Genomic DNA, 72,089 nt, shown 5'->3' with positions numbered 1-72,089 from the left:
ACTTGCACATGCATATACTCACAGCTTCCACGTTTCTTTGAGGGATTCCCTCAGCTCGGCACCGTTGTTCCCCGGCTCGGCCCTTTACGAGGCTTCTGTTGGGATAGGCTGGCCCATTTGGATATTTTGTACATGGACTTGGCCCACTTTAGTTCTGATGATGGGTTCGACCCATCAGTTCGGCCCATAGAATTGGTCCTGCAGCTCGGCCCTAGCCCAGTATCGCAGCTAGACTGGCCTTTCCACTGCAAAGTGGGCCCAAGTGCTTGAGGACTTGGGTGGTCTGTTAGTAATTGAGTTAGGCTTAATTGGGTTGCCCGCATGCTCATCTGACCCACTTGGATTTGGGCTTAGGGGATTGGACCGGCCCAAGGCTTGAGTTCGACCCATTCCTTATTTAGCCCCTTCACATATACACACACACACACACACACAGAGAAAGAGCGCTCACCAAGAAAATAACATAAAGTGCTCTGGTGTTCTTGTCACAGGTCAAGTCTATTGCAGATGCATAATATTTCTTAGCTGTCTGAAGGTTTTCCAGTCCACGAAGCGTGTAAAGCACCTGTTCAAGCCGAAGAACGCAAAAGATTCAATTCAATTGATATACTCGTTAAGGGTTGGGCTTTTCTTAAGTTTAGAACTTGAGAGAACTTGATAACATACAATAAGCACGGTTAATAAAAAATTTGCAGGGCAAAAAAAAAATGGGGGGAGGGGGGGCACAGCTAAACCTAGGAAACGTGATTAAACTTTAATGTATTGTACCATGCAACAGAAGAGACCTAAGTAGATCAAAAAAAATAAATAATAATCATGTAGTCACATCTGACAGCACTTAGATAGTTCACCCAAGCAGCAACTTTAGGGTTGGTTTGGGATTATCTAAATAAGTGTATTTTTTTATTTTTTTATGAAATATGAGTTGGGTATGGGTTGGGTTTAAAGTGATATGGTAGAGAGGTGATGCGACTTAAATAAGATAATGACTTTTTGACTTTTTAACTTTTTTAAGTTATGACAAACAAAATAGCGTAGAACCAGAAGATGAAGATAAAAATAATCAAGAAGAAATTGGGGACCGCAATCCCAAAATATCACTCAATATCAATGTCAATAATCAATACTTCTTCGATCCCAAAATAATGACTTTTTTGGGGAATCTAATTTTTTTTGATAGTACGGTTATTGTATTTTAAAAAAATTGATTTTCTAAAATTACCCTTTGATCCTTTGATAGTACATTTTTTTAGAAATATCAATGTCATAATTGTACTTTTTATGTTATTAATGAATTTAAAAGAAGGGCAAAGTGAGAAATTTATATTATTTTTGTACTTGATTTTTGAAAAAGGACTAATATTTTGGGACATTAAAAAATAGAATAAAGGACTAATATTTTGGGACGGATGGGGTATTATTCATCAAAATCTTATTATTCATCAAAATCTAATTAATGTTACCAAAAATAGAATATACAACTAATTTAATAATAATAATAATAATAATAATAATAATAATAATAATAATAAAGACTAGAAATAAGCTTAAAAAGGAAACATAAATAAAATAGAATAAAATCCCTATTTTCTTTAATTGGTTGTCATCCAATGCCTTTCCGATCCCCATCACTAGGTACTTGCAATTGTAAATCTTTTCAGTTTTAATATTGTATCCCAATTTTGGCAATTTTTGACAGCCCTAACCAAGCCAACTAGAACCCAAAAACAACTTTTACCAAGTGAAAAATTCATTAGCGAAAAGAACCTTGAAAGGGTGAACCCTGTCCACTCAAAAAGCCAGGTTCAGAGACGCACATAATTTCAAATGGCCAGTTATGCTCCGTCTATTTTGGAAGTGTATGAGAGGGTCCAGGGATGTTGCCAGAATATTTGAATGTCACCGGAAAAGTCACGGGAATCTTTGAATGTGTCAAAAAATTCGAATGTCGCCGGAAATTTCGAGTCTTCTAGAAATGATCAGAGGCTTAGATTCTTCAATGGTCACAACTAGAAACACAATAGGAAGGAGATGATGCAGATAAGAGATTGGACGAAGAAGATGACAAAGTAGTTAGAGAAAGAATAATGACAAGACTCTCCCATGAATCTCTCACTTTCACTCTCAAGGTAAACATTGGAGAAGGGAAATTAGTTCTCTTCCAAAAATTCTCTCTCCAAAATCCAACCCTTGTGAAGTTACGGGTGGGTGCTATTTATAAGCACCTCATGATGTAGGATGGAGCCTATGTGCAAGGGACATGGGGAATATTCTCTCTAACCACTTTGTCCGAGGAGGTGACCTTTCTGAGGATGAGAAAAATCTCAAAGAAGAGATCAACCTCTCAGCGAACCCTTCTTCTTTGTCACGCCTAACTAATGATCTCCAATCAACCCCAAGGGTCAAGGGTAGTCCCAGAGGATGCCCTACCATAGAAGGGTCAGGGGTAGTTCAAGAGAATGCCCTACCACAAATATTGCCGAGTTTTAGGGACCCACTAGATCATGCCACATCAACCCAGGTATAGACTAGTTTAACCGAAGAGTGAATTTGTCTCGACCCACCATCCTCAAGATCGAGTCCTTTGTTCGGACTCCGTCACGCCTATGGTTCTGGTGCGTTAATCCAGAAAACTCCAAGCCCACAAGTGTTATGGGACTCATTAACGGAGCGACTTCTAGATTGTGTTCAAATCCATTCAAAACCAAGCACTTTGGATCTTTAGGTTCGTAGATCCGAACCTTTTCAAGTCTGAGCTCAAATAGGTCTCTAGGTTCGTGGTTCCGTGCCCTTTCGAGACTAAGCAAATACCTCGGAGAATAGATCTCCTCCGAGGGTTTCTTCTCTTCTAAAAGCAACGATTAACCTTTTCAGATGCTTGTATGCTTTAGGCCTCCTCAAATGGGCTTGTTGGACTTTCTACAGGGATATAATCCCGAAGGGTCCTCTTCAGCCCAATTTGTTGACTTTCTCGCGGGTCCATTAAATAAAATTCATTTGAGGCTACTCGGTGACAATTTCTCCGAACTCATTAATTTTTGGGCTTTCTGTTTGGGCTTTGATTGGACCCTATTAATTTAATGGGCTCAAGTTAACCCCTCTTACAGGTGGAAAACGTTTTCTAAAAAACTTTTTCCTATATTTGGTTTCATTCTTGAAACTAATGCACTAATAGTTGCATCAGTGGTGGTAATAATAGTAGCGACGGGGTAGAGATGGGGGTGGTGGTGATTGCGACGGCAGCAGCAATGATAGTGGTATGGTGGTAGTAGCGATTGGGTGTAGGTGGTGATGGTGTGGTGGCGGTGGAGATGGTGGCAACAACAGCTGTGATGGTGGTGGTGGCGGCAATGGTAAAACTTTAGTTTGACAAATATTTTCCGCCTTTGAAAAGTAAAAACATTTTCTGCCCAAATATGCTTGTTTTCAGTTGACCATGGAAAATGTTTTCAATTGACTTTTGTTTTCCGTTATACCAAATACCAGAAAATGCGAGAAACATTTTCTGAAAAACATTTTCCACCAAAACAAGAGGATCGTTAGTGGAAACATTGGACTCCAACCACTCAATCTACATCCAATTACTAATTAATTTTACAAGCCTGCCACTTGAAACTCTATTGAAAACCTTTCTAATGTCAAATTCCAAAACCAGTCAGTAAAAGGTTCCAAACTCTAAAAGAACTATTTATTTCTATTTTATCACCCTTGATTGAAAGTAGCAACAGCTATCTACAAAGCTAAATTGGAAAGCCCTTTAACCAGTCAAGGAAAATGAGCTGGTTATACGGCTAATGTATAGTGAGGTTTACAAAGAGGTTTCCAGTCAAAAACTTGATTAGTCTTAGAACTTTTTAATGTCTAATTCCAAAACCAGTCAGTAAAAGGTTCCAAACTCTAAAAGAACTTTTTATTTCTATTTTATCACCCTTGATTGAAAGTAGCAATATCTATCTACAAAGCTAAATTGGAAAGCCCTTCAACCAGTCAAGGAAGATGAGCTAGTTATACGGGTAATGTATAGTGAGGTTTACAGAGAGGTCTCCAATCAAAAACTTGATCAGTCTTAGAACCATCAAACAACAAAGTCCAGGGAGTGAAGAAACACAAGAGGCCAGGCCAAATGCATATTCATTGTCGATTTCTAGACAAGGATGATCGCCAAGAAAATCTGCAGGGCCTATCCTTTCACAACTCTTTGAGGAATGTATTGGAAGGAAAATTTGATTAATACCAAAGCCCCTCGTTATAGCTGAGAAAGAAAATACTTAACGAGACCAGTCTTGCAAACTAAGTAAACTAAAACAAGAAGCATATAATGCCTCAATTTTATTGTAGAAAAATACAAAGCAAGCCATAATTTCTCAATTGGATTGTATCTACATTCAACAGGAGTTAGAAGCCAACTGAGATAATAAACTGCCTACTCCTTTCCACTCTCATTATCCTAAGCTAATAGACTCCCAATAGAATTCTTATATGCAGAAATGTATAGCTTCAAAGTTTTATTCTTAATAGGAGGAGCTTCAAAGCTTTATTTCTAATAGAATTCTCCTTGACCCATCATAGTTTGGTCTTTTGAGCCCAAAGGATTTGTTCCTCAAAAAATATTTCTTCAAACTTAGCTTTTAATTCAATCCTTTCATTCCTCAAGTTTCCATCCAAACCATCCCTCGCCTCAATAATATCTAACTCTTCTGTTCTTTGGGTAAGCTCATTTTTCCTCTTGCTCAGGCCACCAAAAACCTCTCTATTCCACTCCTTCAATCTTTCCTTCATCACTTTCAACCTCTCCACCAATCCTCAAAATTTTCTTTAAAAGAATGATGCTCTAACCACATTTTATAAACCTGAAAGACGATGGTCCCCATTTAAACAAACAACTCTCAATCACAACAGGACAATGATTAGAAATGATTCATAGAAGTACACCCCCTGCCTTGTGTTTGGGAAAATCTCATCCCATCCTAGCGAAAACAAGAAACAATCCAGCCTACAACAGACCACTCTCCTAAAGATTGAACAAAGTGAATCCAACATTAAGAAAAGGAAGATCAATCAAACCACAATCTCTAATAAAGAAGTCAAAATTCCTCTCCTTTATTAACTGAGGTCCCATTGAGCTTTCATGATAGAAACATAACCACGCTAAAATCTCCCCCCACACATCAATTGGAATAACACAACTCATATAGACCGACAGGCTCCTCCGACCACTCCTGCCTTCTCCCAAAACTATTAGGACCGTATACCCCAAATAACCACCACTTCTTATTATCAATATTCCTACACCTAACTGACCATTGTTTGGTGGTGTCGATGGTTTTTCATTCATATTTTCCAATTCTTTATTGATCTTGTCATTTGGCTTGGGCCCTTTATTGTCAATTGGATCATAAAAATCCTTGTAGTAAAGAATGTCCTCCAGTTTAGGTTTCCAAACCAAATAATTCAAACACGTGAATTTAACCATGGTGTTGGGACTTCTATCCAATAATTATCAATCTACCTCCAATAATTAACTTTCTTACCTCTATGTAATCCTATCTCTATGTCATCCTTCACTTTAAAATTATCAATCTACCTCCAATAATTAACTTTCTTATAACTTGAAATCCCTTTATTTGAAATCCACTATAGTCTTGTTGGTTCTCATGGGAAGGAGAGACTTGTATTCATGTGACCAAGTGTATTAATCCAGCTCATATGTCTTCCCGTCCATGGCTTGAGCCACAATGCTACAACCAATGTTATCCCATACTCATAAGTTGCAGACTGATCCCATACTTGACATGGTGGTTGACTCTAATATCAAATGATACAAGCCATTGGGTAGAACTCGCCATTGAAAACCGACTTACGAGGGATGGTGCCCAAAAGGCTTATATTCACTTGGTCAACCCTAATGTATCGATGTGGAATCGTAATCAATTGCCTCTAAGATGCTTGAAGTCTAATGCTTAAATTGTGGTGGCTTGGCTTGTATATAGACATCCTTTCCCATGACTCAATCTTTGGAATTAGACCATATTTTACATCATCCATTGTAATGATATTAATACCGTGGTATAATATCAACTTAAAAGATATAGGTGTTCAAGTCCCTTGGCAAGCAAAATGATAAAAAGATTCTTGTACAAGAGATATTTTGTTGAAAATTGACAAAGACTTTCACATAAGTGTCTTGACGTCAAATAATACTTGTATGAGGGTATTTATAACTGAAATGAGAACAGGTGCTAGCAAGACTTCAATGCTATTTCTTTTGTATTTGACATAGTGATGGGTTTTGGGAGTTTTGTAACCTTGATGTCAGGGATCAGATAATACAGAAACAAAGTTTCACTTGTCAATCATATGTCAGAATGTGATCGACTCATTAAGATTTTATGAGCTGCAGGAAAATCTAGAACAATGAATCCATAGCTTGGAATTGTGGCATTTGATATTGTATATAGCACTTAATACATTACAGAGTGGAACCATGGAAACATGAGCGAGGTGATTCAACTATTTATGCCATCTGATCACCACTGATTATAAGGAAGAAGATGCGGTTTTATATGTTTCCCACAAAATTGTATCTTGAACTTTATATAGTAGTATTGCCTCCATTCATGAACAATAATATGAAGTCGTGTTTATTGATAAGGGTTATTGAGCTGGACTTGAATCAGTTGAGTCAAGTTGAAGGCCAGCCAATAGGCCCAATACCAACCCTAAACAAATAGCAGGCCCACCACTACCTCACGTTTCCAATTTAAGCTCAAACTAAGCCAGGTTATTGGGCTACTGAGGTTGAAATTTGAATGAAAAATTATAGTATTCCTGCATAAATCATATGAATAGCTTTTTCTTAATGCAGTTCCCCCATCACCCAGGAATAAAGCCACTTTTTATTTAGAGTATATCACCAAATGGAAGGTTGGAATTTTTTTGAAGAAACCAGAAACTAATCGCACTGTTGCACTATTTCGATTAGGAAGTTAAATGCAATTTTTGGGCCCTCAAAATGTAACCAAACATCACAAACACCTTTCCTTCAACTTGTCTCATAAAGTCATGTAATGGCCTAAATCATTGGGTTTTTATATAGTTATTATTTAGTTTTAATAATTTACTTTACATGATTAAAAATTTTATATGATTGGTTAATGATCATGGCATTCAGAAATTTGTAAAATGAAGTATTGGTTCATCAGGGCTCAAATACCCCCTAATGGTGCTAATTCATTGAGACCTGCTTTTTTATGAATAGCTAAAACAACTTAATTGTCAATATCACAAATTTTGAGAAAATGGATACTATTGTAATTGTAGCAAAGATAGTTGTTGTCGTTGTTGTTGTTGTTGTTGTTTATATATATAGTGTTAAAGACATTGGCCAAATTAATTCCCATGGGATACAAATCCCTTGTCTAGAATTCTTCTCTTGTGAGCACAAGTATTAGTGTGCTATTTACTTTTTTAATAATTTTGTTACCCCATTGTTTAAGCCTTTAACATAATCTAGTCATGTAAAAAGCATACGACTACGAGATGAGGGCAAGAGTTAAAAATCATCTCCGTTTCCCAACAATACACACTTTGTCCGATGTGCTAAGAATGTGAGAATTATAATATATATATATATATATATAGGAACAAAGAAGTAAGTAAACAAAGTTTATGAAATAAATAAAAAAATAAAAAAAAAAAAAGACAGTAGAGAAATCAAAGAGAAATGAAGATGAATAAACAAAAGAATATTGCCTTGTTTGGTTTGTCACTTGAGAGACAATTTTTGATAAAAAATTTTAAAAGTTTGTTTGGTTGAAAATTTTTGAAAAAAACAAAAAAATCCAAAATCACTTCTTTGTACTACGCATCAATCAATCACTTTTTTTCTCTCCTCTTTCCTTCTCTCACATCCTACACATCAATTAATCACTTTTTCTCTCTCACTATAAAAAAAAAAAATCATTTCAAACTCCAAAACTATTTTCAATGCATACAACCAAACAAAATTTCAAATTTTGTAAACTCTTTCCAAAAAATTATTTTCAAAATTATTTCACAAATACAAACCAAACATGTATTACTGTGGAAAATTGAGCTTCTTGATTCCAATTTTTGCAAAACCCTAGTTCATCTCTTTAATTGTTCACAATCTGCGTTTTGTGTTTTGTTTTAGGCAAATACAATCATAATTTGATATAAATTTTGAGACGAAAGTTGTATAGGCAGCGAATAGGAGTGATTTTTCTCCTTTGCGCCTTCATTTCGTAATCATATGTTTATCACATTACTGATTTTTGTTAAAGGCTTATGCAGTGAAGTAACAAAAAATAGGCATTGACACTTCACCAAAAGCGTAAAGGGTTGATCGTCACAATTTCATGTTTAGGGACCAAAGTGGGATTTGGTAAAAAGTGATAAGCACCATGATAAGCCACTGCTATCACAGCTCACACAGCAGCTACCAGACTCTTCAGCTCAAGCTCAACCTGCAACAGATACAGAGCAAGCTGCAACAACAGATACAGCTCAAGCTGCAGCAGTTTCATCTATAGCTTAAGTCATACATGTGTAATACCATCCAGCTGTATGGGTTGTTAGTTTGCTATAGGTGGTTAGTTTGTTAAAGATTAACTGTCCAGTGTTAACTATGGTTTAGTAGTTAGATTCAAGGTTAGGTAGTTATGGTTAGGATTCATTGAAGTGTATAAATATATCTTCACTTTGTCAAACCAGTCATGAAGTTTGGACTGTTCTTGCCAAACGATTTACTTCACTTTCCAGATCTCACATACATCAGTTGAAGATCAAGGTGAGTAAGCTTGTTAAGAAATGAACAATAATGAAAGAATACCTGAATCTATTCAAGGTATTATCTGATCAGCTTGCTCTGGCATCATCTCCTATTGATGATGAAGACTTAGTTCTGTTGATTTTAAATGGATTGCCTGAGGAATATAATGCTACAAAAACTGCTATACGCACAAGATCAGATCATATTTCTCTAGATCAACTGTGTTCTTTACTATGTTTAGAAGCTATTCATGTGGAGTCCTCTCTTAAACAAACACATGCCTCAGATCTTCCAAGCTCCATTGTTTATACTGCACACAGAGGCAATTACTCTAATCGAGGAAGTTCTAGAGGCTATTATAGAAGCAGAGGTTCTTACAGAGACAGAGATGGTGGTAGATCTAGAGGACAGATGAGTCACTATCAAAGAGGCTCACAGTCTCCAAGAGGCAGATTCAACTATACTTACAGTCCTCAAGCTGGCAGATCCAGCTATTCTTACACTCCTCAAGCTGCTGCCAATACTAATTCTTTAAATGTGATCTGTCAAATCTGTGGAAAGACTAATCACACTGCTCTAGACTGCTGGTATAGGTTAGACACAACCTTTCAGCAGTCTGCTTCTACACAGCCTCAGTCCAAAGCCTATGTTGCATCATCCTCAAATCAGTCACAGTCTGAAAACTGATTTCTTAACTCCGGAGCCACTAGTCACATGACACCTGATCTAAGTCAACTCTCTTTCCCTCAGCCATACTATGGTCAAGATCAAGTTGCAGTTGGTGATGGTTCTACACATACCGTTGCTCACACTGGAACAGGTCTTCTTCCAACTCCTTCTTTTCCTTTTCATCTTACAAAGCTACTTCATGTGGCTACACTTTCATCCAATTTGCTCTCTGTTCACCAGTTAGCCATGGATAATCACTGCACTATCACTTTTGATGAAAGCACTTTTGTTATTCAGGACAAGATTACTCAGAAAATCTTGTATAAAGGAAGCTACACAAATGGACTTTATCCATTCAGTGCCTCCCCTTCTGCTGCAGCTTCTCCTGCTGCATTTACATCTGCTACATCTGTCTCTTCTCAAGCTTGTTTTTCTTGCTCTTCATCACCTGCAATTACACCTAATTGGCATTTCAAACTTGGTCATCCTTCATCTAAGAAACTTCATCATGTTCTTTCTCATAATAATCTAGGTTTTAAGCTTTTGTCTAATAAAGGCTCTAGTTTGTGTGAACATTGTTGTGTTTCAAAGAGCCATAGGTTGCCTTTTCATTTGTCTAATTCTACTGTAAATAAGCCTTTAGCTCTCATCCATATGGATGTTTGGGGCCCTTTTGCTTCCTCTGTTTCAAGCTTTAAGTACTATGTGCTTTTCATTGATGATTTTAGCAAATTTACTTGGCTTTTTCCTCTGCATTATAAGAGTGAAGTTTTCACTAAATTTCTTGAATTTAAATCATTTGTTGAGACTCAATTTCACACTAAACTTCAGATTCTTCACAGTGATAATGAAGGGGAATATCTTAGTACACCATTTCAGAATTTTCTTAAAAGTAAAGGCATTAATCATCAATTAACTTGTCCACATACACCTTCACAAAATGGTGTAGCTGAAAGGAAACAAAGGCATCTCATTGAAACTACTATTACTTCCATGCATAATTCTTCTTTACCTTTGATTTACTGGTTTGATGCTCTTGCAACAGTTGTCTATTTGATCAATAGACATCCTACTCTCAAGCTTAAAAATCTTACTCCCTATGAGGTCTTATTCAAACATAAACCTGATTATATGTTCTTGAGATCCTTTGGGTGTAGATGCTATCCTTGGCTCAAACCATACACCACTAATAAACTTTAACCGAGATCTCTGCCATGTGTTTTTCTTGGTTATCAACCTTCCATCAAAGGTTATAGGTGTCTTGATCCCATCACAGGCGAAGTCTATATTTCCAGACATGTGGTGTTTGATGAGTCTTTCTTTCCTTTTCAGATTTCTTCCAAACTGTCTTCCTCTGCCACTGCTGCATCTCTCCAACAATTTTTCTGGTCTTCACCTTTCTCTTCATCTCATACTGCAACTAATCCAGCAGCTCACCCAATTTCCTCTTCTCCTATTGTCCCTCAGTCAGCAACTTAGCCACCAGCTTTGTCTCCTCTTGTTGACCTTCCCTCAGTCCAGCCAGCTTCTTCTTCTACTACTAAAACTCACTCAGTCCAACCAGCTTCTTCTTTTGCTACTGAAACTCACTCAGAAGCTCAACCAGTCATTCATGTTCCTCTTCTATCCACTGCCCCTTCTGATCAGATTGCTATTTCCAAAATTTCTATTGATCTTCTCTCTATTTCTTCCAATACTATCCCATGATTACCAGATCCAAATCAACCTTTTCTCCCTCTTCTCTCACTGCTTGTCTTTCCTTTTTCTCTCCTTAGTCTAAACCACAAACTTTTCAGCAAGTAGCTTCTTCTTCAGTTTGGCAAACTGCTATGCTTGAAGAATTTCAAGCATTACAAAAACAAGGTACTTGGTCTTTAGTTGATCTTCCACATAGAAAATAAGCAATAGGCTGCAAATGGGTTTATAGAATCAAGAAAAATTCAGATGGTTCTATAGCCAGATATAAGGCAAGGTTAGTTGCCAAGGGCTTTCTTCAAACTGAAAGGGTGGACTATCATGAGACTTTTAGTCCTGTGGCTAAGCAACCCACTATCAGAATTCTGTTATGCCTTGCTCTATATTTTGATTGGCCCATCAAGCAGCTTGACGTATCTAATGCATTTCTCTATGGTATTCTTGAAGAAGAAGTTTATATGGTCCAACCTCAAGGCTTTGTTAAACCAAATCAATCTCAACTTGTTTGCAAGTTACACAAGGCTCTCTATGGTTTAAAGCAAGCTCCTAGAGCTTGGTTCTCTACCTTCTCCAATTTTGTTCTCACTCATCAATTTGTTCAAAGCCATTGTGACTCTTCTCTTTTTATTAAGAAAACTTCTACTGCTATTACCATTTTTCTCATCTATGTCGATGACATTCTTCTCACATGAAGTGATCCACTCTATATTACCTCTCTCATTACTCATATGCATACAACCTTTTCCATGAAGGAGCTTGGCTTTGTCAATTATTTCTTGGGTATATCTGTCACCAAAACTGCTGCTGGTTATGTGCTTTCTCAGCAAAAATATGCCTCAGATTTATTGGCCAAGGCTAGTATGAGTGACTGCAAAACTTACTCTTCTCTCATGGCTACTAAGTCCTCTTCCAGTGCTCTTCCTGCAGCAGGTGATTCTCTCTTTTCTCAGCCAGCTTTGTACTGAAGTTTGGTTGGAGCCCTTCAATATCTTACCCTTACTAGACCAGATTTAGCCTTTGTGGTTAATCATCTTTGTCAATTCATGCATTCTCCTATGACTAGCCATTTTACCTCAGTCAAAAGATTACTAAGGTATCTTAAAAGCACCTTATCTTATGGTCTTCATTTCACTCCTGGACCTCTTCTTCTCAATGCCTATTCAGACTCAGATTGGGCAGGTAATGTCCTTGATCGCAGGTCTACCACTGGTTATTGTGTCTATCTTGGTCCTAATCTTATCTCTTGGTCTGCCAAGAAGCAACCAACTGTGTCTAGATCATCTTCTGAGGCTGAATATAGAGCTTTAGCCCAAACTTCCGCTGAACTTAGTTGGATTGGGATGTTGCTTGCCGACCTTCATATTTTTGTTCCTGTGCCTATCCTATAGTGTGACAACTTATCTGCCATAGCTATGAGTAACTGTAAAGACCCCAAAATGCATATAAGAAATCATTGGTATTTAACTATGAGATGAGGTGTTTTAATTTAATTATATCTTTTGGAATTGAAGCATTATCTATTGAGTTACGGATTTAAAATTGAAATTACCGACCTATATGGGTTCAGAAACCAGAACATGGGACATATTTATGATCCTCATAATTTTTAGAGTTATCTGGGAAGTTTAATTGAAATTTGATTTCGTACGAATCGTAAGGCCACGTTTGGCTCTCTCTATTGTGTTATGTTGGTGTGTATGTGTATACTTATATTATGGGTGCCTTATGAGTGGATGGACTCATCTCTTAGAATCAATAAATAAATATCTAGAGGAAAGGGGGAGCCACGGGAGAGAGGGAGAGATAGAGAACTCAAGGAGAAGAAAGAAGGAAGAGATGGGTTGGAATGGAAGAAAAAGAAACTCAACAAAGAAGAAATTTGGGGAAATTGGGAAGTCATCTAAAGATTAAGGCTTAAGGACACGCTTCAGGGGGAAGTAGCGCTCCGCCTCCACACTGTGAGTAGTAGTACTGTGGTCATACATTTAATCATCGTTACTGAACTTTATTGTTAACATTCCGTTTCTTGCAAGTGATTATACTAATGTTATGTTGGTTGGAAGATTTTGTGTATGTTAGTATGACTTGGAAACTACTCTACATTCCGGTTACGAGTAAGGACTATCAATAATGTGCTAGAATTTGTAAGTTATCTCATGGAACTATTAAAATTGAGTCCATTAGGATAAAAAGCAACCCATGTTATGGAAAAAAAGCTGTGTGTGTTAAGGGAATGATTTTACTGTACTTCCGTAATCGGGAGTTAATACTATGGAATTGGTTAACAGGAAGGAATGGTAAATGTGAACCTCCCTTTTTGGGAACATGACGGTTTGGACATTCCATAATGAACCATCAAAATTGGATGATCAAATAGGACTGTGGATAGTCCTAAACTGGTACGTTTTGTTTACCGTTAACAGGAGTTATTAACGTCCTGTTAGCTAGAAGTTCACTTTATTGATTCATGATGAACAAATGGAATAATGATGCATGTGTCTACTATCAATAAGTATTACTACGATTCCGATATACGTAAGACGATTATTTTAGCTTGGAATAACCTATGAAGAGATTTGTGTACACTATTGGGTGATAGTATTTTTATGAACCGGGGGTTATTCTGTCCTGGTTATTCGTTCTGTTTATGATATGATATATAATGATATAATTTCTGGTATGGAACAAAGTGCTGTACGGAACTAAGTGCTGCCATGCGAGTCACCTCTAGAATCCGTACGAGCCACCTCTTGAATCCATACATATGTGAACTGGGCTTAAAGCCGATGTGAAAATTATGAGGCCGAGGGCCAACTTGTGAATTATGAAATTATGAGGCCGAGGGCCAACTTGTGAATTATGAAATTATGAGGCCGAGGGCCATCTTGTGAATTATGAAATTATGAGGCCGAGGGCCAACTTGTGAATTATGAGATTATGAGGCCGAGGGCCAACTTGTGAATTATGAAATTATGAGGCCGAGGGCCAACTTGTGAATTATGAAATTATGAGGCCGAGGGCCAACTTGTGAATTATGAGATTATGAGGCCGAGGGCCAACTTGTGAATTATGAGATTATGAGGCCGAGGGCCAACTTGTGAATTATGAAATTAAGAGGCCGAGGGCCAACTTGTGAATTATGAAATTATGAGGCCGAGGGCCAACTTGTTAAGTATAAATCTGTAATTTGTGAATCTATGGATCTCAGAGGCCGAGGGCCAATTTGTGAAGTTGTGCATCTAAGTTAAGCCAAAGGCTAATTTGTGAATGTGTGAGCCCATCAGGCCAAGGGCCAATCTGTGAAGTTATGAACCGACCAGGCCGTTCTGAAATGTGTACAGAATCAGACTAACCACAGGATTTTTGCATATACTTATGTAATTAAATGAATATGTACATTGTTAGTAAGTTAAGTTAAGCTTTAAATTGTTTATGTACTACTATTCACTGAGCTTGACTCATTTTGTGTTATGTCTGTTCTGTAGGCATTCCATCTGGAGGTCAATTTTAACCCATGGCATCCGTGCCTCTTTTGTCAACCTCAGAGTGTCCAGGCACTTAAGCGAAGGCAACTCATTTAGCTAAGCTTTCGATTTTACACCCTGATTGTCTGCTTAAGGTTGATGCATATATAATTCCTTTGCCTGTCCATGCTGTTTTGCGCCCAATTCTAAGGGCTGGGTCTGTATATATATATATATATATGTGCATAGCTAATTCTTTGATGCACGTCACTGTATGTTTATTTGCCTTACGTTCTGTCTATGATCCTGGCATGACAGTGGTCGCTCAATGGATGCAGTCCTTTTATTTATGTTAATTTATATTGGTAATGCTTCCGTTCAGGCCCCATATGATATGTATACCAGATTATGTGTCCGTTTCTGTGTAGGTCATGCCCAAACTTTTAGGGGCAAGTTTGGGGCGTGACAGTAACAACCCTGTGTTTCATGCCCGTACTAAACACATTAAGGTTGATTATCACTTTGTTCGCAAACGAGTTGCATCCAAGAAGCTTCATATCTGTCATATCCCCACTTCAGATCAAGTTGCTGATGTCTTTACTAAACCACTATCTGTTGCTCGGTTTCAATATCTTCAGCTCAAGCTCAATGTCCTTCCCAGTCCCTTGAGCTTGCAGGGGTATGATAAGCACCATGATAAGCCACTGCTATCACAGCTCACACAGCAGCTACCAAACTCTTCAGCTCAAGCTCAACCTGCAACAGATACAGAGCAAGTTGCAACAACAGATACAGCTTAAGCTACAGCAGTTTCATCTATAGCTTAAGTCACACATGTGTAATACCATCCAGCTGTATAGGTTGTTAGTTTGTTATAGGTGGTTAGTTTGTTAGAGATTAACTATCCAGTGTTAACTATGGTTTAGTAGTTAGATTCAAGGTTAGGTAGTTATGGTTAGGATTCATTGAAGTGTATAAATATATCTTCACTCTGTAACAATTGTAATTCATTCAATACAAAGAATATTCATTCTCATTAAAAAGTGTAGGAGTACAAAGTATAATTTACTCAGGGAGTTTTTACATTCAAAATGTTATGTATATCATGAGCATGTCTTAATGCAAATTCTTATCCATGAGAAACCAAAAGAAGGGAGGGGGGAAGAAAGAAGGAAAAAAATAATAGCTTGGAAAGTTCCAATGTTAATTACATTAACCACACGAATTGAACTTGGTAACCATTGATGATAAGATATATCCAGTTTTCGTGTTCCTAGAGTTTAGGGAACTCTAAAGAAATCTAAAATGAGGGTTGGCATGGTTAACTACACTTATTCTCATTAATTAAGCATACCTAATAATTTACTCACTAAGTAGGAAGAGATATTGGCTACCGTTCCGAATAGTTGATCTATGATCCATAATACATATACCAATTCCACCCTATGAATGACAACTAAAATTAGCGCCTGAAGAAAGTAGGAATATGATAGTACATCGTTTTTGTGCAGTCTATGCATTTACTTGAATTTAGTTACAATTTGCCAAAGCCAACCACACCCCCCCTACCACGGGATATCACCTTACCCCCTCAACTTTAAATTCTTATATTAGACCACTTGACTTTCAAAATTGTTTCATTGTCACCCCCTCTTTAGAAGGGGGTCTTTGTATGGTCTTTGATTGTTGACAGATTTAAATATATGGTTTTAAAGTTGAGAGGGGGTTAAGATAATATTTAGTTATAGTTGAGGGGACTAAAGTATAATTAACCCCTAATTTTTTAATGAGATTCTTTGCATTTTATCATGACAAATTTACAAAAACACATTGAAAGGGAAATAGATGCAAATGGTTTCAGCAGAAGCCCAAAGATTTTTGAGGCCTTGGGCCGAACATCAAAACAATGCCCTAGGCCTTTGGATGATTGGGGCCTTTGGCAAAAAGGAATTTTTTGATGGGCTATAGGCAAGGTGCTAACTTGCCTATAGGTTGAGCCACTTATGAATGGCTTGCATCAATGATGTGTGCATCAATGATGTGTCCAAATGACAGATTAAGAAACTCAAGCCTCGTTTGGGAACATGTTTTTTTAGTAACTTTTTTGCTAAAATGTGATGTAAAAAAAATTAGTATTTTTTGGATGACTTTTTAACTTTTTACGAAAAGATGTGCAAAAAATAGAGAGAAAATAGAATCTTTAACTTTTTGGTATGAGTTGTTGGCTTTTTGATTTTTTTAGTAACTTTTTGACTTTTTAACTAAAATAACCACTTGCCAAACGAGGCCTCAATCTTTAAATTTATTTTCACCTTTATTTTGTGGTGAGTTATACTTTCCTATCATGTAAGTGCTTAGTTTTGTCTTCATTTTTAATCTATGACTTTTCTCATTCAGACTGAAAGAGGTGTTCTGCTTGGGTGTTACTGCTGGTGCTTATATTCTTACACTCTTTGCTGTGAGTTTGCAAAAGTCAGCTGCTCTTTTCCTTATTATTATATTTTGTGTTTTTATTCATCATTACATTTATTTGTCTTCTGGCCTATATTTGCAGATGAAATATAGAGAACGTGTACGTGGGTTGATCCTTGTTTCCCCTGTATGCAAAGCACCTTCATGGACTGAATGGCTTTATAACAAGGTTAAAATTCCTATCATCAATGAACACTAGTAAAATGTTCAATTTTCCATTATACATAACATTAACTAGGCTATTTTGTGCATCTCTCAATGCAAGCATTAATTACAAACAAATGCTACAAATGTCACAATCCAAGTGCATGGTGAATGGATTTCCACTCCCAGGCATTTTGGATTTGGAGAATCCTTACATTTCCATGGCCATCCGAGAAGTTGGCATAAGATATCTTTGTTTTTGCAGGTATTATTGAACTTGTTATATTTCTATGGAATGTGTGGTTTATTAAAGGAATGCCTTCTCCATCGCTACTTCAGTAAGGTAATTCATGTCGCCTTAATTTGTGGCTTACTTTCTGATTTGGTGAACTTAATAATAATCCTAGAATTCCTACCAGGAGCTTAGGTCTAGCATGAATGGTGCAGAATCAGATGTAATACAAGCTTGTAGAAGGGTAAGCTAAAATCAGCTATCACATAATATGATTTCTTATTGTTTTCTGTCTGAAAGAGTATCTAATGGCTTTAGTTTCTAGGTCGTAAAAATGACTAAGTGAAATCATATTTTCAGCAGTTGCACAGAAGGGGTATTTTCTTCTTACCATTTTCCTTCTTCCATTTGTTTGAGGGAGGGAGGGATGAGAGTCCATTTGATTGATGTGACCATTCAATTTGTAATATTTTGCCACTCTAAAGGTGGGTTTTTTAGTTACCTTGATCTATATTTGGTGCATGAACTAGTTGGATTTGCTTGGCGCAGCGATAAGGTTGCTCCACATGTGACTTGGGTGTCATGGGTTTCAAACATGGAAACAACCTCCCTATGCGCAAGGCTGCGTACATCAGACCATTCCCCAAACCCTGTCGACTCTTCCCCAAACCTTGTAATGACAGGAGCCTTGTGCACTGGGCTTTCCCCCCTTGTGTATTTATTTATTTTAACCCAGTTGAATTTGTTGAAGGATGATACCTGCTTGGTTTGGTATTCATAACACATTCAAATGTTATATATATTTGCATGATCCATTTTTTATTTTACATCTAAAAAAAGGCAACCTTTTAATTCTTCTCTGTTGCATCTTAGTCAATTTTGAGGTGCTTACAAACCGAAACAGACCTTCATCATTTTTTCTTGTGTTCAGTTACTAGACGAAAGGCAAAGTTTGAATGTCATGCGCTTTCTTCAAGCAATGAATGAGTAACTTCTTGCACCTATACTATATTTGCATTTGTTCAGTTTATCGTATTGTTCTTTGCAATGTTTGTGCATAAAAGAATTCTGCCTTAGATTTTTCCTTTCTTTTGGAACACATTTTGTTCTCCTACTTGGAAAGAATTGACTGTCTCGTAGGACTACTCATTTTTCTTATATATTATTTAGTACCATGCTTGTTTGACATAATATGCTTATAGTCTGATCAATTTGTTGAGGAACCCATCCATGGTGAGTGATTGATCAAGTCTAAAAATTATACACAAATATTCTGATATAATCTTTTTCTTAGTGGTTTGATCAAGTCTAACAACTATACACCAATAATCAGGTACAATCTTTTGCCTATAATATTTATACTATATTATATGAATTTAGCAGAGAGAGCTGAAAGTGAAAGTTTTATGAGTTTGCTATTTGCTAGTAATTGCTATTTTCCTTTCTTTTGCACACACTATTTACCCTTTTTTTTTTGTTTTTGTTTTTTTTACTAATAAACCCCTATGAGTTGATTACAAAGTTTATATGCAGGAGGCATGACCTTACCGAGGGCTTAAAGAAGCAACCATGCAAAACACTCATTTTTGTGGGTGATTGCAGTCCATTCCATACTGAATCAGTGTATATGAATGCCAAGATGGAAAAAAAGATATGCGCTCTCGTTGAGGTTGGTCTTTCTCCTCACTTTTGATTTTCTCTCAATTAGTGTGATACATTTTTTTTGTGTGAATTTCACCTTGCTCATGCTCATCACAGTAGCAACTAAACTTACCTAACAAGCTCGTGTTTTTTTTTCCTCGTTGAGTACCCAAATACCACATAAAATATATATTGTCAACTATCTAAATGGTACAGGATTCTAAGACCACATGTTCAAATTCTTGGACAAGAAACATTCCCCATCAGATATGTTTGGACTAATGTCCAAAACCTACCTACAAAGTTGAAACTCCAAGTGAATGTAATTCAAGAAACGGTTAGCAACTTCAGTACAACATTACTAGTTACCTATTTTGCCTCGGATCATTAGGAATAAGTTTGTATCTTTCAACTGGTTAGTTTCTTATTATGAATAATGATAGCACATTGTGGGATGATTTTATTTATTTATATTTTATTTTTTGTCTATAACAGGTTCAGTCATGTGGCTCGCTAGTGACAGAAGAACACCCATACGCAATGTTGATTCCCATTGAATTCTTTTTAATGGGGTTTGGCTTATACAGGCAACAACAACCTTTATCTGCAGCGTCAAGTAATGGATCAAACCCTGCCAAACCTCCTAGCCTGGCGTATTCATGCATAGCACCAGAGCTGCTCTCCCCTGAAAGCTTAGGGATCAAGCTTAAACCTATTAAAACCCGCGCAACCATTGAAATTTGATAGAGTAGAAATGCCTCTCTCCCTGCTTCACCTCATTTAATCAGTGTTGCATATTTTGGCAAGCCACAGAAGCAGAACCACAGCTTTGCACGTAAATATACAAACATGTTAAGTATATAATGTCTCCATGGTAGCACATTCTTTGATTGGTTTTTGTGTTCATAGCGTAAAATAAATTGAGATGTATATTATTGATTGATATGTATTGTTATGTTTACAATGATCATATATATAGAAGAGAAGAAGGTAGTAGGTGAAGTAGGTGAAGGGGAGTAGGTGATATAAGAAATTGAGAGAGATTGAGAGAGCAAATATTAGCTCTGTGTTTTGTATATCTATTGCAACCAAATGGAACCTCCATTATATAGGAGATGTTTTACAAGACAAAATGATGAACAAAGGAAATATACAAATGAAAGCAAAAGGAAAAGAAGGTGTAAAGAAGGTGTCTAGCTGTGTAAAGAAGGTCTGCTAGGCTATCTACAGATCAATTACAGATCAATATAGTTATTAAATTATAGGTATAGTTATTAACATTATTAACATCCCCCCTCAAACTCAAGGAGGACAAACATCAACCAACTTGAGTTTGGAGACAAGGTCAACGAAGCGGCCAGGAGAATGAGCTTTGGTGAAGATATCAGCAGGCTGATCAACAGAAGAGATCGGATGGAGATGGACAGTACCATGAGTAACATGTTGCCGAATAAAATGGCAGTCAATCTCAATGTGCTTGGTGCGATCATGAAAAACATCATTGTGAGCAATTTGAAGCGCACTGTGATTGTCACAAAAGAGGGTAGTAGCGCCAGAGGGAGTAACACCCATGTCAGCAAGAAGCCAACGAAGCCAGAGAAGCTCCTGAGTAGTATCAGCAAGGGCACGGTATTCGGCTTCGGTACTAGAACGAGCAGTAAGAGATTGTTTCTTACTGCGCCAAGAAATAAGAGAATCACCCAGAAAAAAGTAAAACCCAGTAGTAGAGCGGCGGTCAGTAGGATCGCCAGCCCAATCAGCATCAGAGAAAGCACGAAGCTGAAGAGAGGAGCGGGCGGAATAATGAAGACCATGAAACATGGTGCCTTTGAGATAGCGAATGATACGAAGTAATGCAGCATAATGTGTGGTACGAGGAGCTGACATAAACTGGCTGACAATATGGACGGCATAGGCAATATCAGGACGAGTAACAGTGAGATAGACAAGACTGCCAACCAGCTGACGATATAGAGTAGCATCAGAGAGAAAAGTGCCATCAAGAGGTGTAAGACGACTCTGAGGCTCCAGGGGAGTTGAGGCAGTCTTGCAATCGGTAAGACCAGCACGGGTGAGAAGATCAGATGTGTACTTAGCCTGAGAGAGAAAAGAACCCGTGGAATCATGGAAGATTTCAAGACCCAAGAAATAGCTGAGAGGACCAAGGTCTTTCATCTCGAAATGATGGCTAAGAAATTTTTTAAGATGAAGAATACCATTGACATCATCACCGGTGATAATCATATCATCTACATAAAGAAGAAGCAAGGTGGTCCCTTGAGCAGTTTTGCGGATAAAAAGTGCAGTATCATAAGAGCTGGAGGTGAAACCACAGTCATGAATAGTAGAGCTGAACTTGGCAAACCAAGCGCGGGGAGCTTGTTTGAGACCATATAAAGCACGTTGAAGTTTGCAGACTTTATGAGGTGGATAAGTAGACCCAGGGGGAGGTTGCATGTAGACCTCCTCAAGAAGAACACCATTAAGAAAGGCATTTTTCACATCCATTTGATAAAGATCCCAGTGTCGGGTAGTAGCAACTGCAATGAGGCTACGAACAGAGGTGAGACGAGCAACAGGAGCAAAGGTCTCCTCATAGTCAATACCATATTCTTGATTGAAGCCTTTAGCAACAAGGCGAGCTTTATAGCGCTCAATAGAGCCATCAGAACAGGTTTTGATTTTGTATACCCATTTACAGCCAATGGCAGTCTTGCCAGGAGGAAGATCAACAATGTCCCAAGTGTGAGTTTTGTCTAAAGCCTGTAATTCATCAGTCATAGCTTGCTGCCAAAGAGGATTAGAGCGAGCCTCCCGATAGGAGGTGGGTTCATAAGTAGAAAAAGCAGTAGAGCCAACAATAAAGTCACGAAGACGAGTAGAGGGTTGAATTACCCGGTGTGGTCGAGCAGGAGGAGGAGGAGCCAAAGGAAGAGACTCAACAGGGGGTGAGGAGTCCGAGGGAGCAAGAGCAGGACCATCAGAGCTGGCAGGTGCTTGAGAAAGACCAGTAGGCAAGGCAGTCTCAAGAGAGTCAGGCATGGGCAGTGGAGGAAGCTCATCAGAAAACAGATCTGCAGAAGGGTTAGTAAAACACAGAGAGGGTGAGGGAACGGATAAACGGAATTGAGAGAGGGAGGAAAACATTGTGTGTTCCCAAAAGACCACATGACGAGAGATACGGAGACGCTGGGAGAGAGGATCCCAACAGCGATACCCTTTATGTTCAATACCATACCCCAAGAAGCAACAAAGACGAGAACGAGGTTCAAGTTTGGTACGTTCATGAGGTTGGAGAAGAACAAAACAGGCAGAGCCAAAAACCCGAAGGGTGTCGTAAGGGGAACAGGTGCCATGTAAACGCTCATATGGAGTGTGATTATGAATGACCGGTGTAGGGATACAATTGATAGTGTAAGCAGCAGTGAGAGCGGCTTCACCCCAAAAATTTTCTGGACAAGAGGAAGAGAGAAGGAGGGCTCGAGTAGTGTCAAGTAGATGCCGATGTTTTCGTTCAGCACGGCCATTTTGTTGGGACATACCTGGACAGGAACGATGAGGTTGAGTACCATGACTCCTAAGGAAGGAAAGAAAGTCAAAATCTTTATATTCCATGGCATTGTCGGAGCGAAAAATCTTGATAGTTTTAGAAAATTGGGTTTTAACCATTGCAACAAAATTGTAATAAATTTGTTTGAGTTCAGAGCGATTTTTCATAAGAAACAACCATGTAAAATGAGAAAAATCATCTATAAAAACAACAAAATAACGTGCGCCTCCCATAGTAGGAGTAGGAGAGGGTCCCCAAATATCAGAATGAATGAGATCAAAGGGCGCAAGAGAAACAGAATTACTTTTATTAAATGACAAAGCAGGTTGTTTTGCAAGTTGACAGGACACACAATTGAAAGCATCAGAACTTACAGTACCCAAATGACCACTAGAAATTAAAGACTTCAAACGACCAACAGAAAGATGGCCCAAACGATAGTGCCAAAGCTGAAAATGAGATAAAGGAGAAGCAGTGGTAGTAGTGGTAGTAGTGGTAGGAGCAGTGATTTGAGAGGAATCCGGAACATGAAGATGGATAAGTTCGTAGAGACGTCCTTGCTTACGGCCTATCCCAAGAGTTTGCCTGGTCCGAGGGTCCTGCACCAAACAACCAGTATGGGAAAAGGTAACAGTTAGACCATGCTCACATAATTGACTAATGGAGATAAGATTTAAAGTGAGAGCAGGCATAAGATATACATGGGATAAAGATAAGTGAGAGGTGGAAACAGACCCAACATGACTTACAGACAGAAGAGACCCATCAGCAGTATGGATAGAAGGAACATGAGGAGTCGAAGAGAGAGGAGTAAAAATAGTAGGATCAAAGGTCATGTGATTACAACAAGCGGAGTCAAAGTACCAGGAAGTGTTACCTGCGGTGGTAGACAAAGCAGTAGATGGAGGAGTACCGGAATGCTGCCAAAAATGTTGAAACATGGCTTCAACATCGGTATAAGAGAAGACCGGAGTGGAAGGATCTACAGGAACAGAAGAAGGTGAATCTTCGGAGGCGGCAGCAGCAGTGCGTGGAGCAGGCATGTTTTTAAATGGAGTCCCAGAACGGTGAGAGTTGCTGCGGGAAAAAATCCCGGTGGAAGGACCATGGCGAGAGGCACGGGTAGGATTGCGGAAGCAATCTTGTTGGAGATGACCGGGGCCAGTCTTGTTGCAAAATCGACAAAGACGAACGGGACAATGAACCAGAAGATGAGTCGATGGAAGATTGCGGTTGTGACAATAGTTGCAGGTAGTGGACCGCTGTGGTGAAGGAGAACTCCGAATCTGGGGAGTAGCAAGAACAGAGTCCACAGGGTGTGGATGGAGAGTACCAAACCTGGTTTCCTCGGACAGGAGTTCAGAAACGGCTTGCTCAAGAGTGGGTAAAGGAGTGCGATGTAGGAGAGATGCGCGGACGGGCTCAAAACGAGGAGTGAGAGCCATGAGAAACTGAACCAAGCGCTGTTGGTCACGGTAGGTAGTAAACAAGGCAGCATCCTCAGTATGAGGCCATGGAGGCTCAGAAAGAGCGAGTTGATCCCAAACATAATACATTTGGGAGAGGAAATCATTAATGGTCTGAGTGTTTTCTTGGCGCATACGGTGAAGATGACTCAGAAGTTGATATTGGTGAGCAAGACCGGTAGTCTGATAGCGTTCTTGCAAAAAATCCCAGATGGCCTTGGCTGGAGAGGAAGCAGACTCAAGTTGGAACCTACCAAACTGAAGGCTGATGGATGTAATAGAAGTATTGCGAAGCCAGGTGATGATCTGATAGTTTTTACTATCCCAATCTTCTAGTCGGTCGATATATTTGGCAGCGGAGTCCGTGGCAGCGGATTCCGTGGTTGCTGGGACTGGTTTGCATATATCCCCAGTAATGATACGCCAAAGTTTATTGCCTTTGAGGAAGCCAGACATGGCTTGTGCCCAAAGGACATAATTAGTCCCGTCAAGAATAACGGAAATAGGGTGATTAGAGGAATCCGGGCGATCCATGAGGGAAAAATAGCACAATAGAGGTAGAATCTGAAAAAACCGAGGTTACCAGTGACTTCAGAAGGCCAAAATTAGTGGGAAAAGGAGTAAAACGACCCAAAATATGACCACAGAGGCACAGAAATGAGAGGCAAAGGGCGCGGCGCACGTTAGCAAGAAAGGCGCGGCGCACGTTAGCAAAACAGGCCAGGCAGTGCACGATAGCAGAGAGGCTGACGTGTGCTGACGTCAGAAACACGCGGCGCACGTTAGCAAGGTAGTGCGCGGTGCACGTTAGCACGACAGGCCAGGCAGTGCACGGTAGCAGAGAGGCTGACGTGTGCTGACGTCAGAAACACGCGGCGCACGTTAGCAAGGTAGTGCGCGGTGCACGTTAGCACGGGACAGTGTGGAGGACGCGTGGAGCGCGTGTGAGGCGGAAGGCGGAGGCAGGCGACGCGCCGTTCACAGAAGTGGCGCGTGAGAGCGCGTGTGACGTCGGATTGGACTGAAATTGGTGGCGTTGGAATCGTCCGGAGGAGACGAAGGCTCTGATGTGGTGAAAACTGTATTTCAGAGATGGACGGAAAAAAAAAAAGGATACAGATGAAATGCAATCTGCAGAAAAATATGTTGGAAGAAGAGGCTAGGCAGAAAACCTGCGCTCTGATACCATATAAGAAATTGAGAGAGATTGAGAGAGCAAATATTAGCTCTGTGTTTTGTATATCTATTGCAACCAAATGGAACCTCCATTATATAGGAGATGTTTTACAAGACAAAATGATGAACAAAGGAAATATACAAATGAAAGCAAAAGGAAAAGAAGGTGTAAAGAAGGTGTCTAGCTGTATAAAGAAGGTCTGCTAGGCTATCTACAGATCAATTACAGATCAATATAGTTATTAAATTATAGGTATAGTTATTAACATTATTAACAGGTGAAATGGTAGGTGTAGTAGGTGGAGTAAGTGATGGTAGGTTTGGTGGTAGGTGATAGGTTTTAACAGTCCCCCGCAAACTCAAGGGGGATAGGAACTAACCAACTTGAGTTTAGAGAGAGTAACAAAACAAGAAAATACATAAAAATAAAAGAGGATAGGAGACACTGTATGGTCGTGTCAGACCGTTGGTGAAGACACCGGATGGGTGTGTCATAACGTGGTAGAGGACACTGGATGGTTGTGTCATAACGTGGTAGAGGACACTGGATGGGTGTGTCATAACGTTGTAGAGGACACTGGAAAAGCTAACCGGAATCAATGTCGGGACAGTTTATGGGGTCATGTCGGACCGTTGGAAAAGTCGCACCCTCAAAAGGTGTGCCCAATCTGTCAAAAGGCGTGCCATCAAAAGGCGTGCCAGATATGATGGCGAGGCACGTGAGTGCCTTGGCTGGCGCGCCCGTTTGTCGTCTGGCGTCAAGTGGTGCGCGATACGCGTGGCTGCCTTGGCTATTTAACCAAGACGAAGGCTGAGGCTGAGGCAGAAGCTGAGACAAAAAAACTGAGAGAAACCTCTGAAAAATTCTTCATTTTGCTGAGAAAGATACTCTGTAACACTCTGTTGCCCAGAAAAATGGCTTCGTCTTCCCGCGGGCTGGTCACCCTCTTTCCCGACCTCAACGAGTCAACAAGAGAGAGAACTGGTGCGGTGGCACTGGAACCTCAACCAAGCGCCCCGGAGTTTGCTCCGTTGAACTTTCCGATGCGGTCGGTGGAGCAAAGAATGGCAGTGCAGTCGGATGTGGAGGCCAATCAGTATACTTTGAAGTCATGTGTGGAGACCATGACTGCGGTTACAAACTTGTCGAACCGGCTGCAGAGTAAGACAAATGAGGTGCAGCAGTTAAACTCCCAGCTGGCTCTGCTCCAACGCATGTATAAGGATGCGCGAGCAGAGATAAGTGTGCTAAAGGCGGAAAACAAGGAGCTGAAGCGGAAGGCCACCGTGATGTTCCGATTTGGAGGGCCGCCATATGCTGCAGTGGAGGAGCAGGGGGGAGTGAACGTGCTTGGTGGAGTAGGAAGCACGGAGACAACACCGGCAAGGGCCGTCCAGGAAGGAGGCAAGAAGAAGAGACCGGCGGAATAGGCGAAGAAGTGAGGTCGGTGGTTGGCCGGCTGCAGAAAAGAAAACAAAGCTTTGGGTGTTGTGTTTTGGGTGGTTTTTTTTTTTTTTTTTTTTATGTGTGTGGAAAATTGTGATCGGGGTTGATCCCTGAGAGGAATAAAAGATGGTTTGGTGTGCAAAGCTATATGGTATGAATGGAATTTGAAAAAGATGAAAAATGATGTGAAAGAAAAATAAAGAAAGAAATAAGAAGAATAAATGTATTCGGTATATGTGGTTTTTATTTTTAGTTATTTGTTTTTTTTTTTTTATTTAAAAAATAAAATCAAAATTATCCATATATCATTTGTTTTTTTGTTGTTATATTCCAAGGTCCCGTCTACCATAAAAATAATAGATAGAACTGGAAAAAATATATGAACAATTATACAAAAAGGATTGAAAATAACTAAAAAGAAAACTCCAAACCCACGTGAAGCTTGACAAAAGGAAGCCCCCACTTGTATCATGTGAATGAAATTTCAGCCCACAATATCTGGCACGGTTACCGACTCAATGGACCACTACCAAATATATATATATAAATAATCACCTAAACTATTTATATATATATATATAAAGTGACAACCTGTAGCTCATCATCCCAAGCATGCTACCAAAAAACTAAGAATGGCAATAGGGTGGATATTAGTTCCCCATCCCCATTCCCCTATAATAAATTTTCTCCATTCCTCATTCCTCATTCCCCATGGGTACCACACTCCCCATTTTTTAATGGGTATGGATTTTCCCCAACCCACTTTAATCCCCATTTTTATTTTTTATATTTAATGTTAACAACCACTTTTTTTTTTTTTTTTTTTTTTTTTTTTTAAAGGTTCACAACTAAAGTTAAATATACCTTCAATCTTTTTTCTTTCTTTTTTAATATATTTAATGTTAACAACCTTCTTTTTTTTCTTTTTTTTTTATAAATGTTTTAGCTAAATATACCTTCAATCTTTTTTCTTTCTTTTTTAATATATTTAATTTTAACAACTTATTTTATTTATTTATTTTTTATTTTTTTAAGGTTCACAACAAAAGCTAAATATACATTCAATCTTGTTTTATTTTATTTGGTTCAACAACAAAATCAAATACACATTAATTAATTAATTAAAAAGTTTGTTTTATAATAATCAAATATATAATTTTGAGACAATCAAATAAGTTTTAGTAATTGAAAAAAAAAATGTGGAAGCATAACATTGAAAAAATTCTTTTTATTTATATATTTTTAATTTTTTTTTATAGAAAACATAAAAAATATTTTTCATTAAAAAATATTTTCTATCTAAATAAATGAAGCATAACATTGGGAAACAAGCTGATTTCAGTTAAATCTGTTCATAATTAAGAAAAATTCTTTTAATTTAAAAAAAAATTATTTAGTAAGACTTTGTATCCCCTTTTTATTTTTCTAACAAATAAATCTTTGTACCCATCATTTATAACCAATCACGACTCATGCTTGTTTTGATTCTCTACAATTTTCTTATTTTCAAATACATTCATATATATATATATATATATGTGTGTGTGTTGTATAAATTGTGTGATAACATAAAACACATAGATTCATACTCGTTAATTGAAATTTTAGAACAAGCAAACCATTCTGAAAATTACAATACACAACAAAATAAAATAACATAGAAAAGCAAACCGAAACCTACACTAGACAATGTCCTTAATTTTTTTAAATAAATTTAAAAAATTCTAGATATGCATAAAATTTGACAAGAATAATGTGAAAATGTTAATTAATGTGTATTTGATTTTATTGTTGAGTCAAATAAAATAAAATAAGATTGAATATATATTTAGCTTTAGTTGTGAATCTTAAAAAAAAAAAAAATGATTGTGAACCTTAAAAAAAAAAAAAAAAAAAAAAATTAAATGTATATTTAGCTTTGGTTGTGAATCTAAAAATTTTTTTTAAAAAAAAAAAGATTAAATGTATATTTAGCTTTGGTTGTGAATCTTAAAAATTAAAAAAAAATGGTTGTGAACCTTAAAAATAAAAAATAAAAAAAAAAAGATTGGAGGTATATTTAGCTTTGGTTGTGGATCTTTAAAAAAAAAAAAAAAAATGGTTGTGAACCTGAAAAAATAAATAAATAAAAAAAAGAAAAAAGATTGAATGTATATTTAGTTTTGGTTGTGAATCTTAAAAAAAAAAAAAAAAAAAAAAAAAAAAAAAAAAAAAAAAAAAAAAAACATATGGGGAAATTAGTAGGTACCCATTCCCAACCCATCCCCTGTGGATATTTAAAGAATATCACTTACCCTACCCAATGGATAAGAAAAATAGGGGAAAACCCATGTATTTGGGTTGGGTCTCTATGGATACCCACAGGGTAGGTTATCCATTGTCATCCCTACAAAAAACAGTGGGCTGATAAACCACCCACGTGTATTACCCTTCCCCAAGTACGAAGCCGTCAAACTAACAAGCCCATGTGATGCGAGTGATGGGTTTGAAGAAAGTGAGGGAGGGGGTTGAGTAAAAAAAAAAAAAAAGTAGTGGGTGTGAAAGTGAAAAGATGAGAGAGAGAGATGAGATGAATCTGTTTGGAACAGCCATGTACTTCCCATGGCGAGGATCGCATTTCACCATCATAGAAGACGGTTCGAAAGCACGGTTGGTGATCTCTGCAACCGAGAGTTGCTCGTGGTAGGCCTTTTCTGCAGATGATTCCAGGAGGAATATATTCAGAGCACATTGCAGATTCGAAGTGCTTATGAACTAGTGGAGCGCTCAAAAATCAGAGTCATCATTGAGAGAGGCTGAATTGTAGTCGAATTTGAAAAAGGGACATCGACGTGCAAGCGGTGGTGGTCTCCGGCGACTGAACAGTAGTGCACTTAGCAGGTTGAAGAAGGGAAATTTCAAGGTATGTGTAGAAAAGTCGAGCGGACTAGGTTGAGGTTCGGCGGACGGCTAAGGTGAGGTTGCCGCCCGCCGGGGAAGCAAAAATATTAGGTTCTAAACCTGCTCTGATACCATGTAAAATAAATTGAGATGTATATTATTGATTGATATGTATTGTTATGTTTACAATGATCATATATATAGAAGAGAAGAAGGTAGTAGGTGAAGTAGGTGAAGGGGAGTAGGTGAAATGGTAGGTATAGTAGGTGGAGTAGGTGATGGTAGGTTTGATGGTAGGTGATAGGTTTTAACACATAGGGAGAGGATTTGTGTTCAATTAGGTTTCAGTGAATGAATTCTTTCTAATCAAGTGTAGATAAACACTACAACATATAAGACTTTTGGCGACCAATTATTTTGGTCCCTAAAACCATTATTTTGGTCTCTAAATAGTTTTTGTGACAAAATTAAATTTGTCACTAAAAAAGTCACTAAAAGTGCGTCTAGAAAAGTCTTTAGCGACCAATTTTTGAAAATGTCGCTAAAAATAACAAATAGCGACTAATTTTATATTGTCACAAAATGTTTGATTTTACAAGACTAAACATTTAGTCGCTAATACTTCGTCACAAAATATCCCGATTTGGTTGCGAAAAACAAAATAATGACATTTTTAACGACAACTATATTTGGTCACCAAAAGACAAATAACTTTCTCTACCACACATTTTCGTCGCTAAAAGTCAATTTAGAAAATATTTTGTAACCATTTAATTTCATAGCTTATAATGCCCAAAAATTAAATTTGTCATCCAATCAAATAAAATAAAATAAAATAAAAATTTAAAATCCACACACCAAAGGCATTTTCCTCCCAAACCACAAAGAGTATATAGAAAATAAAATTTTACAAAAATTAAAACACAAAATATCCAAAGTCACTTCAACATGGTTTATTATATGAGTTAAAACTCAAAATAGGATCAAATTAGTTCAACATAGGTCATTATATGAATTAAAACTCTATGAAGATATCAACCACAGTTGACTTCAACACCACGTTATGGCTTTGCATTTGCCATGCCCAGTTTGAGAATGCTGGCAAAGGAAGGGCTTCAGTGGCCTTCCCTAATGGTCTTCCTGGCAAACCAAAGATGATGATCAAAACCATTTTCTTAGAAATCCAAATGAGAAGGTCTAAGAACAAAAGCATGAACTGAAGTTCTAATCAATCAGAAGGTTTCTTAGAAGGCTACTATATGATTTAAGTTGTTCATCTACTATTTATCATTTTGTTAAAACAAGGACTCTGACTTTTGCTGTGGAATGCTTGCTTACTGTCCTTTATCATATAGATTTTGTTGTTATATTAGAAAGATTGCATTTCTCTGTGGTTTTAGAAGGTAGAAATATTGGTCACTCAGTCATCTGTGAGATAGACAAAATGATAGACGATAGTTACCTCATAGTTTGGTGTGAAAATGGGATAGATGCCCGACCATATTGGAGGGTGCTTGGGCCATTGTTAGACCACGGGTGTTTTGTCCATCCGTAGGAGCAGAAACAGAGCTCTCAACCTGTAAAATACACAAAAGACATTGATCTATTAAGAGGTTATAGTAAACACAAAGATCACGATCTACGTGATTACAAAAATTCAAAGACAAGAGAGAATTCAAACCAGCCACAAGATGAAACAGGATAGTAGAATTACCAATAAAAGGATAATGGAATTACTTGGACATAGGCATACTTGTTGAAAAAACGAACCAGAGTCTCCACAAGATAAAACAGGAAAATCAACACAGCACAGCAAACACACATTGTTGCCAATCTTTGATCTGAATACCCTAATCTGAAAGAATTCAATCAAACTGCATAATCAGTCATACCCATGCACGCTTGATAATATCTATGAATGCTATCCACTTGTGCAAATAATATTTCTGTAAACTTAATTCAAAGCAGTATTTGACTACTTTCCACCGCAATGTCCAGATAGCAGCTGTAAAGAGTGATCCCTAGCAAATGCTACCAAAAGTAGTCATGGCATACCACAGAGACTTCATCAGTGGCTTGGAAGGCATTGATGCCGCTTCTTGACCACCATGGAGAAGAACAAGAAACACCATCCCAGACACAATAACATGAACAGTATTACAGAGAACTACACTCATCCAAAATAAACTTACAAAGAATACCTGCATATAAATAACAACACTTCTTGGTCTCAGTGGAAGAAACATACAATGATAATACCTTGTTCTAACTAAACCCTGACAATAACAAATAGCACGAATAGCTAAAAACTTGCCAGCTCACCACAAGAAGCCACCAACGTCCACCATCACCCATGCTTGAAGCCACAACACCAGCTGCACCGAAAGACCATAATGCTAGCCATAAAAGCATGACTAACATGAATGTGCATGCTACTCTCATAACCCCGAGAAGACTCCACACCATCTTAACAGCTCCTTGCAAAACCCACATGGTAAATGGAAGCCTACAGAAAAATATACAGTTAGGGAACAATGGAAACAGTTGATTAAAGGTTATTCCAGATCTTTATCATGAGAGAGAAGAGAGTTTTATTTAATGCAAACTAACATTTTTCTTACAAATTAAATCATAGCCCAATACATTTGCAAGATTTTCATAAGCAACTACTAACAATGACGCATTTAATTTGAAAGAGTCATCCCAAACTAATAAGAGAATGTTCTAAACATTAACTATTGTGCAATTATTTATCTTTGATGAGTATGAATCCTCATGCAGGAACTAGAACTAATTCAAGTGATTCAGAAGAAATACAAAAGACCAAGCTATTTAAACTAAGAATTTAAAGTACTAATCTATACTAACATAATATGTTTCCAACATGTTTAGAGCTGGACTCACTGCTGAAGTGTTATATTAGGAATTTTATTTGTACCAATCATATGGCAAAATGCTTCATCATTACTAAAGAGCAAGTGAATGAAAAAAAACCCAGGTCCAGTCAGTAGTCACACAAAATTAATGTCTTAATATTCAAAAGTCATTGTTCTAATAATGAACAGTATAACATCATGATTTGGTCCATATATACCAATTGAATTATGTCTTTCCTACTAATTTGCATACATCTAAAAACTATAAAGTTGTGATACTGGTGACATATCCCACATGAGGTAATCACTCTAACTAGAGCCAAAGCACCAAAAAACATAATCAGATAAAATGAAGCTGTACAAACTCAAACTTTTACCTGTCTATAAAGTATATGATATACAACAACTGCAATGCAGCTCCAACAGCAAAAGCAACACCCCAGAAGAATTGTTCGCCCCCAAAACAGAACACACTAATCACAGCGAGATAAGTAGTCAATATATGAACCGCAAATTTCATCATTTGATTTGCACGTGAACCAAGCAATAACAACCAGGCCCACCCAATAACCGTCCCAATTCCACCAGCAACGGCATATAACGACCAGTAATCCTCTGTTTAAAAAATGCCCCAAACAATCTAATTGATTTTTCATCCATAATACTAAACTAGTAATTCACTTGGCAGATCTAAACTCACACTGCAAGGTAAATCAAACAACGATATTACTAGTAGGCTAGTAGATACTCTCAACCACGCTTGAATTGTGTACACATTGAATAACAATCCCATAGCTTCTTCAGTGTTGAAAAGAAGAAACACAAATAAAATGACAGGAAAGTTCAGTGAGATAGCTAACATCGCTGAAATTTCTAGTTGTTTATCATTTATAGAATTCTAAGCAAGTACCAAAAGATATATTAGCAACAATTCCAACCATTAATATTGAGAGAGAGAGAGAGAGAGCTCTTTCAATGCTCATTGAAGTTACTGATGACCCTTCCATCTGGCAATTAATTAAATCAACTTTTCTTAATAAATTAACAAAAAATACGTACAAATTTTAATACGGAAAAGTATAACCTATGTCATACATATATATATATATATAAACTGTGCGTTAATGTCCTACAAAATGAAGAAACCAAAGAGAAATATGAGACAAAAATCCATGAGTTAAATAGTAAGTACACATAAGTACATATTTTCAACTACTTTTAAAATATTCCGCATGAAGGCACCATATATGAAACTACTATGAGATAATTTAAAAAAAAAAAAAAGCAACCATTGCTATTAATTGCTTTAAAGCTCCCAGCTTGGGATATTTTATATGTCACAATCACAGTCACACCATGCCCAAAAGGAAAGTAAGTTGAACAATTCCTAGAAGATTCTATATAATTACACAGATAGATAAGAGAATAAACTTATAGTATAATTCTTAACAAGGATGGTAGTCTCAAGTCCCAATTGATATTCCCTATTGTAATCATAACTGCAGGAAAACAAATCTAATGAATTGTAATGAAACAAATCCCAAAAAAGCATACCAAACTATAATGTTATTTCTTCACCTTAAGTAGCAAAGGTTCTCTTTGATATCCCTAACAGTCTCAAAGTCAGCGGTGCTATTCTTAAACTGCTTAAGTAGCAAAAGCTTTAAGGCAAAAGCCATTAACCCAATCTCCTTTGGGTAGTCACAGAGCTATTCTTAAAGCACTTCATACCAATTGAGGCCATGGTTAAAATAATTCCCAGGAAAACAAGAGGTTAATATCATCATGTCCATATTCAATACAACTTTACATGGAACAACATAAAAAATTTGAAAATATTCACCAAAAACTTGTTTCTCTTCTTACTCTGAAGCCACACTGTCAGAAAAAGTGAACTTCCCCAAATGTGAAGGGTAGAAAACATGTGAATGAAAACTAAAAATATCCTGAAAGGTAGGAGCAGAATAGAGAATGAATTGAGAATTACCCACCATCTAGTAACTTACCTTGCAGAATATACATTAGTTCGAAATGGCTATAAGACACTCCACCACCAAAAACCTTCAAGGGCCGTTGAACACAAAAATGTCAACTTGGAGGGAACAGCCAGACCGGTGAATGAACCGGAAAAATGATCGGGTGGACGGGTCACCGGTTCAACCGTTGGGTTGAACCGGAATCGAACCGTGACGTCATAAATATATTAAAATTATATTTAAATAAAAATATAAGTAATAAAATTATAAATTAAAAATTTTAATAATCTTAAATATTTCTCTTAATACTTTTTTTATTAAAAAATATAAAAATATATTTAAAAATATTATTAATTTTCATTTTGGAAGAAGAATTTAAATATTTAATATTTCTTCCATATGATTTTAATTCAAACACTTTGATTGAAAGAAGAGCAAAATTTTTGGAGGGATATCAAATTTTAAGTTTCCCTCCAATGAATTTGATTGAATCCCACATAGATTTCTTGAGTTTTTTGGAAGAATTTTTATCTTATAAATAGATAGAAGCTTTCACAATAATTTCAAGCTCTCAATGGGATTCCTCACAAGAGGAGACCCTTAAAAGAGAGTTTCCAATTAAATTTTTATTATATATATAATATAATATATATATATATATATATATATAAAATAAGAAAGAAAGAAAAGAAAGAAAATAAAAACACAAGAAAAAAAAAAAAAAAAGAGGCCGGACCGGTTCAATCAACCCGTGGCCGGGTCGACCGGTTCACCGGTTTAACCGGTGGGTTCACCGGTTTTCAAAAAATAGGCTGGTTTTTTCAAATGGCCGGTTTAAGAGGGTCGACCGGACCGGAACCCCATCCGGTCACCGGTTCAACCGGTTGAACCGGCCGGTCCGGTTGGTTTTTAAAACCATGGGGTAGAGGTATTCTTTTTGAGCATGAAATGTTTGCACACATCGATGATGACTACTTTGTAAGTTTAACTGTTCGTTTATAATAAAGTCCTGTAAATCAAAACACAAAACATGCAGCGGAATAAAATCATCAGATCATACCTTTTGATGATAGAACCTCGTGGATAAATCACGTGCTTCCAGAATCAGATCAATCAATCCCAGCAGTGGGGTGATATTACAATGGTGAATATCACCCACACAAACCACAGTGCAACTGACTTGATCATTGTTTCTTGGGAGAGAGTCATAGAAAACAGACTCAACGTTGTTTTTTTTGGATTACCCATAACCATATAACAAATATTTAATATATTATAATATCTATCCATATCAGTTAAGATACAGATAATATCTAATATATATTATATCTATCTATATCAGTTCAAACTGATAACGTCTGTTTCAAGAGTGGTTATCCTAAATAGGTTTGATTTCAAAATCAAAACCTATTTGGATAAGGATTCAAAATCAAATTTAATGGTCATGCCACATGGGCGCCCATTACTAACATCTCCCACTCGCACATGAGTTGGCATGACACTGCCACATCTCTATCTCAATCTCCCCAAAAATGAACAATCTCATACTAGCCACTGCACCGTGCGACTGCTGAGAACACCTGCATGTGGGAGCTCTATACTAGAAACTCAAAATGAGCCAGCATAGAGACATCAACCCAAAAAGAAAAGAAATAGTGTCTCATATACCCCAGACCCATCTAATTACACCGGTCCAAAAAACATCTCTAATCCCTCAAAAAGAGCATGTTTGACCCCCTCAATTCTTGCAATATATTCACACTCAATTCGCCTCTCATACAGAGCGATGTGAGTTGCCGGCAGTGAATATACGACAGTGGTGTAATACTAGATGATCTTCCCTTTGCACTCATGTCATTTAGTTTAGGATTGACCGCTTTCCCAGTGATGTCCCTTAAGGCCGAATCATGCATGACCGCAGGCAACATACCAAAGTAGCAGAACATCAACCCCTTACCTTATGACATAGTCAAAAGTCACAAAAGGGTACATAAATGAAAGTCATATCAATAATGACACGTAAGACTCACACGGTGAGGAAGCAGGGATCCATTCTCTCACCTCATTACTCGGTCGCCAAGCACATATAGTATGAATACATGCTACGGTGGAGTAACTCTTCCATAAAGAGTGACGTCATACTCGATACACCGTACAGATATTAGTCTAGTCGCTTTCTAGCGCTTAACCCGAATTCTCTATTTGCTCGCCTTCTAGGCGCCAAATGAGATCTCGCATCTGGCTATTCATAACAGGCACAACATGGAAAGTGGGTACTAACATCCATGTTTGGTCCTTAACATGACCTCATCTTGGTTATAACCAAGGCGACATACATAGTGGATGATTTAAGCCTCTCTTGGCTCCGAATAAAAATAAACCACCAGTCTCATCCTTGCTCGCTCCCAAGCGTCAAGGGCGATTGCTCGTGTGAGTGAGCCAATCTTGCCTGCTGACATCATCATTTGCTAATCATTATGACACAAACCGTAATAGTGTCAACATCCCATCATCTCAAAATAAGTGATCGATTTTTAAAAAAAATTGACCACAGCTTGCGCAATTATAGATTCCAAACATAAGCCTTATCAGCACCTCTTGCGATAAGTATATACAACGGAATCCACCATGTGCGCCTCACATGAAATGATTTAAGATCACTACCTCTTGCGCAATAACCTCTCTAAAGATATTTTTGGTGACCAATTTGCGTTCATTCTTAATGCGCCCAACTAGCGCAGATGCGCCCAACTAGCGCATTGAATTTTTACAAGGAGCAAATTAATATGCTTCTAATAAAGCATTTTATCCACAGTCTAATGAGCAAGGTCAATGTCTGAACAACTCAGTTAACCATTTATCAAAGATAACACTTATCATGCCGAATACGCCCACATAGCGTACTTTAGGCTCCCACAACAAAGAAAAGATCAAGGAATATAGGTCATCTGTTTCTCCCAAAGACAATCTGAGGATTCACTCAATAGCTAAGGCTCTGGCTTTTACCGATAGGTAAGTCAATGGGTTTGCAATTTTGCATCTAGAATCGTTCTAGGATATTCCTTATGTAAGTCATCAAAGACAAAACATGAATTCTCCCAAAGCAATCCCTAAGGATCGTACATCCGAGCATATGAATTACATCACCCATGTCCATCATATCTAAAATGGAGGACTGCCCACCCTAGGTGGCGACAACCTTATAAATTCCTGGCTCATAATGACTAAGTAAGGAAAAAACTTCTTTTGGACCATTGATCATGCCTCAGTGGTCTTCATCGATCATCGTTGGCCTGTCATGGCTTGACGAAATCTAAGAACCACTATTTGGATAACTGTTTTAGGCTGTAAAAGATTTATTAGAGCTAGCAACCTTTTTTGCGCTCCTAACTTTTCACCATAAAAGCAGAAGGTAAATCCCTACGGATCTACTTATCCAATTCTCTAACGAGAATGTTGGGTCACAATGTCCACAAATCAATGTTCCGAACTTATGTCAATCATAGCCTAAGTCAAAATAACCTCACTCCCCAGGAGGAAGTCTTCTCATGGTCTACACTTTCCTCAATGGTGCGACCATTCGGTATCTAGCGAGCCTTATGTCTCAACAATGACTATCCAAATTACGCATAACTTTATAACAGTTTTGCGTCATAATGGAAAGTCAACCAATTATAAAAAATGGTTAATCCTCAAAGACTTTGTCTTAAACTGCGCAACATGGATCCACTTTCTAAAAATAGGGGACTAGAGCCTTAAGCATTATCCTAGGCTCTTTATCATCTTGCGGAGCAATCATGAATGTTTCCCTCTCAATCACCCAGTGATGACGTGGAAAATTTTCACATTTGCTACCACGCAACTAAGAATGTAGAGTATTCTATTCTAATGGAGTAATCCATTAGTAGGCACATCGCTCCCACTGTCCCTAGGATATTGAAAATTTCTTTCCATTCTCAACTAGGCTACATAGAGCGCTATGCTTGGAATTCTCCATCTTATAGAGTTCCGAAAACTCTATTCACGTCACCTTTACTAATAAAACTTTATGTGACTTAGTTACACTACCACAAAGCTGCTTACCTATATGCACATGACCCGGAGGGTTTGCATGACCGCATACAATAATGCGCCACACGACCCTTTGTGTTTACAAGACAGCATACAATAATGCGCTATAGAACCCTAGGTCTTAACTTCGCAATCTTATGAGAAGTAGAATAAAGATAAGCTGCTTAATGGTTACAGATCGCCCATAGATGGCTCTCTGCTAACCCATTACTCAAAATGGAGTGTAAAAACTGATATGGAGGGCACTTAGTTAGGGATATAGGCAACAAACTAGTGCAATTCCCAATTGGGAAACATTTTGCGCCATTATCTACCTAACATTAACAATATTTAATTCCTTATCTCTACTACACCAGTGTGTTGTTGAGTACTAGAAATAATCAATGTTCTAAGCATCCATCTCTCTTCACAAAGTTTTTCTGAAAAAATAACTCAAATAGATACTCGCCACCTTGGTCAAAACTAAAAGCACAAAAAACTCTTATCTAATTGATCTCGACCTCATATGTGCAATGTCAAAAATCATCTCAAAACTTTTGACTTATGGGAGATCAAATAGTCTTGACTCAGATGCGTATCGTAATCTATAAATGTGTCGAGATTGAGGCTTAGCTATTGTACCCTCACACATATCTAGTCACAAAATATCATAGTGGACTAAATGCGCCAAAACAAATGACCTTCTGCGGCTTTCCTACTTACTTGTGCGCACCCATTGCGAACAAAGTTACACATTCACATGAGAGCAGGATGTCATAAGCGAGTGGGCCCGAGAAGGCCTACTCAAACCATCGTGTCATCATCTCATTAATGTGATTAAGTATAATAAGCCACTGGTTCATGACCAATGTCATAAACTAATTCCAATCATCTTAATGTGTGAGTTCTCGAAGATAAGTTTAAAAGGTTTAGGCCCAACTAGGTAATGACTCACGACTAAGTCATATTCACTAGATCATAAAAAGGATGTCATGGAGATATCAACTGCGCCTAAGTCGCAAATTTAACTAGTAAGTGCTAATCCCCTGCACCTTCAAGTCAATTTTATTCTCCATACACTTTAATACATCTAGTTGAAAGATGACGATACTCCTGTTGCCATCTCTATTTCTCGCTTCATAGTTACTTGCAATTAATTCTACTATCCACAAGAAGGAGAGAATAAGCTATCAACTATGATAGCTCCTGAAGTAACTTAAGCGCGAATTAGGCTAAAGAGTCTAATTCAACACAATGCTCTTACAAGCGATGCGTTAAATTCTTAGAGTCATAACAACCTTGTCAGCCTTAACCTTTTCATTACTATGCTGCAACGTTTGCGCTTAGTGGTAAATGTTATTCAAAACGTTAGCCTAGTAAAGGAATCACACAAAGAAGCACCTCATCCATGTTTCACACTCAAGTGTGGAAACAGTAAGTGTCCAGACTTAGACAAGTTGGCAATGCTAATAGATTTTGCAGCCACTAAGCGCTAATCTTTTCACTCAGTGTTAATAGATTTTGCAGCTTCTAAGCGCTAATCTTTTAACTTCACGTGATATTTCAACGCACACTATTATAGTGCATGAAATTTCGCTCAATCCACTCCCAATAATTGGGTAGAGAGCAAAACACTGCTCGTACTGGCTACTCGTCTTACACTTAATGACTAATTTATTTAAGCTCGCATTTCTCGAATGACGTGACTCTTGAATGTTACTTCATCCAATGATGTAACATTATTTACAAGTCAAATTACAAAGTCAATCCCCGCAGCTCATTAGTCAAGATCATATACAGATCTATTGAGGGCTTACTAATTTCATAACTCCAAAATTCGCCAACCAAAACTATGTAGCGTGCCGCTAACTATAGCGCACACATTAGTTTTTATTGTGCCAAACAAGGCAACAAAACCACGACGACTTTGAGTCATGTTTCCTTACTTTGGCTCAATTAAGGTTTGACCTAAAGTCTCCAAGACTTTTGCTCATCTAAAGAATGGGATTAGTTTGTTCACATTTGAACATCTCTACTAAGTCTAGGTCAACCAAATTAACTTCCATAAGCTAAATCAATTTAGAGAGAGATTCGCATTGGGATTAATTTGATTAGCATAATATAATTTTGCCGCAAAAATCTAAATTAAATAGTGACAATATTACACAAGTCGCAAGATCGAAAATCCGCTATGCTCGTAATCATCTCTTGCGCCACAAGTGACAATTATCCAAAATTTAGTTTAATTTATGCGCAAAATATTGGTTTTCGGGAGTTAATCTACAAAGATTTCTCTCAACCGAATAACCTCCCACTGACTATGGCATATACAAAGCATGATAAATTCCATACAATAGCATTTTAATGTAAATCTACAAATAACTCATGCTATATTTATTTAATAATGGAATTCTAATAAATAAATAAATAATCATGCTCTTCTAATTTCAACATATTACAAATCCAAAAAAAAATATGCTGTATTCAATATTCAAATTATGCCATAATTAAAGTGTACATCATTTTGAAATTTTCTGGAATTTTTCTGAAATATTCTGGAATTTTAAATAACTAATAAACACACATAAAATTAGAAATAAAAAATCCAGAAACAGATAAAATGAGACAATATTACCAGTAGATATTAAAACATTTCAGAAGTCCACAATAAAAATTTCAACCCCAGAAAATTATTTATGCAATACCAGCATCATTTTAAAGCATAAAAAATGAATTATTAACACAGAAAAAATATTTTTTATTTTCGTAAAATTTTCAAAATTTTACAGAATGTAGAAAAATTAATTTTGAGTCTAACGGTACCAACCATGCTTAAAACAAAGCTATAACGAATAAATTATGGCCAATTAACGCAATTCAGAATTAAAAAACAAACAAACAGAGCCTTAGAGCCAAGCCAGCGCGGAAAAACGGCTCGGCTCGGCTCGGCGCCGTTCAGCGCAACTCGGCGCGAGTCAACGCGGCGCGGCGCATGGTGCGCGTGTGTCGCACACGTGGCGCGGCTGGAAGCGGCGCGGCTAACGCGCGCGTGTGGAAGGGAAGGGACAGATCGCGCGTGTGGCGCGTGGGGGCGCGTGCCTAACGCGCTCAGCGCGTGGTGACGCGTGGAAGCGCGTGGTGGCGCGTGGCGCTGCTGCTCGGCGTCATACAGCGCGTGAATCACACGCGCCGCCTTCCCGGGTGTTTTCCGGTCCGATTTTTGTACTGTCGGACTCCATTTTTCGCAATAAAAGTATTTATGGCATTAAAAATAACATTTAAGCAACATAAAATTGAGGTATATCAATCTCTCAATCTAAATGGAGTTAAAATGCAAAAAAGAAAACCGTGCACTTCATCTTCCTCCTCCATTAATATTCATGCATATACATGTATATATACACATGTAAAAATAGAAACACGAAAATATCCATCAATGGCTCTGATACCAATGTAAATCAAAACACAAAACATGCAGCGGAATAAAATCATCAGATCATACCTTTTGATGATAGAACCTCGTGGATAAATCACGTGCTTCCAGAATCAGATCAATCAATCCCAGCAGTGGGGTGATATTACAATGGTGAATATCACCCACACAAACCACAGTGCAACTGACTTGATCGTTGTTTCTTGGGAGAGAGTCATAGAAAACAGACTCAACGTTGTTTTTTTTGGATTACCCATAACCATATAACAAATATTTAATATATTATAATATCTATCCATATCAGTTAAGATACAGATAATATCTAATATATATTATATCTATCTATATCAGTTCAAACTGATAACGTCTGTTTCAAGAGTGGTTATCCTAAATAGGTTTGATTTCAAAATCAAAACCTATTTGGATAAGGATTCAAAATCAAATTTAATGGTCATGCCACATGGGCGCCCATTACTAACAAGTCCTTTTATAGAAATGAGGGGAATTCTTATATTTAGATGTGGTTTGGTAACACCCCCTCTTCACTCCACAGCTAAAAGCCGAAATAACAAATCAACGCAAATAATAATAATGATAATAATTAGGTGTGTGATATAAAGTAGCAGGAATGTTTATTTTTTTATTTTTTTACTACTAGAAAAAAAAATTGTCCAAAATGTCATGTCTCCAAATTTAAGTAAATAAATAAGAGAAAACTAATTAACCAAAGTTTAATTACATAATGAAAGTCCTCTTTTTATCCCTTATTCATTTCTAAAATTTCACCTTCAGCATTTACTTCATTTGATGTCATTTAATTTCCAAGACAAGTTCATTCAGTTACAATTGGAGTCCAAGACAAGTTCATTCAGTTACAATTGGAGTTCATTTGGAAAAGCTTGCTTGGTTGTGTTTTTTTAAAAATACTTTTCAGAAAATTCTACTTTCTTGTTTTCCGTGTTTTTTTGTTTTTACTGAATTTTTTTAATATTTTAAGCAATTTTTTTTACTTTTTAGACATACCTAACATAAATATACCTAAAAAGTATAAAATTTGTGAAAAAACCTTTTAAAAATTCACTAAATACCAAAAATATAAAAAAAAAAATACGAGAATTCAGTACATTTTTTGTATTTTTATGTATTTATTAAAATTTTAAAATATTTTTCACAAATTTTTTATTTTTTAGATACATCTAAGTAAGGTGCATCTAAAAAAGTAAAACAAAATGTTTAAAATTTTAAAAATATTCACTAAAAACAAAAAAATACAAAAATCAAAAAACTGGGTTTTCAAAAAACTCAATTCAAAATAAACCATACATGTACCTTAACCTATACATTCATGTACTTGCACATCACAAGTTCTTAACTCTTTACCTCTCTTTTCTCTCTCTAAAAACCTCTCTTTTCCTTCTCTAAAAACCTCCTTCTCCGGCCTCTTTTTTGGGCCGGTTGGCCGCCGCCTTTGGCTATGGCGGTCGGCTGGCCTAGCTCGTGTTTTCCTTTGTCTTGTTAGTTTTCTTTTCAATAAACTTGAGTCCCCCGTTTCTACCCACCTAGGAGTGTTTCGTTGTTGCGGGAGAGTGTTTGGTGTATCCAGGTTTTGTCATCAGTTTGTACTTATGTGTTTCCACCTTGCCGTAGTAGCTGGTTCAGTAGGGGCGTCCTGGTATTTCACTCGCGCGCTCTTTGGCGAGTAGGAGTTTGAGGGGTGCGCTTTTTGGGCGGTAACAAGGGGATCGTAGGCGGTCCAGTTCTGTCCGGTTGTCACTCGAGCGCTCCTCCTCGAGTGAGAGTTTGAGGGGTGAAGTTCTACCATTTGTATGGAAGTGTCCCAGTGGGTGGTCAGTGCTCGGTGGGTGTGCGGATCCGCGGCGTGAGTTGGAAGACCTGTTGGTTATGGAGTTTCGCAGAGGGTATTGGGTGAGCTAGAAGGAGACCTGATGTAGCAGAGGAGGTGTAGTCTTCCCGGTGGTGGCGTTGGTGTTTTATCGGCCGGAGTGGGCGTTGGGAGTGGGAGGCGTGGGGTATTTTTAGACCTCAGCCGCTAGGATTTGTTTTAGGGAGAGGAGTAGTAGCAGCATGGTGTGGGCTTTGGGAGTTTGGCAGAGGGTATTGGGTGTGAAGACCTGATGAAGCAGTGGAGTTGATGTAGCAGAGGCATGGGGAGGTGAGGTTTTCATGCGGCAGTAGAGTTGATGCAGCAGTGGAGCTGACGTTTTCTTCCCGGTGGTGGAACTGGTGTTTTCTCGGCCGGAGTGGGTATTGGGAGTTGGGAGGCGTGGGGTGGTGTAGTAGCTGTGACGTGGGGAGTTGTAGCAGTTGATGCAGCAGAGGCGTGAGGCATGGGGAGTTGTAGCTAAGCCGTGGGTCTTGGTAGATTAGACGTGGGTTGCTGATTGGACGTTGGTTGGAGGGCTTCGGGCTGCTTGGCTGTTTTAGTTTAGTTCTCGTTATTTAGTTTGTTTTAGCAGCTGTGTTGTGGGTCTTGTTTTGTTTCTTTAGTTTGTTTTGGGTGTTTTTGTGGGTTTTTTTGTGGGGATTCATGTATTTAAATTTCTTAGTTAAGTTCTTCTTAACTTTTAATTTAAAAAATCGAGAGGCTTAGGGGTTGGTTGTATGGATGCGAGTAGCAGTAGTAGGGGTATTTTTATACTTTCGAATCTCTCTCGATGCATCTCATCTTCCTGTACTTTTAATTTCATACTGTTTAATGAAATTTTTCTTTGCTGATCAAAAAAAAAAAAAAACTCAATTCAAAAAACTTAAACCAAACACACTGAATTTTTTTAATTGATTTTTTTAATTTTATAAAAAAAACGTGTAAAAAAAAATAGAGAAATATGATTAAGTGTTTTGACTTTTTGACTATTTTAATTAAAAAGTTAACATGGCTCTCGTATCCATTCTCACAAAGTTGAGCCAATTCCCTATCGAATAGATGAAGTGCAGGAGGTACTAACTAGAATGCTATACGGTCTTGCTATGGTTACATTAAATGCACCATACATCCAATTATGAGTCAGTGATTTTGGTTATGAAATGTGTAGTGTTATGGTTATGAGATGCGTGGTAGCGGTTATGAAATATGTAATATTAGTATTTTTTTTTTCTCAACATTTTATTATTGGCAAATTACGTTTTATCCCTTTCAACTATCATCATTTTTTATTGTACCCCTATCAAACTAAAAATCGAGACAATGTAATCCTTGTATTTCTATTTTGTTAACCAAACAGATTAAAAATATGCATATAAAGTGCACATGTCATATTTATGACGAAAAATACCTTTTAAAGATTGAATGTATATATGGAAAAAAGTAAAATATGAAGAAATTGTATAGTAGTTAATCAGTGACATATTACCCTACCAATAATACGGAAATAACATTCTTATTTAACGAACACCAACTAGTTTGATTTAATCTTAAATATGAACATTATAAATAATTTACAAACATCTTTCGAAAATTTGCATGATTGGCACACAACTGAGAAGGGGAAACCTTCTCTTCTTTATTGAATTCATATGATACAAACATTACATTTAGTTACCAGTCATTTCAGCACATGATGATAACATTATTTATAATTATAACATGCTTACTAATTTACAGGGGGAAGCTTCCCATAGGGAAAATTATTTATTACACACTGCCATATGAAAGACATTAATACTCCACACACTACAAAAGATATCATCATGTATGACTGGGTCGCAGATCGCAACTTCTTAGGCCTTGGCTGTGGCTAGTGTCACTGTTGCATCCACATCTACGCGGTTTTTCATATCATTACTAGGAATAGATGCCATAGATGACTCGCAACCATTCCATTCAGATACACTGGTGGTGCCAGACTTGCTCAAGTCTTCATGGACACGATCCCAAATAGGGTCGTTGGAGTTTGGCGTATAGTGACCCGGTCCAATAATCTCAGTAAAGACCTACAAGTATAATAAGATTTTTTTTTTATTTTTTCAAAAGTTATATTTAAACATATATAAAATGGTTATGTTCATACACTTTTTGAAATTTATAATGATCATATTTTTCTTACCATGTTTTGTTTACCATCTCATATGTCGCATTGATAACAAACATGAGTGATGAGACCCATGAAATCAATGCAATATTTGACACATAATATGATAAAACAAAGAAAATATTATTATCCTAATGTTATCACCTTGTTTGGTTTTAATTTTTGAACTCAATTTTTTTTTTAAATTGAGTTTTTTATTTTTTGTGTTTTTTTGAGTAAATTTTTTTAATATTTTAAGCAAATTTTTTACTTTTTAGATGCATCTAATTTAGATGTACCTAAAAAGTAAAATATTTGTAAAAAATCAATAAATACACAAGAATATGAATATGGACTGAATTTTTATATTTTTTATATTTGGTAAATTTTTTTAAAAAAAATTTTCACAAATATTATAGTTTTAAATGTCTTTATGTTAGGTATATCTAAAAATTAAAAAATTTACTTCACATATTAAAAAATATTAGTAAAAATAAAAAACCGTAAAAAAATAAAAAAAAACTTAACGTAGTGTTTGATTTTGTTTTCAAATCATGATTTGGATTAAAAAAAAAAAAAAAACATGTTTGGTTAACATGTTTTTAAAACACAACTTAAAATTATTTTTTCTTTCTTTTCTTTCCTTCTCTTTTTTTTATTATTATTAATAAATTATTTTTTCTCTTTGTTCTCTCATTTTCTCACATTCTGCACATCAATTAATTAAAAAAAAAAAACTACAAATCAACTCAAAATTATTTTCAAAATTCATAAGTAAGCACATTTTTAATTTTCAAAACTCATTTCAACAACTTATCTTTCAAAATATAATTCAAAACTCAAAAGTCATTTTAAAATAAAACGGATTGTTAATTTTTCAAAAATTCTGAAATCAAGCCAGGATAAGAGAGGTATGTACCTTATTGTCCTTATTGGTTGGGTTGGACCAAGACAGCATCCAATGACCGGCTTTCCCATCCTTGTTTTTGACCGAATACACAACAGCTCCACACGATCCAGTATTCTCTCCACTAGTTCCCTTATGCTCAAACACATAGGACTCGCCATTTTCTATTTTGGGTGGATATGTGCTCTGTTTATCTAATTTCCCAGAAAAATCATGTTTGGTAAAATATGTTATAGTGGCCCCAGTTTCATTGTGAATCGTTACAAGCGTGCTGACATCAGGGTCACACTCTTCCTTATTCTGAGCTTCGGGTACAGTATTCATACTGAGACCCACTTCTGCTTTATCCGTGCCTGTTATTATTGTATAAATTCGTACAAATACATGTGTTATTCATTCATTGGTTGTATAATATTAGTATTGCTATTAATTGATAAGTTCATGAACTCATATATACATATATATATATATATATATACATATCATATTATATCATATTTTATATGCACCCATTTGGTACTTACTAGGACTAATTTAATGCAACACTTCAAATGGAAAAAGAGATTGTTTCACAATGCCATGGACTTGAATCTACCAAATGATAAGAATGCCTCTGAGATTCAATCAAGGCGGAACAGTCCGATTGAATGCATACATAGAAGTAAAGAAATTTATTATTGGACAAAATTCATTTGATCTCTTTATAGTTTAAGATTGAAGCACCTTACCCTTAACTCTGTTAATAGAAAGATGTGAGATTAACTTAGTACCCCCTCATCTTTTATCTCTATTTTGCTTCACTTATTTTTATTTTTCTCCTCTCTTCTACATGTAATTTCTAATTTAAACAACATTAATTTGTCATAAAAAAAATATTAATTCAATTAAATTACATATTATCCAACAAAAAAATACTTTAAATTTCTAATTATGTATTTTTACTTCTAACTTTTTAAACCAAATTTCATTTAATTATGTTTTACACCCTCATCAAAGAACTCTTCAAATTGTATACATTTCTACGTAGCAAAAACATAAAATTACCGAAAAGGTTCATTAATTTAGGTGTTATCTTCATCTAAAAATATCAAAATATTTTTTTAAGGAGTTTTTTTATAATGTTACATTGCTACGTTTGACAAAAAATATATTAAGGAGTTTTTTAGTATGTTGCATTGGAATGTTACGTTTGGAAAAAGTATACTAAGAAATTTTTATGTATTACATTGATTGGAATGTTACATTTGAGAAAAATACACTAAGAAATTTTTTAGTATATTACATTGGAGTATTACGTTTGGAAAAAGTACATTAAGAAGCTTTTTAGTGTTACATTGATTAAAGTATTACGTTTAGAAAAAATACGCTATGAAATTTTTGTGGAATGTTACGTTATTACATTTGAGAAAAGTACACTAAGGAGTTTTTTAGTATGTTACATTGAAGTATTACGTTTTTGGAATGTTACATTAGAGTGTTACGAATAAGAAGTTTTTTCGAAGGGTTATGTTTAGTAATTTCCACATTATGGGAAAATTTACATTTTTCCCCTCAACAATAATACACGTGCGTTTATGGTTGACATTTTATGTAATTTACACTAGAATGAGATCTTTGGGTTTATAAGAAAAGTAACTTCCCAATTAAAACGGGGTGAGTGAAGTACTAATAAATCTCAAATAATGATCTTATGAATTATTTGGTTCTCCCTTTATTCTTATGGACCCAATGGTCTCATTCTAGTGTGAATTATATAAAAGGACTAATTGGTTAAAAATAATTAATTGGTTCATAAAAAAATTCTTAGAACTAAATTAATCAACATTTTCTCATATAAAATTTATAAATAAATTTTCCTAAATAATATTTGCACTATTAGAGAAACATTGCTAAAATATAATATTTTGATAATACTCATTGTTAAAGATAATAATAGTTAATCATTTAAGTGTTAAATCATTAAAGATACTCTGACACACATTAACTTTGAAAAAATTAATGGGGAATTTAAAATCTTACAATAAAATTTAATATAAATTTTATATTAATGATAAAGAAAAATAATTAATCTCATCATCATGTAATAATAATATTTTTAAATTCATAAACTATTTTACCGAATCGTTTGATTTAAAACGGATATATATAAATTTATCATGTTATTTTGTGTAAATTTTTTATATTTATATATTACTAAGGAACTTACAGTTGTTCGTTACGAAAGAAATGATATGTAAGCACTAAACAAACAAGTACATGGTAATGACACAAAATATGATAACAAAAATAAAGATCACACATAGAAATAAGGTAAAGTTTAATACATAATTTATGCACAAAAAATATTTTAGAGGAAAATACTTACAGAGTGTTTGAAAGAGACTACCCGCTTGTTAACACAAAACACACACTATGGACCTTACTACAAGGGCCTTTATATAGACTTGACTACACGGATTCGAAATGGTGTTAAGTCCGTGGATTTTATTTGAAATTTAATATAATAAGTTTTATTATAAATAAACTCCCAGAAAAATATCATAAATAAAAAAAAAGGAAGCTAAAAACTAATTTTTTTTTTTTTTTTCGAATTTCCTACAAGTGGAAAGAGAGACGGCGATGGTTTCCCACCTCTCTTATGTCCCTCCCCTGTCTCTTTCTCCAACCCTTCCCCAGATTAACTCAAGTTTGATATTTATCTCATTAGTTCGTGTTGGGTATACCTCCTTATTGGAGTGTGGGACCCAATTGGTTTGTTAAAGAGTTTCAATTTGACTTGATTTAGGTATAATATATTTTTATATATTATATTTGAGGAGACCCAATCCAATTTGATAACAATTAGGGCTTGTTTTTAAAACCCAAGATTCAATATATAGATATATATATATATATATATATATTGTTTGTTTTAAAAGGAGGTAGTACGGCTGCCATTCTTGATATTTTTGCCAAAAAGGTAGCATCCAGCAGCATCATGATCATGGTTCTAAGCATGGTTCTGTGGTTGTGATTCGGTGGTGACGTGGTTTCGGTAGTTTTTGGTGAAGTTGATTTGGATTGTTATTTTGGGTCTTCTTCAACTCTGGTTCAGAAGATTTTGGTTCATCTATTTGGTGAGGTCTTTCCTCTTTGTTTATTTGTGATTATTTGGAATTCACCTAAGGGTGATTTTGTGAGACCATTAGTGTCTCGTTTGTAATCGTTTGGAACTTATTTGGTTGATAGTGGAATCGGATTTCGATCCCGTGGACGTACCTCACATTGAGGGAAGCACGTAAAAATTCTTGTGTTGCTTTTGATTTAATTTTTCTGCATTAGTTTTTATTCCCATTGATTGATTTACTTGTGGGGAATCACATCGATTTTCCCTAACAACTGGTATCAGAGCTTACGGTTTATTTGGATTTATTTATTTGTGTAAATCAATGGAGGGGAATGTGGGTCGCATGTCTAGCTTCAATGGAAGTAATTGGGTAACTTGGAAAACTAAAATGGAGGACCTATTATTTTGTAAAGATTTATATGGACCCATTGAGGGTGATTCTGGCAAACCCGAGGATATGAAAGATGATGAATGGAATAGGCTTAATCGAAAAGCCGTTGGTGTTATCCGTCAATGGATTGATGACAGTGTGTTTCATCATGTTGCTACTGAAACTTCAGCACATGATTTATGGAAAAAATTAGAGGGCCTTTATGATAGGAAATCAGCCACAAATAAAGCCTTTCTGTTTCGTAAGTTGGTTAATTTAAAATATAAAGAGGGCAGCCCTATTCCGGAACATCTGAATGAAATAAAGAGTATTGTTAACCAACTTGCTTCTATGAAAATTGTTTTTGATGATGAGTTGCAGGCTTTGATGCTACTTAGTTCTTTGCCCGAAAGTTGGGAGACTTTGGTTGTGACCGTCAGTAATTCAGCGCCCGATGGAGTTGTCACAATGGGCCAAGTCACTAGTAGCCTGTTGAATGAAGAAACTAGAAGAAAATCAGCAGGTTCCTCTCATTCGGAAGCATTCGTTGTGAGAGGTCGAAGCAAAACAAGGGGGAAGAGTAAGACTCCTCATGGTCGTGATCAAAGCCGTGACAAATCGAAAGATGGTTCTTTTTCAAAGAAAGACATTGAGTGCTATTATTGCCATGAGAAAGGGCACATGAAGCGGGAATGCCGAAAGCTCAAGAATAAGGAGAAAAGGCGTGACAAAAGTGTGGACAAGAAGCAAGAAGACACAACGGCAGTTACTACCAATGCTGATCTCATGGTCGTTTGTGAAGATGATTGTATCAATTTTGTGGGCCAAGAGAGCAATTGGGTGATTGATTCCGGTGCTTCTTTTCATGTGACTTCTCGAGTTGATTTCTTCACTACCTACACCGAAGGAGATTATGGTTTTGTTCGAATGGGTAATGAAGGTTTGTCCAAGATTATTGGTATGGGTGATGTTTGCTTGGAAACAAATTTGGGCTGCAAGTTGTTGCTTAAAGATGTGAGGCATGTTCCCGACATTCGCCTCAATTTGATCTCTACTGGGAAGCTAGATGATGAAGGCTTCAACAACAAATTTGGTGATGGAATATGGAAGCTCACGAAGGGTTCTTTGGTGGTGGCTAAGTGCAAGAAGACTCATACACTTTATTCGATGCAAGGAAAAATTTGTAAAGGTGTTGTCAATGCACTTGAAGACGATACTTCTACCGAATTGTGGCACAAGCGGCTTGGCCACATGAGTGAAAAGGGGCTGCAAGTTTTGTTCAAGAAAGAGCTTATACCCGGTTTGAAAGGTACACATCTTAAAACTTGTGTTCATTGTTTGGCGGGTAAACAACATAGAGTTTCTTTTCATAAAAATGTTGCTTCTAGAAAAGAAAATGTTTTGGAGTTGATTCATTCGGATGTTTGTGGTCCTTTAAAAGTTAGAACACATGGTGGTGCACTTTATTTTGTTACTTTCATTGATGATTATTCAAGGAAAGTTTGGGCCTTTTTACTAAAAACTAAAAATCAAGTTCTAGAAGTATTTAAGCATTTTCAGGCCATGGTTGAAAGAGAAACAGGGCAGAAATTGAGGAAGAGCATCCAACTCAAGAACCACCACCACAACTTGAGTTGAGGAAATCTACAAGGGACCGACAACCTTCAAGAAAGTATCCTCCTAATGAATTTGTGTTGATTTCTGATCAAGGGGAGCCTGAGAGCTACCAAGAAGCAATTGAGCATGTAAAGAAAGGTGATTGGAAAAAGGCCATGGAAAAGGAGATGAATTCCTTGTTTGAAAACCACACTTATGATTTAGTGAAGTTGCCTAAAGGGAGGAAAATTCTGAAAAATAAGTGGGTCTTCAAATTGAAGAATGATGGCAAGAATCTGAGGTACAAAGCACGTCTTGTTGTGAAAGGCTTTGGGCAAAAGAAAGGTATTGACTTTGACGAGATTTTCTCGCCAGTTGTGAAGATGTCTTCTATTCGGGTTGTACTTGGCATGGCTGCAAGTATGAACCTTGAAGTTGAGCAACTTGATGTGAAGACCGCATTTCTGCATGGTGATCTTGAAGAAGAAATTTACATGGAGCAACCGGAAGGCTTTGTGGAAAAAGGGAAAGAGAAATTTGTTTGCAAATTGAAGAAAAGTTTGTATGGTCTCAAGCAAGCCCCGCGGCAATGGTACAAAAAATTTGACTCTTTCATGATGAATAATGGTTTTTCCAAAACCACTTCGGACCATTGTGTGTTTGTGAAAAATTTTCCGGATGGTAAATTTATTATTCTTTTGCTTTATGTTGATGACATGTTAATTGTGGGTCAAGATTCTACCATGATAAACAGGTTGAAATTGGAGTTGAGCAAGTCTTTTGCTATGAAAGATTTGGGACCGGCAAAGCAAATACTTGGTATGAAAATTGTTCGTGATCGTAAAGAGGGGCTGATTTGGTTGTCTCAAGAGAGCTACGTTGAGAAAGTTCTTGAGAGGTTCAACATGGATAAAGCAAAGCCGGTTGGTTGTCCACTTGCAGGTCACTTCAAGCTTAGTTCGAATCAATGTCCTACAAGTGAGAAAGACAAGGAAGAGATGTTGAAAGTTCCTTATGCTTCAGCAGTTGGTTCTTTGATGTACGCCATGGTTTGTACAAGGCCGGATATTGCTCACGCAGTTGGTGTGGTGAGTCGGTTTCTCTCTAATCCGGGTAAAGAACATTGGGCAGCGGTAAAATGGATTTTAAGGTATCTTCGAGGGACTTCGAAGGTGTGTTTGTGTTTTGGAGATGGTAAGCCGATGCTTGATGGGTTCACAGATTCTGACATGGCTGGTGATGTTGATTCTCGGAAATCTACTTCGGGGTATTTGATGACTTTTGCAGGGGGAGCTGTGGCATGGCAATCTAAATTACAAAAATGTGTTGCTCTCTCAACTACCGAAGCTGAATTTATTGCCATTACAGAAGCTTGCAAAGAAGAGTTATGGTTGAAGAAATTTTTGCAAGAATTGGGTTTGAAGCAAGAAAAGTATGTGCTTTATTGTGATAGTCAAAGTGCTATTCACTTGAGTAGAAATTCTACTTTTCATTCGAGATCGAAACACATTGATGTGAGATACCACTGGATTCGTGATGTGTTAGATTCGAAATTGTTACAACTCGAAAAGGTTCACACAGATGATAATATTTCAGATATGCTGACAAAGACTTTGTCGAGGGACAAACATTTAAAGTGTCGAACTTTGGCGGGTATGGTTGATCTCTCCACCTAAGTCGGTAGGGGGAGAATTGTTGGGTATACCTCCTTATTGGAGTGTGGGACCCAATTGGTTTGTTAAAGAGTTTTAATTTGACTTGATTTAGGTATAATATATTTTTATATATTATATTTGAGGAGACCCAATCCAATTTGATAACAATTAGGGCTTGTTTTTAAAACCCAAGATTCAATATATAGATATATATATATATATATATATATTGTTTGTTTTAAAAGGAGGTAGTACGGCTGCCATTCTTGATATTTTTGCCAAAAAGGTAGCATCCAGCAGCATCATGATCATGGTTCTAAGCATGGTTCTGTGGTTGTGATTCGGTGGTGGCGTGGTTTCGGCAGTTTTTGGTGAAGTTGATTTGGATTGTTATTTTGGGTCTTCTTCAACTCTGGTTCAGAAGATTTTGGTTCATCTATTTGGTGAGGTCTTTCCTCTTTGTTTATTTGTGATTATTTGGAATTCACCTAAGGGTGATTTTGTGAGACCATTAGTGTCTCGTTTGTAATCGTTTGGAACTTATTTGGTTGATAGTGGAATCGGATTTCGATCCCGTGGACGTACCTCACATTGAGGGAACCACGTAAAAATTCTTGTGTTGCTTTTGATTTAATTTTTTCGCATTAGTTTTTATTCCCATTGATTGATTTACTTGTGGGGAATCACATCGATTTTCCCTAACAGTTCGACTATCATCGTATTATCTTTTTCATCCTCAAGTCCAAAATTAAAGATATGATGATTTTAGATTGTTCGAAAGCTGATACTGAATATCGCGCTTGTTTTATACTAGGTGGCCACCTTACCTTCAGTGTTTTATCTTAACCAATGGAGATGAAATCTTTAAATTCCAACTTAAAGGTTGCAAAACGATGGAGTTTTAAATAAATTTGGTGACGACTTGGATCTGGTACTTTTTTTGGTTTAATTTTCTTAATTTTTAGTTTGTTGGTGTAATAATTTTTCCTGTGTGGAGGTTTGTTTTCGTCTCTTGGAGGGAACTTTTCTCCTCCTCTACTAAGATCTGAATCGTTCATTCTATAAAGATTATTTATTCTTTTTGAGATCTTGTAATACCACGGTACCAGATTGATTCAAATTATATCGATTTTGTAATGAAAATTTTCTTCTCTATTAAAAAAAAAAAGTTGTTTACAAATATGCAAAATTATGGTAGCGTTTGGCAAAGTTTTAGAATTATGATTTGATAATAGAGTTGTATTTTGAGTTTGTGAGTTTTGAAATTATTATTTGTGTGTGAAAAATTTGTTTGGTTATAAGTTTTGAAAAAAATTTTAAATTGAGTTTGAAATGAATGATGTGACATATGATATTTGATTTAAAAACTTACAACTCATAACCAAACATATAACCTAAAATTCTATTCAAAACTCATAAAAAAATTTTAAAAAAAATTCAAAAATATTTTTTTATTTAAAATAAAAATAAAAATAAAAAAACCAAACACTGTTCTAGTCATCCGGCTGGATGTCCGGAGTGATGACCGAGTAGACGTGTTTTAAAAAATGAGTGTAAAATTAATTTTTGAAAATACCAAACAAATATGACACTCAAAGTAATGAGTAGTACTAAGATTCTAGAATCCTACCAAAGAGAGTCTATAATTTTTTTTAAATGGAATTGGGTGTCAATTAGATGGTATCATGTCAACATTTTTTTTTTTCAAATTGAAAGCTCAAGGTACGCTTGATTTAATTTTTAAATTAATATTTAGATCAAAAAATTTAAAAACATATTTAATTTATTAATTTTTTAAATTATTTTTTAAATTATTTTTTCTCTCTCTCTCCTCTTTCTTTCTCTTTTTTTATTATTAATAAATCAATTAATCATTTTTTCTCACTCCTCTCTCATTTTCTCACATTGTACACATTAATCAATTAATTTTTTTCTTACACCTATCTATTCAACTATAAAAATAAGTAAATAAATAAATGGATAAAATAAATTACAAATCATCATAAAATTATTTTTCAAAATTTATAACTAAGGGGTTGTTTGGTGTGTCTTAAATAAGTGCACTTTTGTATTTTTGACTAAAAAGTTGAGGGAAAAAATATGGATGTTTGGGTTAACTTTTTGATTTTTTATGGAAAAATATGTAATAAAAAATTATAAAAATTGGTTTGTAGAGGAAAATTAGAATTGGAAGTTGTGCAACCGTAATTGTTGACTTTTGGTGAATAGTGTTAACTTTTTAACTTTTTTAGTAACTTTTTAACTTTTTGACTTTTCTCAAACTTCTCAAACTTGGCCTAAATAGATTTTTAATTTTTAAAACTTTTTTCAATAGTTTATCTTTTAAAATATAATTTAAAACCCAAAATTCTTTTTAAAAGGTAAATCAAGCGGAACCCAAATTTATCCGCACACTCACAAAAACTCATTGAGCCTCCGTTTGGGAAGTGGGTTGGCTTTTTAGTTTTTTGGCTATTTTAGCCTGGGCTAAAAAGTTTGGTTTAGGAAGGGCTTTTTGACTTTTTGGCTTTTTTGACTTTTTTTGTGAGAAAAGAATGTAATGATTATGGGTTGGATGTGATATTTTGTTTTTTGTGGCTAAAATAGCCTATTTTGTCTTTTGTGGCTAAAATAGCCTATTTTGTCTTTTGTGGCTAAAATAGCTAAAAAAGCCCCGTTTAGCTCTTGCCAAACGGAGCCTGACTCATTTAAGTTTCGTTTGGCATTAGTTAATATAACTAACTTTTTTGTGTTGGGACTTTTTTAGTCTCGTTTGGTTTGAATTTTTTAACTTTTTTTATTTTTGTGAGAGAAAAAGTATAATGATTATGGTTTGGATGTGACATTTTATCTTATTGACTTATGTAGAATATTTTGAACTTTTATGCTTTTTTAGTTCCAAAATGAAAACCAAACGAGAGCTTAGTATTGAAGCAATTATTGCAGATTTGAGAGATATTGCCACGTTAGTGGCTACCATCATGGTGTTTGGTTTAAATAATGAGATTCATTATATTTTTGTTAATATTTCAAAAATAAAATGACTATAGTTGTGGATGCAGTTGGTAAGTCCACACATCTTATATCGCTCTATGAGAGATTACAACTCTATTATATAAGTGGACTAATTCTTTTAGACTAGTATAAGACCTTTTAAAGCCGTGAGGGGCTGCAAAGCGAACAATATCATACTAATTAGGGAGGGTTAGCTGCTTCATTTGGTGTCGTCTGTGGAAACTCCCTACTCAGGCAACCAGTCCACTGGAGAGTTATGTGGGTGCATTCAACAAGTTCACGCATCCTATATCGCTCTGTGAGAGATCACAGCTCTGCTACCTAAGTGGACTAACTTAGTTAGACTAGTATGAGGCCTTTTAAAGCCGTAAGGAGTTAGCTGCTGGCTTCACCTAACTCTAAAGTGGACAATATCGTATTAGTCAGGGAGGGTTAGTTACTTCATTTGGCACCGTCTATGAGAACTCCTTACTTAAGTATGTGGGTGCACTCTCAGTAAGTCCACGCATCCCATATCACTCTGTGAAATAACGAATTATATATATAATTCGCACGAATTGTTCCCTTTAGAGTTCGGCGAAACATAATATACAAATTATGTATTATTCAATTTGGAGTCAGGTGAATTATACATTATTCAATTTCCAATCACATTTAAAAAAATATTCAACAATTATTCATTTTTTTATTTTAAAATATAAACGAAATACATATTTTTATATGACAAATTAAATAATTATGGTGAGTGAAGTTGAGTCCACACTGGATCCATAGAAAAGTAATTAGATTAAAACCGACTAGAGATGGCAATCTGAAACCGGCCCGATGGTCACCCGACCCTCCGACCCCGAATTCAGCGGTTATTCACTGAAAAATATCCCCTACGGGTCGGGGACGGTATTCAAAAATCCATCCCAGATGATATCCGGGCCGGGGACGGAGATATGTATTTCAGAATCGGACCCGGCTTGGCTCCTGCCCCGCCCCCCGGGCCCGGCCCCACCCCGCCCCGCATGGTCCCCGAGGTAAAATGACCCTTTTGTCCCTGGATATATATATGCATATGCTTGTCTTTGTTAGGGTTTCACAGACACACACTCAAAGCCTCTCACACTCATGCCGCTTCTCTCTCGCCACTAGTCTGTCCCTCTCTCTTCCCTCTATCACCGCCACGCCTCCCTCCGTCACCGACGATCCTCCATTCGTCACCACCGCGCCTCCCATCTCTGTTTAGGTATCTCTCTCTCTCTCTCTCTCACAGCTGGATTTGTGTTTTTTTTTAATCTATTTTATAGATCTGTTTTTTTTTTTAATATATTTTATAGATCTATCCCTGGATATATATAGATCTGTTTTTTTTTTTTATCTATTTTATATTGAACCTTCTTCAGCTGGATTAGGAGTCTTTGAATTTGTTTTTTTTTTTTTGTCTTTGAATCTATTTTATATTTTTTACAATATAGATCTGGTTTCCCAGATTTCGATCTATTTTATATTGATAATCAGTTGGATTAGGAGTCTCTCTAATCTTCTGGATGCTTTGAATTTTGATCTTGATCATGATATGGAACAAAGATTGGTTAGCTAATCTGTAGATTTACATTTATGGAGCGTATTTTGGAAATTATTTGGCATTAAGCGTTGTTTTTGGTATTAAGATTGGAGTAGAGTAGTCTCTATATAGGCTTAAGTGTTGTTTTTGGCTATTTTGTATAGTTTGATAGGGAAGAAGGTTATACTTATTTTTTGAAGAAAAAAAAAAAAAAGAGTAGGTGTTCGCAATATTGTTAAATGATGATGTTTTACGTGAATGTTTAAAATTTTATTAAGAACATGCATTGGTCATCTATATAAACTAAGAAAGGGGCAGTATTTATTTGGCTTTGTTGATTCATATATGAGTTTTGTGCTATCATATATGAATCGATCAATTTCTTTCTTCTCGTATCAGGAAAATAGGTTCATTTCATATTCATGTGTCTGCAGGAGTCTCTATGACAGTCATAATGAAATGCAAGAGAATAAAATAAAATGCATCACACACTATTTTGAGAGGATATGCTCTTGTATGCCTGTGGGTGTTGTCTCCTTTGAGCGTAAAGTACTTCCTTTGGAAAATAGCTTTCCTTGTGTTTCTTATCCAAAGGCTGATTTTTGGAGCACATCTTCTATTCCTCTTTGTCGTTTCAAGGTAACAAAGGAACATATATACTTGTTTAATTTGTGTGTACATTTTTGTTGGTTTAGTAACCCAACTTTCAATGGTTTACTGCAAGGATATGATGTTTTTCATCTTTGTTGTTGTTGTAGGTTTACAGGTCTGGCTTGATAGAAGATCAATCTTGTGAAGCACTTGAAGTGGATTTTGCTAACAAGTATCTTGGAGGTCGTGCTCTTCACAGGGGTTGTGTACAAGTTTGCTTTCATGGAAAAGATGGACCCTTATTCTGATTATCAAATTATTTGGTCAATTAGAATTGTTCTTGACTTGTACTACTAGCCTTGTTTTATTCTCCTGCACATGTTCATGAAACCAGATTTAATTCAATTTCACTTATCCATGAAATAGCACTGATTGATTGCAAAGTTTAAGAAAAATTTATCTAATTCAAATCTTAGTCTCCAGAAATGTAAATTATTTGGTGAAGAATGGGAAAGTTTCTACAAATTGGCTATGTTTCAGAAAAGTAAAGCTAGTTTTACACTATGTTTGGCAAGCTAGAATAGAAAAGAAAAGAAATAATTTGTCAGTCATGTGCCACTTTTGTGTTAGTTGTCATCTTTTTTGTTGTAATTAACATTTTTTACATTTTATTATTAGTATTAATTATTATTTTTTTCCTTTTGTTATTTAACAGGAGTTCAAGTTAGAGGAGATGATAGAAGTTGTGTGGTTTGTATGGGTTTGAAGAAACAATGGATTTGCTTTTTTATGTTGTAATGGATATTTTTAATTTCAATTTTTGGATAACCTATCCCTTGCGGATTGTGTTTGAGATTAATTATTCTCTTTGCTACTTGTTGAATTTTCTTGTGTGCTGCTGGACACATGTTTTGGTTGTGTTATTTTGTTGCTACAGGATGCTTTGTGTGTGGGTTGTGTATGTATGGGCTGCTGAATTAATGTTTATTGATGTTTTGCTACAAGATGTTTATTGATATTTATTGATTTAAATGGATGTTGCTACAGATTTATGGATGTTGCTACAGATTTTGATGATACCTTCATTTATGGATGTTGCTGCAGATGATGTTTTTTAAATGGATATTTATTGATATTTATTGATCTAATTAATTAGAAAAATGATATTTCAACTGATGGATGTTGCTACAGATTTATGGATGTTGCTACAGTTCGAATTAATTAAAAAAATGAAGCTATTAGGGTTGATATTCTAACTGATAAATTCCAAAATTTATACATCCAGTAGTGAAGGGTGATTGAGAATGTTTATTGATTTTATAGATTTTTACATATTAAAAAAAAAAAACGGGGATTATCCGGGGTCGGGGATCCCCGATCCCCGATCGGGAGCGGGGATGGGGCCGGGATAAGGGTCCCCGTCGGGGATCAGGGACGGAGACGGAGGGAAGTATTACTTTTGGGAATTGGAGACTGGAAGAGTAGTCCCAGCCCCGTCCCACCCCGTTACCATTCCTAAAACCGACCAAAGGAAAGTAACTTCCTATATTCACAACCACAATTTTGGTGGTGTTTGACAAAATTTTAAACGATTTTCAAGGTTATAAAAAACTAAAAGAGAAAGTTACGCGTGGACGGTGCGTGAATATCAATATTACGGTTCTCCAATGTCTAGCTGACACCTATGTCAAATGAAAAAAATAAAATAAAAATAAAGAGCCTCACTCCACTTGAGTCCTCACTTTTCTAACCATTGTTGGCTCGTCTCCTACCGGAGACGAACAAGCCCTCCTCCTGATTACCTGCAACTATTCAGTTTTTTAGGGATGGTAAATAAATAGAACACAAATTCGTACTTGGCTTGACATGAACTCGTTTAAATTTAGTTCTTAAATTTTTTTTTGTATTTGTGTTTGAGTTCGAGTTGAAATTCATTAAAATTTTAATAAATAAGTTAAAACATACTAAAACTCTATTTGTAAGCTTGACTCGTTAGTTGGTTCGTTTAACATTTATTATTTATATTTCAAATAATATAAAAATATGTATAAAAAATAAGATAAATATGTTATTTATATATATAAAAAATATAAATGTAAATAATAACTGTAGATAATATATTTATATTATAGTGATGATAGATATTATTATTTTAATAAAATATTGACCATTTTTTTAAAATATATATTATATATGCAATTATATAATTAAAGTTTTAATTGTAATTTTAATCTTATACATAACTAGCATATCATTCGTGCTATGCACGAGATAAAATATTATATTATTTAATAAAAATATAATAATTATATTTAATTTTTTTATATTATGTAAAATAAAAGTTAAATAGAAGCTGACTAATCGGAATTTTCTTAATTATTCAAAATTAAGAAAATCAAAAATATTAGTATGAGATATTGATCATTACTTCATAAAGCTTCTCACTCAAAATCTCATTTTACATATATAAATAGGAGTGTAAGATTCATTTTATGTAAGTGAAACAATTCACTTTTTTCTTCTTTTCTCGATGTGGGATTATAAAATAAAAGTTAAATGAAAGCTAACCAATGGAGATTTTCTTAATTGTTTAAAAGTTAACAATTGTTTGGGCTGGAAGTTTATTTCGAATCAAGTAATCTTAACCATTTAATTTTTAATTAGGTCAATTTTTAAGTTATTTCGAATCAAACAAATTTAACCAATACATTTTGATAAAACCGCTAAAAGCGCAATTAAACCAGCGAATCAGTCAAACCAAAAACAATTCACTCTATCGATTAGATCAAAGGACTAACCAACTTCTACAAAAATTAATTAATTAAAATCTTTAAATTTTATTTTAAAATTTAAACCATCTTGAAATGAAACATGCACAAGGCTATAATATTAAATGAGAGTATAAGATTCACTTTATATAAGTGAAACAACTCACTTTTTATTTATTTTCTCGATGTAGAATTGTAATTATTTTAAAGTTAAATATTATGAGAGTTTCAAAATCTCATGTAAAATTATTTTTAAAATCAAACGTCTATGTAGGATTATACAATAAAAGTTAAATGGAAACTAATCAATAGAGATTTTTTTAATTGTTTAGCATTAAGAAAATCTAAAAAAAAAAAAAATTGATATTGATTATAGGGTTTTTCCCTAAAAACCTTTTTTTGCTTATATAAATGAAAGTATAAGATTAACTTTATATAAGTGAAACAATTCACTTTTTTCTTTTTTTCTCGATGTGGGATTGTAAAATAAAAATTAAATGGATATGCACATTGAATTGCAGATTGAAACTGTGTTTACAAAAGCATCTTCACATAACACAGGTGATATGTTAGGAGTATTGTACATGTGTTCTTAAACACACAAACAGAAAAAATTGGTATTGATTATAGGGCTTCTCACTAAAAATCTTCTTTTGCTTATATAAATGGGAGCATAAGATTCACTTTATATAAGTGAAACAATTCACTTTTTCTTTTTTTTCCCGATGTGAGATTGTAAAATAAAAGTTAAATGGAAGCTAATCAATGGAGATTTTCTTAATTATTTAAAATTAAGAAATTTCAATAATTTATATAAATTAGAGCATAAAATTCACTTTATGTAAATGAAACAATTCAATTTTTCTTTTTTTTCCCGATTTGAAATTGTAAAATAAAAGATAAATGGAAACTAGTCAATGAAAATTTTCTTAATTGTTTAAAATTAAGAAAATTCCATAATTTTAGAATGAGGATTTGGACCTTCTAGAAGGTTTCTCCCTTAAAACTCACTTTATAAGATTCATTTTATATAAGTGAAACAACTCTTCTTTTTTTTTTTTCTTTTCTCGATGTGAGATTGTAATTATTTTAAAGTTAAATATTATGAGAGTTTCAAAATCTCATACAAAATTATTTTAAGATAAAAATTATGTGGGATTATAAAATAAAAGTTAAATGGAAGCTAACCAATAAAGATTTTCTTAATTGTTTAAAATTAAGAAAATCAAAAAATTGAGTAAGAGATATTGACCATAGGGCTTCTCACTAAAAATCTCTTTTTACTTATATAAATGGGAGTATAAGATTCACTTTATGTAAGTAAAACAATTCACTTCTTCTTTCTTTTTTCGATGTGGGATTATAAAATAAAAAGTAAATGGAAGCTAGCCAACGGAAATTAGAGAGGCATAGTTTAGGTTGGTAAATTTATCATATTCGATCATTTTGTAAACTCATATGCATATTAAAAAAAAAATCAAATAAAATTATTCATGTGATTTACTCTAAAGTCATATTTATGTGATTTCAGTGTATTTATCTTTAATAAAAATATATGATCTATTTATAAAGAGATTTTTATTGATAAATCCCATTTAGAAGTGTTTTAACCCAAGAAATCTATGAAGGAATTTTTTAACCCATTTAGTCTCATGTATGTATAGTTTTATTCCATAAAGTCTTTTTTCTTTATTTACACTATTTTCTTGGACGCTTATGCCCTTATATTTAATTTTCATACCTTTATAAATATTTTTTGGAACAGTTAGCAATTTTATGATGTGAACATTCATATTTTAAAATTCACATTGGTAGGAATGTAAAATTAGCCCGTGGGCTGCCCGAAACCCGCCCGCGAGCCGGGGCGGGCCCGGCCCGTTGACAATGTCAATATTCACATTGATATGTTAACATTCACATTAATAAGAGTGTAAAATTGGCCGCGTGCCGTGGCGGTGTGAAACCCACCCGCGGCCCATGGACGGCCCGGGACGGGCCTGGTCCGGTCCGTTGACAATGTGAACATTCACATTGACATGTTAACATTCACATTGATAAAAATATAAAATTGGCCCGCGGCCCGGGGCAGGCCCGTTGGCATTGTGAATATTCACATTGACATGTTAACATTCACATTGATAGGAGTGTAAAATTAGCCCGCGCCCCGTGGCTGCCCGAAACCCGTCCACGGCCTGTGGGCGGCCCGGGACAGGCCCGGCCCAGCCTGTTGACAATGTGAATATTCACATTGACATGTTAACATTCACATTGATAAGAGTATAAAATTGGCCAACGGCCCAGGGTGGGCCTGACCCGGCCCATTGACAATGTGAATATTCACATTGACATGTTAACATTCACATTGATAAGAGTGTAAAATTAGCCCGTAGCCCGTGGGCGGCCCGAAGCCCGACTGCAGCCCGAGGCGGGCTTGGCCCGACCCGTGACAATGTGAATATTCATATTGACATATTAACATTAACATTAATAGGAGTGTAAAATTTGTCCGCTGCCCGAAGCTCGCTAGCAGCTCGGCCCGTTGACAATGTGAATATTCACATTGACATGTTAACATGCACATTGATAGGAATGTAGAATTGGCCCGCGGCCCGTGGGCTACCCGAAGCCCGCCCACGGCCTGGGGCAGGCTCGTTTGGGTCCGGGACCGAGCATGTCCGAGACCCTAGGCTAGGGCCTAGGCCATAGCTTTGAAGCTCGGCCCGCCCATCGGCCCGCTTAAGGCTCATTCAAGGCTCGGTCCGAGGCCCAGCCCGCCCGAGGTGCAATGTCTTTTTTGTGGAAAATAATAAAATTTTGGTAGAAAAAATTAAAAAAAATTAAAAAAAATGGCCAGGCCCGCCCAAGTCCGACCTGAGCTCGAGGCTAGGCCCAGGCCCACCAGCCCGACCCGAGGCTCGATCCATCGGCCCGTTCAAAGCCCGAATACCCTTGTGCCAGGGCTAGGGCCTGGGCCTAATTTTTTGGCCTGCGGGCCGGGCCGACCTGGATTTTTTCGGACACCCACGAGGCTCGATATGGGCCGGCCCGGGCCTCTACGCATTGATGATATGAACATTCACATTGACGATGTGAACATTCACATTATGGGTATTTCGGTAATTATGTCTCCCATAGGACTTATTGAAACATAAGAAAATAATGTGGACTAAATAGAATATAAGTAGATAAAAATGGTATTTTGGTCTTCTTACTTCAAATAGGACTTAATGGAATAGTCAAAAAGAACGTAGGCTGCCCGAAGCCTGCCCGCGGCCCGGGAAAGGCTCATTTGGGCCCGGGCTCAAGCCTAGTCCGAAACCCTAGGCTAAGGCCTGGGCCATCACTTTGAAGCCCGGCCTGGCCCATCGGCCCAGTTAAGGCCCATTCAAGGCTCGGCTCGAGGCTCGGCCCGCGCCGATGCCTAGTGTCTTTTTTGTGGAAAATAATAAAATTTTAGTAAAAAAAATTAAAAAGAATTAAAAAAAAATGCCAGGCCCGCCTAAGCCTGACCCAAGCCTGAGGCTAGGCCCAGGCCCATCGGCCTGACCCGAGGCTCGACCCATCGGCCCGCTCAAAGTTCGAATACCCCTATGCTAGGGCTAGGGCCTGGGTTTAATTTTTTGGCCTGTGGGCCGGCCCGGCTCTGACCCGAATTTTTTCGAACACCCACGAGACTCAATATGGGTCTGGCCCCTACACATTGACGATATGAACATTCACATTGACAATATGATCATTCATATTGACGGTGTGAATATTCACATTAGGAGTATTTTGGTAATTATGTCACCCATAGGACTTATTGAAACATAAGAAAATAATGTGGACTACATAGAATATAAGTAGATGAAAAGGGTATTTTGGTCTTCTTACCTCAAATAGGACCTAATGGAATAGTCAAAAAGAACGTGGGCTGCTCGAAGCTCGTCCGCAGCCCAAGGCAGGCTCGTTTGGGCCCAGACACGAGCCCAGTCCAATACCTTAGGCTAGGGCCTAGGCCATCACTTTGAAGCCCGGCCTGGCCCTTCGGTCCGCTTAAGGCCTATTCAAGACTCGGTCTGAGGCCTGGCCTGCCCGAGGTCTACTGTCTTTTTTTGTGAAAAATAATAAAATTTTGCTAGAAAAAATTAAAAAGAATTTTAAAAAAATGGCCAAGCCTGCCCAAGCCCGAGGTTAGGCCCAGGCCCACCGGCCCAACCCAAGGCTTGACCCACCGGCCCGCTCAAAGTCCGAATAACCTTGTGCCAGGGCTAAGGCCTGGGCCTAATTTTTTGGCCCGTGGGTTGGCCCGGCCCGACTCAAATTTTTCCCGGCACCCACGAGGATCGACATGGGCCGGGCCCCTACACATTGACGATATGAACATTCGCATTAACGGTGTAAACATTCACATTAGGGGTATTTTGGTAATTATGTTACCCATAAGACTTATTGAAACATAAGAAAATAATGTGAACTAAATGGAACATAAGTAGATGAAAAGGGTATTTTGGTCTTCTTATCTCAAATAGGACCTAATGGAATAGTCAAAAAGAATATGGGTTGGATGGAATAAAGCTCTTAGAAAGTGAATTTATCAAAAAAGTTCCCATTTATAAAATTATATATATTATTTATTTTTAAAAATTAAATATAATAAAATTACGTGATTATAAATGATAATCTTGCTCAAAGTGAATCAAATTTTAATTTGTTCAAAATGTTATTAACAAAAACTGAAAATAAATTAAAGTCAATCAACTGATTTCTTCTCCTCTCTGACATGTGTCTTGTTAAATTGGTATCCATATGGTCATAATCGTGGAATTAATTTGCATCATTGCATTTGGAGCATAATATTGTTTTAAAAATATAATTAATTGTAATCATGCAAGCAAGATGGACCCAATTGGGAAAGATGGGTAACGACGTCCAAATTTCGAAACCCTTTTATTATAATAATAACATTAATTATTAAAAAAAGTATTTAAATTATATAAGTTGGCCTCTTATTAGAGAGACATATTTTCACCGTACAGTTTAGTGAACCATTAATCTAAACTATGATAAAAGCTTCCAACTTAAACAATTCACTTTTTCCTTCTTTCCTCAATGACGGATTATCAAATAAAAGTTAGTCAATAGAGACTTTCTTAAGTGTTTAAAATTAAGAAAATCAAGAAAATTAATATGAGATATTAAAACTCTCACAAGGCTTCTCACTAAATAGGATGAAAGTATAAGATTCTTTATATGAGTAAAATAACTCATTTTTTCATTCTTTTCCTGATGTGAGATTATCAAATAGAAGCAATTATTTAAAATTAAGAAAATCAAGAAAATTAGAATGAGGATTTGGAGTTCCTAGAAGACTTTTCACTAAAAAGTCCATTTTCCTTATATAATAAGATTATAAATTTATAAATTTTTTGACTTGTTAAGGCTCATGAACAAGTTCCCGAGTTCGAGTCAAGCCCAGTCTAAGTCAACTTGACTCGAGCTCAATGCGTTAAATTTTTATTGAATTCGAGATCAAGTTCGAATTAGTTAAAATCGTAATAAATAAGTTGAAATATACTAAAACAAGACTCAGTTTGACTCGTTTCCAACCGTACTTACATGGGGAGTTTTGGGTTTGGTAAAAGCCATGGTTGCTATATAGGTGATTACAGTTGCTCGGTGGTGCAGGGAATGGGGAGGACTGGGTTTGCGAAGACGGCGTGATCTGTTTATCATGAGTTCTGATTGAAACTTAATATAGTAGGTTGCTCTTATTTCTTCACGATATTGTTCATAGCTAATGATTTGGGTGAATGATTCCTTCATAATTCAGATTGATTATTCTTTGAATGGTGTAGCACTTGATAACACACCTCCTTCAACTGTTGCAGAGCTTCAATTTTCTTTGAAAAATTGACTTGGATTTCATGATTAAAACATTGTGAACTCAGTTTCTTTTGTTATCGATGAAGATTATTTAAACATTTGGAATGGGTATTGTGTTTGAACTCAAACCATTTTTCATGGAAAAATTACTTTGAAAAAATAGTCTCAGAGATGGAATCCGAGGAGTCATCGTCGTCGTCATATTATATAAATACGAGAAAATTACTGTTTACAAGAGAGGGGCTTTCCCATCTCCGGTAGGAAAAGGGCAATAACGTGAAGAGTGGGGACTGGAATGAGTTGTTTTTTTTTCATTTGGTTACGTGTCATTTAAACATTGAGGGTGTGTTTGGCAACGTTTACGTTTTCAGTTTATATTTATAAAAATTTTATAAATTGGTTTTTGTTTATTTTTAGAAAAATATAAACTACAAATGTGTTTGGTAATTGACAAAATGTTTAAAAAAATTTAAAAATATAAAAAAGAGTGAGAAATGGCAAGTGGTGGCAAGTGGCGGCGGAAGACGATGGTGGAAAGTGGTGACAGTGGGTGGTGGGTAGCTGGTGGTGGGTGGGTGGGTGGGTGGGTGACGGGGGCGGGTGGTGGGTGGTATCGAGTGGGTGGTGGTGGTAGTGGTGGCATGTGGTGATGGCAAGTGGGTGGCGGATAGGTGGCGGGTGGTGGTGGTGGGTGGGTGGGTGAGTGGGTGACGGTGGCGGGTGGTGGGTGGTAGCGAGAGGGTGGTGGTGGCGGGTGGTGGGTGGTGGTGGTGGCAGGTGGGTGGGTGGCGAATGACGGGTGGTGGCGGGTGGTGATAGTGAGTGGGTGGGTGGGTGACGGTGGTGGGTGGTAGCGAGTGGTGGGTGGTGGTGACGGGTGGTGGGTGGTGGTGACAGGTGGGTGGCGGCTGGCGGGTGGGTGGTGGTGGTGGTGGTGGTGGGTGGCTGGGTGACGATGGCTGGTGGTAGGTGGTAACGAGTAGGTGGTGGCGGGTGGTGGGTGGTGGTGGCAAGTGGGTGGCGGATGGCGGTGGTGGGTGGATGGGTGGGTGAGGGTGGCGGGTGGTAGGTGGTAACGAATGGTGGGTGGTGGTGGCAGGTGGGTGGCGGGTGGGTGGCAGATGGTTGGTGGTAGTGGGTAGCAGGTGGTGGATAGTGGTGGCAGGTGGGTGGTGGCAAGTAGGTAGTGGGCGGTGGATGGTAGTGGCGGGTGGTGGCGGGTGGATGACAGATAGGTGGTGGGTGGTGGTGGTGATGGTGGTGGCGAGGGGTGGGTGGTGGTGGTGAGTGGGTGGCAGGTGGGTGGCGGGTGGTGGTGGCAGGTAGGTGGTGAGTGGTGGTGGCAAGTGGTGGTGGGGGGTGGGTGGTGGGTGGTGGTGGCGGAAGACGGTGATGGAAAATGGTGGCAGGTGGTGGCTAGTATTGGGTGGTAAAAAAAAAAAACTAAAAACTCAAAATGGAAACACATTTTTTCTGTTTCATTTTTTGGCCAAATTTATAAACTGAGACCACTGATTTATAAATCAAAAATTTTACCAAACAAATTTTTATTTGAGTTTTTAAAATTTTTATAAATATAAACAGAAAACAGAAAACGTAAGTGTTACCAAACGGCACAAACAACTATAAATGTTGAAGTTATATTAGAGATTTCAAAAATTCTATTAAAATTTTTATCAAATGTGACCCACACCATGTAGATTCTATAGGGATCCCACACCTATACGAGACATTTAATAAAAATTTTAATAGAACTTTTAAAATTTCTAACATTTTTGTAAATGTTATATTTACGGGCCGTCTGTGTATGACGTAGAAGTTGTTTGTAAAATATTAAATAAATATAATTTTTAACTTTTTATAAAAAAGATATACAAAAAAAAGTAGATAAATGATATGACTAAAAAAAAATTAAAAAAAAGTACTACAATAGATCATGCCAAACAAAGCCTTAATCTCAAAAGTAAAAAATGATAGCAACCTCAATTTAACCTAACATATATTTGTTTGTATTATATACCACGAATGCATATCATCCTATCTTACCATATAAGGCCCATCTTTGACAGAAAATGAATATGGCCTGTCCGAAGTTGCAAGTAAAGAATGATGGAAACCTCAAATTAACCTAACAAATTTTTGTTTGTATTATATACCATACATGCATATCTTCCTATCTACCATATAAGGCCAATCTATGATAGGAATTGAACATTTTTGTTTGTATTATATACCATACATGCATATCTTTCTATCTACCATATAAGGCCCATCTATGATAGGAAATGAACATGACCTGTCTGAAATTACAAGTAAAAAATGGGCCTGATTTTTCTCTAGTCTGAAATCGGATTAGAATGTACTGTTAGGCCTATGGGGACCTATCACGGATCATGTTTTGATAATTCAAACTGTTCAATGTGTAGAACTCGTTGAGTACTATATCTCTGTAAAAAATCACATTGATTGGATATCGATAGCGACTTTATCGAATTAGACTTCTGTCAATAATCAATATAATTTTCAAATTAAGTTGTTAACAAAAATCTGACCGATCAAGTATGTATTAATATTCGATCAAAGTAATTTTTTACAAGACAAAATACTCGACGAACTCTACACATCGAACGGTTCGGATTATCAAAACAGAACCCGTGATATGCTCGTGGATCTAACGATACCATCTAATATATAAAGTAGACTAGGGACAAGTCTAACCTTAAAAAATGATAGAAATCTCAATTTAATCTAACCAATATTTGTTTGTATTATATACCAATTCATATCTTCCTATCTACCATATAAGGCTCATCTATGGTAGGAAATGAACATGATATGTCCGAAATTGCTTCGTTTGGTTTATATTTTTATAAATTATTTTTAAATAGATTTTTGTTTGTCTTTATTAATTTTATTATTTATTTTTTTATTTTTATTTTTATACATCAAAGTTAGATACATTTAAAAACTAAAAAGCTTTAAGTAAAATATAAAAAAAAAAACCACTAAAAATAAACAAAAATCCGAACAAAAATACACATTTTTTTTTTTTTCGAATTTTTGCTTATTTTTAGTAATTTTGTTAAAAATATTTTAGCCTTTTTTTATTTTTATTTTTTTGCATTTCTTAGATGCATCTTGATTAGGTATACTTTAAAAAAAAAAAAAAAAAAAAAGTGATTGAAATATAAAAGATATATTAAAAATAATTTTTAAAAAATCAAACCAAACGAACAAAAACGTGATCAAAAACTGATATTGGATTCAAGGACTGTTGTTATTCCAAGGAGTCGCAATCCATTCCTCTCAAAAGGCACTTCAAAAGACTGATATCAGATCAACCATACAATACTATTGTTATGCCATAACGTGATCAAGAAAAAATAGAAAAAAAAAAATTATAATATACTTTTGTTACAAAAATGCTAAAATTATTGGTTAATTAATTAAAAGGAAAAAGATTGAAACTCATAAAATATTTTTAATGTGGAAGGTAGAATTCTTCTCCACAGAGAAAGTGAGATGATGTGTCCCTTACTTTGCTTTGCAAAGAGAAATCAAATTGTTGGTGATCATCCTTAACCATGGTTGGTCAAGAAGACTCTCCAACGATCACGTTAGAACATTAATAGGCCATGTGAATAGTATATACAAAAGAGGATTTCTTAATTACCTCTGTTATTGGCTTTAACTCTCATCTGTTGAATTGACATTTGATCTGAGGATTTTGCCTGCTCCTGAATCTTGGTCGGGTAAGTGGCCAGGTTGTCTTTATCTTTCACCATTGGATCATCTCTCTGTGGATGGCCTAGATCATGTCAGGCGTTAGTGGCTAACTTGCCAAATGTTTTGTTTGTTCCATTAAGCTGATCGGACAGTTGTTTGACTTCATGGGATCCTAGTGACTATTATTTCGGATAGAGATCCGCGTTTTATGGCTCGACTGTGGCAAAGTCTACAAAATGCCTTAGGCACTAAGTTGACCTTTAGTATCGCTTATCATCCTCAGACTGACGGGCAGTCAAAGCGTACCATCCAAATCCTTGAGGATATGCTTCGGGGTTATGTTGTTGACTTTAAGGGGTCGTGGAAGAGGCACTTACCCTTAATGGAGTTTGCCTATAACAATAGCTTCTGGGCAAGCATTGACATGACACCTTTTGAGGTTTTATATGCCGACCATATAGATCTCCTATGTATTGAGCCGAGGGCGATGCACCTATGTTAGTTCTTGAGTTAGTTTGGAAAACGACAGAGAATGTTGCGCTTATTCGTAAGAGGTTGGTCATGGCTCAAAGTTGTCAGAAAAGCTATGCCGACCGTAGGAGAAGACCATTATCCTTTGAGGTAGGAGATCACGTCTTCTGGAAGATATCACCTAGACGAGGTTTGGGAAGAGTGGGAAGTTGTCTCCTAGGTTTATTGGACCTTTTGAGATCCTAGAGAAGATTGGAGAGGTAGCTTACCGTTTAGCCTTTCCGCCACAACTTTACGGGGTTCATGACGTGTTTTATATTTATATGTTCCGGAAGTATGAGCCGGATCCATCACACGTGTTGGATTGGACCAAGCTAGATGTAGACAAGAATGCCTCGTATGAGGAGGGACCGGTTAGAGTTTTAGATATTCGAGACCAAGTCTTCCGTGGCAAGACAATTCCTTTGGTGAAGGTGT

At 36.4% G+C, this 72,089-nt stretch overlaps 3 protein-coding genes across 5 annotated transcripts; 1 reads left to right on the top strand and 2 right to left on the bottom strand.

The window, feature by feature from the left end:
- The first annotated feature begins 16,943 nt into the window (after nucleotides 1-16,943).
- Nucleotides 16,944-20,011, top strand: LOC114265965 (protein NDL1-like). 2 transcript variants are annotated; one of them, XM_082915423.1, is made up of 6 exons: nucleotides 16,944-17,077; nucleotides 17,174-17,260; nucleotides 17,501-17,578; nucleotides 17,655-17,711; nucleotides 18,399-18,454; nucleotides 19,001-20,011. In XM_082915423.1, the coding sequence occupies exons 2-6, from the start codon at nucleotides 17,174-17,176 to the stop codon at nucleotides 19,158-19,160; spliced, it is 438 nt and encodes a 145-aa protein (XP_082771549.1). In that variant the 5' UTR covers nucleotides 16,944-17,077; the 3' UTR covers nucleotides 19,161-20,011. The 2 variants fall into 2 exon arrangements, with proteins under 2 accessions (XP_082771549.1, XP_082771550.1); XM_082915424.1 differs by lacking the exons at nucleotides 18,399-18,454; nucleotides 19,001-20,011 and adding an exon at nucleotides 17,998-18,086.
- A 10,442-nt stretch (nucleotides 20,012-30,453) lies between these two features.
- Nucleotides 30,454-34,240, bottom strand: LOC114292416 (uncharacterized). Of its 2 annotated transcripts, none has more exons than XR_014361525.1 (6): nucleotides 32,881-34,240; nucleotides 31,950-32,133; nucleotides 31,683-31,828; nucleotides 31,365-31,501; nucleotides 31,090-31,204; nucleotides 30,454-30,767 (listed from the first exon to the last, which is right to left on the bottom strand). XR_014361525.1 is itself a non-coding variant. In XM_082915422.1 (6 exons), exons 1-5 carry the CDS (start codon nucleotides 33,024-33,026, stop codon nucleotides 31,091-31,093), a joined length of 750 nt encoding a protein of 249 aa, XP_082771548.1. In that variant the 5' UTR covers nucleotides 33,027-34,228; the 3' UTR covers nucleotides 30,454-30,767; nucleotide 31,090. The 2 variants fall into 2 exon arrangements, 1 of the variants encoding a protein (XP_082771548.1); XM_082915422.1 differs by having other exon boundaries at nucleotides 31,342-31,501; nucleotides 32,881-34,228.
- An 11,207-nt stretch (nucleotides 34,241-45,447) lies between these two features.
- LOC114304916 (23 kDa jasmonate-induced protein) lies at nucleotides 45,448-47,282 on the bottom strand. Its single transcript, XM_082915421.1, has 2 exons — nucleotides 46,910-47,282; nucleotides 45,448-45,913 (listed from the first exon to the last, which is right to left on the bottom strand). The coding sequence occupies exons 1-2, from the start codon at nucleotides 47,219-47,221 to the stop codon at nucleotides 45,701-45,703; spliced, it is 525 nt and encodes a 174-aa protein (XP_082771547.1). The 5' UTR covers nucleotides 47,222-47,282; the 3' UTR covers nucleotides 45,448-45,700.
- Between the last annotated feature and the right edge of the window lie 24,807 nt (nucleotides 47,283-72,089).

This window comes from Camellia sinensis, chromosome 2 (genome assembly GCF_055761805.1).
Source record: "Camellia sinensis isolate YWXY chromosome 2, ASM5576180v1, whole genome shotgun sequence".
NCBI lineage: Eukaryota > Viridiplantae > Streptophyta > Magnoliopsida > Ericales > Theaceae > Camellia > Camellia sinensis.
This window is presented reverse-complemented; position numbering and strand designations above follow the sequence as displayed.

What these genes read in the sequence shown, in the direction of transcription:
- LOC114265965 (XM_082915423.1), top strand. Translation starts at nt 17,174, where the DNA reads ATGAAATATAGAGAACGTGTACGTGGGTTGATCCTTGTTTCCCCTGTA. An exon ending in TCCATCGCTACTTCAGTAAG is followed by an intron (nt 17,579 to 17,654) that starts GTAATTCATGTC and finishes AATTCCTACCAG; the next exon opens with GAGCTTAGGTCTAGCATGAA. An exon ending in TAATACAAGCTTGTAGAAGG is followed by an intron (nt 17,712 to 18,398) that starts GTAAGCTAAAAT and finishes TCTTGTGTTCAG; the next exon opens with TTACTAGACGAAAGGCAAAG.
- LOC114292416 (XM_082915422.1), bottom strand. Translation starts at nt 33,026, where the DNA reads ATGATGAAATTTGCGGTTCATATATTGACTACTTATCTCGCTGTGATT. An exon ending in GACGTTGGTGGCTTCTTGTG is followed by an intron (nt 31,829 to 31,949) that starts GTGAGCTGGCAA and finishes ATTTATATGCAG; the next exon opens with GTATTCTTTGTAAGTTTATT. An exon ending in CCACTGATGAAGTCTCTGTG is followed by an intron (nt 31,502 to 31,682) that starts GTATGCCATGAC and finishes CTGATTATGCAG; the next exon opens with TTTGATTGAATTCTTTCAGA.
- LOC114304916 (XM_082915421.1), bottom strand. Translation starts at nt 47,221, where the DNA reads ATGAATACTGTACCCGAAGCTCAGAATAAGGAAGAGTGTGACCCTGAT. An exon ending in CAACCAATAAGGACAATAAG is followed by an intron (nt 45,914 to 46,909) that starts GTACATACCTCT and finishes TTATACTTGTAG; the next exon opens with GTCTTTACTGAGATTATTGG.